The 69,060-nt window shown below is 61.5% G+C and overlaps 2 protein-coding genes and 1 long non-coding RNA gene across 15 annotated transcripts in view; all 3 read right to left on the minus strand.

Moving 5' to 3' along the window:
- Positions 1-467: 467 nt before the first annotated feature.
- On the minus strand, positions 468-10,761 carry LOC117804100. 3 transcript variants are annotated; one of them, XR_004628277.1, is made up of 4 exons: positions 7,207-10,761; positions 2,825-2,897; positions 1,952-2,115; positions 468-1,475 (listed from the first exon to the last, which is right to left on the minus strand). It is a non-coding gene; the product is annotated as an uncharacterized LOC117804100 (long non-coding RNA). The 3 variants fall into 3 exon arrangements; XR_004628276.1 differs by lacking the exon at positions 7,207-10,761 and adding an exon at positions 3,031-3,301; XR_004628275.1 differs by lacking the exon at positions 7,207-10,761 and having other exon boundaries at positions 2,825-3,301.
- Positions 10,762-10,798: 37 nt separating this feature from the next.
- LOC117804099 lies at positions 10,799-36,438 on the minus strand. Its single transcript, XM_034669621.1, has 2 exons — positions 36,154-36,438; positions 10,799-18,606 (listed from the first exon to the last, which is right to left on the minus strand). Exon 2 carries the CDS (start codon positions 12,606-12,608, stop codon positions 11,685-11,687), a length of 924 nt encoding a protein of 307 aa, XP_034525512.1. The 5' UTR covers positions 12,609-18,606; positions 36,154-36,438; the 3' UTR covers positions 10,799-11,684.
- Positions 36,439-52,486: 16,048 nt separating this feature from the next.
- Positions 52,487-69,060, minus strand: part of PDGFA (platelet derived growth factor subunit A) — a 20,905-nt gene continuing 4,331 nt past the window's right edge. For 6 of the 11 annotated variants that reach the window (XM_034669624.1, XM_034669623.1, XM_034669622.1 and 3 more), the window contains 4 exons: positions 65,577-65,681; positions 63,373-63,560; positions 56,431-56,557; positions 52,487-53,253 (listed from right to left, as the gene is read on the minus strand). In XM_034669624.1, coding sequence (XP_034525515.1) covers positions 53,060-53,253; positions 56,431-56,557; positions 63,373-63,560; positions 65,577-65,681 — 614 coding nt within the window. In that variant the 3' untranslated portion in view covers positions 52,487-53,059. The other 5 variants (XM_034669625.1, XM_034669628.1, XM_034669629.1 and 2 more) reach the window with 5 other exon arrangements.

The raw sequence follows: 69,060 nt of genomic DNA on the forward strand, positions 1-69,060 counted from the left end.
CAGCCTGACTGGGCGTTGGCCCCAGGCTCAGCTCCCGTGTCCCCATTAGAGACCGACTCTGCTGCCCACAGGAGTCACCCAGGCCCCCTGCCCATCACAGAACGTCTTCCCCGATGCCCCAGGCAGACCCGTGCAGGTCGGCAGGTCAGGGGAGAAGCCTTGGCTTGTAGCGTTGGCCAACCTCCGTGATGTGAATACTCCCCACGTGGCCGGTTTCGTGCTACCGGTGACGTCCCCAAGGGCCGAATCGGGAAGGAGTGCCACCTCCCCCTGCCGGTGTGCTAGCCAGAAGTACCTCCAGCAGACGTGGGGTTCGGAGCCACAGCCCAAGACCCAACCCAGACTTACACCTATCTTGTCAAATAAGGTTTTACTGGAACACAGCCATGCTGTTCACTGACATATAAAAATCACTAATTAATGCTGTAAATAAATGTCGTAAAATAATGAAGAAGTGATGTGTTTTAAGTATTTATTATCTCTTTTAAAAACAACTCGGTGGGGTAACAATTATACAATAAACCACACATATTGGAAGTATAAAGTCGGGACGTGCCCTGCGTTGTGTGAATACAGTATTTGTACACATACACGTCTGCGAAGCCGTCCGCACGATAAAACATGGAGTATCTCCATCAGGCTGCACTTCTGGGGTCGATACCAGCAGCCTCATGTCCTTCGAAACCTGACTTCCCTCAGTCCAGAAACTTACTCTGAGTTTGTCCGTCACGCCGCTGAGTACAAGCCAAGAAACGGACGCATGAGGACACTGTCTATACCCACCCCTGACAGGTACTCAGGTATTTGGACCGTCACAAATAAGGTGTGAGCGTTCGTGAACAAGTCTGTAGTTGCTGTGTCCACGTTCCTCCTGGGTGAAGAGCGGAGTCACGTGGCAGGTGTAGGGGTAAGTTTTCTAAAAACTGCCAAACCATTTCCCAGCGTGTTTCTCTTAACATTCCCACCAGTACCATATAAGTGCGTCTCCGCGTCTTCGCCAGCGCTCGGTGTGACCCGTCTTAATTTTAGCCCTTCTGTCTCATTATTTCCCAAATGGCCAATGACGTTGAGCATCTTTCCATGTGCTTATTGGCCACCTGTTTATCTTCCCTTATTCTTGGGTTGTTTGCATTTTTATTATCAAGTTTTGAGAAGTTTTATATATTCTGGATACACGTGGTTTGCCAAGATTTTGTTCCGGGCTGTAACTTGCTTCTTGTCCCTACAGCATCGTTTGGAAAACTGAAGGGTTTTACTTTTGATAAAGTCAATTTATCAACTTTCTCTTGTCATGGGTCATGATTTTGGTGTCATACTGAAACGATCTTTGCCCAGCCCAAGGTCGCAGAGCCATCAGCCCCTGTCACCGTCCTACTTGCCATCACCACACAGGACCGAGGACACAGCTGGCGTCTCCCCAGGACCCCACTAATGATGGCGGGGCAGGCGCCCGCCGCTAAGGGAAGGAGGTCGATCTGCGGGAAAGTAGGTGGCAAACAGTGAAGACAGAGCAGCAGCCCTGAGACCTGCTCGCACTCCCTCTTCCCTTCACACGCTTCTAGCGTCCAGCCCGCATGCCCCCACCTCCCCCATGCAGAGGGCCGCACCCTCTGGGGCTGTGCCTGCCCCACTCAGGATGTCTCCCCGTCTGTGCCTGTCCATCTGTGAAGCCAGAGCTCAGAACTCTTCCAGGCTACAGGGCCCCCCTTGCTCAGGGTCTGGGGAGTGCCAGGACCCAAGATGGGGCAAGAACCAGCTGTCTGACAGGAGAAGGGGAAAGGGGTGGGCGACCAGCTGGTGTTTTGAAAGGATGTGTGTCCACAGCTCCCAGGGGAGGGAAGGAGGATGGGGGCAGGCCCACAGCCAAGCCGACCCTCACTCTGGAACCCCTTGGGCTCCGAGCCTCCCTCTCCTGCTCCCCCTGCCACCTCCAGACCACCCTGTTACTCACCCAACAGCTGCAGGACGGGGTGGGGGCTTTCGAGGACCAGCCCCAGGCCTTACCGCTCTTCCCCAGGGAGAACCACAGGATGCCTCGGTCCTCCCCTCTCTGGTCCCCCCAAACAGGTCTTCAGAGAGAGCGGGCAGCAAAGGCCTGCTTTGAATATCAACGTTCTCCAAAGATCAAAAAAGAGAAAAGAAAGAAAGGTATTTTGGAAACATCTGATGTGCCAACTAATTAAGCGTCTGATTATTAACAAGCTCCCTCCCAGAGGAAGGGGAAAAACAGCCAGGTTCTTCAACCGCCCCCGACAAAATCAGACAGAAAGAGCTTCTTACACCAAAAACACAGGCAACAAAAACAAAATAGACAAACGGGACAACATCAAAAATTTAAAATCTGGCAAAGCAAGGGAAACAATCATCGGAGTGAAAAGGTAACACACAGAATGGGAGAAAACACCTGCAAATCATTTCTCTGAGCAGGAGTTCACATCCAGAACACGTGAAGAACCACGGCTCAACAGAAAAAACACCAATAACCCGATTTAAAGCAGCCGAAGGACTTGGAAAGACATCCTCCAAGCCTGTGGAAAGGCGCTCAGCACCGCCGATCGTTCGAGACATGAAAATCAAAACCACGAGGAGGTTGGGATGGCTACGATCGCAAAAATGGAGATAACACGTGTCGGCAGGAACGCGGGGAGCGTGGGAGCCTGCGCACTGTTGGTGGGGGTGCAGTGGGGTGGTCGTGCCGAAAACAGTATGACCTCCCGCAAAAATGAGAAATAGAACCCTCTCTCCTCTGACCCGGTGACCCCACCCGGTGACCCCACGTCTGGGCATGTGAAGGCAGGTGTCAAAGAGGTATTCCCACACTCACATTCAGAGCAGCACAGTACCGGGAGCGGGAAGCAGCCCGCGTGGCCACGACAGCGAGTGGAACAGCAAACGTGCTGTAGAGACACATGGAGCATCGCTCAGCCTGAGAAAGGAAGGAATGACCCCTGCCGCATGGGGACGAGCCCCAGGATGGGCGGCGGAGGGACACCAGCCAGACAGAAGGACACGCACGGGGACCCCACTCACACGAGGTCCCGTAGTCGTCAGACTCACAGACAGAGTAGACGGCGGGGCCGGGGCTGGGGGAGCGGGTGGGGGTCCGTGCGTCAAGGGGACAGGGTCTCCGTGTGGGGGATGGAAGGTTCTAGAGTCCTGTTGCAGTACAATGTGCATATAGATTACTACACACTTAAAAATGATTAAGATGGTACATTCATGACACGTGGGTTTCTTGTTTTTACCACGGTTAAATTTAAAAAAAAAAGAGAGGGGGAGCCTGGGTAGTGCAGTTGTTAAGCGTCTGCCTTCGGCTCAGGGCGTGATCCCGGCGTTCCGGGATCCAGTCCCACATCGGGCTCCTCAGCTGGGAGCCTGCTTCTTCCTCTCCCACTCCCCTATGTTCCCTCTCTCGCTGGCTGTCTCTCGGTCACATAAATAAATAAAATATTTTTAAAAAAATAAAAAATAAAAAAAATTTAAAAAAAGCGAGAGAGAGTTTCTTCTTCCTCATCCTGAAACCCGAATCTCCTGCAATGGGTCCCGGTGGGCACGAGAATGAGGTTACGTGTTCGTGGTCCTCTCAGCCACAGCAGGAGTTTGAGGTCCCTCCCTCATGCCTCATCTTAGTCCTGCTGCACACAGTCTCAGGAAAGCTGGCAGACACACATCCCTTCGTCCATCTGTCCATCCGTCCGTCCACCCCCCCACCACCCAGGCACCCATCCAACAAATACTCACCAAGTGATTGTTCTGTGCCCCATGCTGTTCCAGGGGCAGGGAGTGTAGAGAAGAGGCAGACGAGTCCCTGCGTTATAGGAGCTCCCAGTGGGAGGACGTAGGTGGGGGCAGGAGAGAGACCGAGAAAGGATGGGTAGAGAGATGATGCCAGATAGATGGATAGATAGGCAGATGGTGGACAGACAGATGATAGATAGATGATGATAGATAGATAGATAGATAGATAGATGATAGGTAGATAGATGATAGAGGACAGACTCAGAGAGAGAGAGAGACAGGTGATAGGTAGATAGACAGATGATAGGTAGATAAATAGATGATAGAAAGAAAGATAGATGATGGATAGACAGATGATAGAGAGACGGACAGATGATAGACTGACGGGCAGGATAGACAGACGGACAGGTTGATGTGCTACATGGCACGAACTATAGCAGACAGGCTACTTGGATCCAGGAATGGGTGGTGACTGTTTCTCGAAGTGAAATAAGGCAAGGGGTGAGGTGGTGAGGTGGCCCCCCCAGAGAGGGGGTCCCAGCCTTGCCCAGAAGGAGGGGCCCCAGCGAGGGGCTGAGGGAGAGGCTGCCTGAGGAAGGGGGCAGGGCTGGATCGGAGCAGGCTGGGGGCAGGTGGAGAGGGAGGCAGGGCCAGTCCAGGGCCTGGCGGGCGGAGGGGCCGCGCGCAGGTGAGCGGGGCCCACGGGATGCGCAGGTGGGATGAGGGAGGGGAGCGGCCCCCTTCCCTGGGGCTCCGCACACCTCACCACATGACCACAGGACAGCCGGCCCTGGTCGGCTCCCGGCCCCACAGCAGTCTGTCCACCTGGGCACTGCCCTCACATCGTCGGAGGGCCCCCAGACACTAATATGTTCTCCCGCGCTAATCGAGGCTCAAAGGGGGCCCGGCGCTTGGGGGTGGTCCTGGCCCAGCAGAGGCAGGAGCGCTCACCTGCAGGAGGGGCCCCCGGCCCCCCAGCTAATCCCCCCGCCAGGCTGATCAGGTTTCCCGCAGCTCAGGCCCTGCTTTCCCAAGGCCGAGTGCCCCACCAAGGTGCTTTCAGGACTGTCCTGACAAGCCGAGTGTGAAGGAAGGGAGAAGCGTCCCCAGTGGGTAATTATCCCGGATTAGCACAGCGGGCTCCGCACAAGTGCCCTGACCCTCGCAGCCCACCTCAGCCAGGAGAGGCGGGAAGGGTCCGCCCGGCCCCACCTGCCCCAGGCCCTGTGGCTGACTGGGAGAATGCAGGGTCCTTGGGGCAGCGGGCAGATGTCCCTCCCACCAGCAAGACGCACCAGGCTGAGGGCAGACCAGGAGGGAGCAGAGGGGAGCGGACAGTGGATTGTCCCTTTCTCTTTCTGAGCAGGACTCCATGGTGTGGATGGACCACAGCTGGGTGGCCACTCGCCCACTGGAGCACGGCTGGGGTGCTCCCAGTTTGGGGCTGCCGAGCAGAAAGCTGCCGCGGGAACACGCACATGGGTTTTGTGAATGTGCAGGGGTGAATGTGCTGCAATGGGGCTGCGGAGTCTTAGGGCAGGCCCACTGACCCGGCCAGCACGGGAGATTGCCGGACCTCCAACAAGGCTGCAGCGGCCTCCCAGGGAAAGGACGGGGTGTCTGTCCGCAGACGCTGAATCTCAGAGCATCACAGAGACCCAGCCCCAGAGGCACAAAGGGGCTGCCTGGGAGCTGTGCTTGCTCCGTGGCTGTGGGGAGCAGGTGGGGCCAACCTGCACCAGGGACAGAGACAGGAGCAGTGTGGAGGAAACAGCCCTGAGGGTAGAGTTTGCTCGGGCTCCTGGAAGGGGAAAGTGCGGGCAAGGCCTGGCCCCAGGTCCTTCAGCATAGGAGACCCACTGGGGGCCTGGGGCTCTGTTCTGGGGACTAACAGCAAGCCTGGCCCTGTGCTGGAGCTGCAAACGGCCCGCCAGCCGCCGATGAGGTCAGGAGCGGGGAGCCTCGTGATGGGACCAGCGCCCTTCGAGGAGACCCCAAAGCTTGCCTGCTCTCTGCTCGCGGCCGGCAAGGACACACCAGGGTCCACCGTCCACCGGAAGTGGGGCCTCATGGGACACCGGACCTGCCTGCACCCATGGTCCCCGGCCTCCAGCTTCCAGAACCTGGAGAAAGCCTGCAGACTGTGGTGTCCTGTTACAGCCGCCAGGACTCAGACGGAAACCACCGGAAACCACCGGAGAAGGCTCCTTCCTGTCCTGCCCGCCCCCAACAGCGGGTGCCTCCCCCTCACTCCTGCTCGCTCTCTGGGCAGACAGCTGCTGGGGCTTCGGGGCACCTGAGCGTGTGTTTAGGATAATTGACTGGGTGCCACCCCACCTTTCCTTTGGGCTAAGGGTGTTCAGGGCTATTTTTGCTCTTTTTGTTGACTGTGGGATGGAGCGTTCTCACTGACGGGCTCTGTCCAAATCCCTGTGGTGCCAGGAAGAGCCAAGGGAAATGAGAGGCCACAGAGCCCCCATGGCAGAGCCACCCCAGCCCGGCCGGTCCCCCTAGGAGGGCCCACACACGCCACCCCTGACCTTCTCAGAACCCAGGAGCCATGGAGGCCCAGACTCAGGGGCCAGGCCGGGAGCCCCCCACCGCCTGTGTCAGCCCTGCCTGAGCCCAGGCCAGGGAGAGAGGACGGTGCTGAGGCCTGTCCTGCTGGATGCCGTCTCTCTGCCTGTTGCTGTGCTCCCTCCCCATCTCCCCAGCAGCCTGGACCCCACAGCCAGCAGAGGCTGGGTGTGGGGGCGAGAGAGACACACAAGAGGCTCCTGGCCCCCATGACACCTCTATCACCTGCTTTCCCCGGAACTGCAGGGAGAATGCGGGACAGACAATTCCGGAAGTGAGTGAGGTCTGGCCCTCGGAGAAGCTGGTGCCAAGAAGTGACCGTCAGGGGGAAGGGAGCCAGGTCAGAGCACCAGTCAGGGAAGACAGAGAGCTGGCCGGGGGGCCAGAGGGGCGCCCAGCCCACGGCCACACCGGGGAGACCCCACAGCCAGGCTCCAGGGGCTCTTCCTAGCCCATCCACATCAGGGTACCAAGCCCACCCAGACGCATGGATCTGCAGCCCCCGGGCTTGGGCCCCGTCCTGACCTGGCAGAGGGGGTGGCCCCAGGCCAGGTGCTGCCCTGGTCAGCTGAGGCTGGCCTTGGGGCACTCAGGAGCCTGGGCTGACCGGCCCCACACACTCTTCCTTCTCTTGGGCACATGAGGGTGTCCCGCAAAGGCTCTCTGCTTCCACCAACTGTATACCAGGAGGTGTGCCCTGTGCCTGCGTGTGGGGACGTGAGGGGGGTGAGGCCACGTCTGTCCCTCTGGGTAGGACCACCCCACCCCACGCGCCAGGATCATGAGGGGCTGCTGCCCCCTTCTCCACAGGACTCCGCAAGTCGAGCCCAGAGAGCATCCATGCGGCACAGCTCCCAGGGCACAGGTCCCAGCACGGGGTCAGATGCTCACCTCTCTGGACCTCAGTTTCCCCATCCGTGAGGTGCAGGCCTGAATCATGGCCTCAGCACAGGCTCGAGGAGAAGACAGACGGACAGAAAGCCACCGCGACACTGCGGCCAAGTCCCACGGGCGCTGGCTGCCGTCGCCGTCGGCACGTATCCCGTTGAGTCACGCTCAGTGGCCCACTCCAGTGACTTGGGAAGCCCCCTGCCACCTTCCACGTGGCCGGGTGAGAAACGTTCGTCCTGGCGAGAGAGAAGTTGACCAAATACCTTCCGGGGGAAAGGTGATCCAAAGCCCTTTCAACACTTGGTGACGTGCGGTGCCAGCCAGGACTTCATGCAGTCTGGACTGCACGGGTGCCGGGAAGCTCTGGGTCCAGACGCTGGGGGAGCATGAACGGAAGTTCTAGAGCCTGGAGATCCTGGGTGCCTGCTCTGTGCACGGAGCACTCGCTGGGTGTTGTGCTGCCTGGGAGCAGGGTCCGGCCCCACTTCCCAGATCAGACAACCGAGGCACAGAGAGGTGGCCACTTGCCCTGGACCACACAGCCAGGGCTGCGTCGGGGAAACGGGACCGCCATGCACGGATGGGGACCCCATGCAGGGACTGAAACTATGAGCCCTTGAAGGGGAGGGGAGGGAAGAGCAGGCAAGGGGCTTCGGGGGTCCCAGGAAATCACCAACCAGCTGGTCATCTGTGGATCGGGATCTTATCTGGGGACAGTGTCTTGACAGAGGTCATCCAGGTCTAATGAGGTCACGAGGACCTAATCCAGCATGACTGGTGTCCTTCCAAAAAGGGGAGATTGGGACACGGACATGTACGCAGCGGGGAGGTCACGTCAGGCCCGGAGGGCTGCGGCCACAAGCCGAAGGGGGCACCTCCTCCCCGAGCGTCTCAGCGGGAGAGCGGCCCCGGGACAGCCGGTCCTGACTTCGGCTGCCTGTCGGCGAGCTGCCCCAGGAGACAGGCCAGCTGCCTTGAGGTGCAGGTGCGGGTGGACCCCTGGAGCTCCCGTGGAAGCCGGAGCCGCAGAGGAAGCGCAGGGAGGGCCTCGTCCCCGCAAAGCTGCCCCCGGGGAGGCGAGCCCAGCGCCTGATGCTGGGGACTGACAAACCCTCCGAGAGCCCCGGCCGCCGGGCTCCCCCCCACCCTCTGCACCGCACACCAGCTCCCCATGGGGCCGACTCCATGCCGGGGCCACACGGAGAAGGGGTGCAGTCCCGCTCAGCCAGCTCGACACCCTTGGCCTCTGTTCCTGGCGCGGCGGGGGCTGTGGTGTGCTGGTGTGTGTTTGAACCGGAGAGATGGGCGCCGTGCAGACGTGCCAAATGTCGGGTCGGTCGCTGAGCCCACCAGCCCTCCCAGAGGAGCTCCCGAGCTGGGTGCTGGGGACGCAGAGTGGGCCCAGCGGGGGACCCCAGGCCCGCAGTCCAGGGAGCTGCATGCCTGCCTCTCCAGGAGAGCGCCTTGTCTCCAGGGCTCAGCCTGCTTCCTTCCTCCCAGTTACTTTATTTTAAGCCCAAACATTAGGAACATTTGCAAAGATGTAAAACAATGCTATTCTTCTTACTGTTTTTTTTGAGAATATAGTTATTCTTCTAGAAAATGTTACTAATGTTAACATGTCATGGGTTTAGTGCTGTTCATGAGAATTTCACGGAGTCGGATTTTTATCCCCATCTCAGAGATGAGCAAATAGCGATGCCTCCCCTGCCCTGGTGTGACCTTGGTATGACCCTGCTGTGACCTTGGCTGTCTGTCCCATCTTGATCCTTGACCGCATGCCCAGGTGTCCTCTCTGCCCCTCTTGCTCTTGGCAGGGGAGGTCTTCCTGGCACCTCCCACCCCAGCCCTGCTCGGAGGAGGCCGGGGGGCAGTGTGGCCAAGGTGGCTGGGACGGCAGGAAGTTTTGCTGGAATCCCATCCCAGTTGGCCAGAGGCAACTCCAGTTGGTCCAGGGAACCCTTGGCTCCGTCCGCCTGGAATCCTGCCCCTCTCTGTAGCTCGAGTCCAGGCCTGGAGGGGCAGCCAGCTGCGAGAGGGAGAGCGGTCCGCCAGGCACGTGGCCCGGGAGGGGCCGGGAGCTCCTACAGCAGCAGAGGTTCCGGAAGCTTCAGGCCCAGGGTTTTCCATTCCCCTTCTGCAAGTGCCCCCGGAGAGCCCCTGACATCACCATCCCCTTAGAGCCTAGGGTGTCTGAGCCCCGGGACCAGGGGCACATCCCTGCCCAGGGAGGGTGCACCCTCCAAGGCCGCCCCCAGCTCTTTCCCGTCAGTCATGCGGACCAGCCCCTGGCAGCTTCCATCTGACTGCTCTCTGTCAAAGGCCAGAGGCCAGAGCTGGAGAGACTCCCACCTCCACAAGCCTGTCGACCATCGCCGGGGCCTCCCTCCTCAAGGCCGGGGCGTCCTCCAGGATGAGGCTAGCAATGCCAGTTTGGGTCAGTACCCCAGTGCCTGCGGCCCTGATGCCCCAGGCTGGTCAGCACACACACAGAGACCATCCAGGCCTGTGAGCCATGTGGTGCTCACTGTGGGCGTGCCGTGTCCCGCCGGGGGCTAGCGGTTAGGGACCACTCTCCCAGCAGCTCTCTCTGAGCACGGGCTGGGCCCCACACGTCAAAAACTAGCATTTCCCAGGCTCTCGGCTTCGCAAGGCCGTCCACTATCACTACAGCTTCAAGAGAAGCCCAGAACACAGAGCCTCCAAGAAAGGGCGGGGGCGGAGACGCAGGGTCCGGCTGGGCACATCCCCGGCTCCTCTCCCCCTCAGGGTCCTGACCCAGCCCCCGGGTCTCGTGAACCACAACCTCTCCTCTCCTCCTGCCCCACCCTGCCTTCCCGAGGGCCCTGGTGTCCACCAGCACACCCTTGTCCTTGATCCTTTCCCGGGAACCAGCCTGCGGCTTCTGCGCAAAGCAGTTGACACACGGGGAGGGGAGGGGGAGCCCACAGGAAGAGACACACCTTACCCCCCCGAGAATCCATGAGGCCGGCGGGGCGGCCCTCCATCTGTGTGGGTGTCCACAGCGGTTCTCAGTTCCGCCCTGGGACCCTGCGACCCTTGATGACCTAGTGAGGACCCCCAACAGCTTCCGAGGGGAAGGCTGTGCTCCGTCAGGCTCCACGGCAGAAGTGAAACCCCCGTGACACGTGAGTGGGAAGGGCCACGTGCGAGTCTCTGCGAGGTCTGGCCGCCCTGCTGTGGCTCGGCACGTGATCCCGGGAGAGCCCTGCACCCGCAACAGGCCACCATCATGGTCGCCTTACCTCCCAGACGCCCACAACAACCTCAGAGAACCTCCAGGGGTCCCTGGCCCATGCTTTGAGAACCGCATCCTCTTCTCCTGCCTCATGGCCGCGCCACCCAGTCGCCTCGGCTCTGCCTCCCTGACAGCTGGCCTCGACCTCTCCCTGCAGCTTCATGTTTCACCATCGTTCCCCACACATTCCTTCCATATTTTCTTCTCCAAGCTCCTAAAGGAGAGAGTCCATTTGGCCTGGCTCTTTCTTTTTGAGCCGGGAGCGCCCACTCCCAGCCCCGTGCCCACCATGTGGGGTCATACGGCAGAGAGAACCCCACCCACCCNCCCGCTTCTCCTCGGGGAAAGGAGGGCACTCCTCTGGTCCCTAGCCGAGGCCTGACAGGCGATGCCCACAGGACCCGGGGCCACCTCTCCCCCGAGACCTGCCCCTTCTTTGAGGGCATCTGCGCCCCGCGAGGAAAGGGCAGGCACTGGGAGCCCACGGAGGAGGCAGGGCCAGGAGACGCCCTCCACCAGCCAGGACAGGGCCGCAGAAAGGCTGGAGAAGTTGAGCCGCGTGCCACCAGGACGCCTGAGCTGCCCGGGCAGGAGCCCTCAAGGGAACGGCCCAGGCCCAGCCCCGGACTCCAGGCTGTCACCTCTCTGAGCCTCCACGTGCCCTCGGCCTGCCTGTCCTGCAGACTCTCTGGCCGTGACGGACGCACTCTGTGTCTGCGCTGCCCAAGACCGGGCCGCTAGCCACACTGGGGATGGAGTGTTTAATGTCACTTGACTTCAATTAACGGAGGCTTGAAGGGCTCCTGGTGGCTCGCAGCACCCCCCTGGAAAAGCTGGTCCTCATGGTCATGCAGTGAGATGCGGGCACAGTGCCAGGCCCTGAGGGGCTGCTGGTGGCCACAAGTCCTGTTCCCGTGTCACCTGCCCTGTCACACGGCAGCCCGGGCTTTGGTCCAGGGGGTCTGACGGAGAGCCGCAGGGCCAGGAGGGCTCAGGATGCCGGCCCGCTAACCCTGGGGGCCGGGGCGGGGAGCTCTCTCTTCTCTGCCCCCCTCCCCGGCCTGGTTGCCGGGCACATGGCTCCTGGAGCCCCAAACATGCCCCCTGCAGAGAAGCGGTGTCCCTGACATCTGGAGAGGGAACCTCCATGGGGAAACCGAGGCTCTGCGCATCCACAACCATAGAGGTGTGTGGGGGTGGAGGAAGGACCAACTTCCAATTATTCCAGAATAAAACTGCCAACTGCCAACAAGTCTGATGTAAACTCCTTCCCAGCCAAGCCCCACGGGCTCCTGGAAATCCACCCCGCCTGTCTTACCTCCGCGGATGGGGCCCCGGCGGTCCTCCACGCGGTCCTGGGAGAACAGCCCTGGACGCCGTGCCCAGGGTGAGCGGCTCGACCTGCCAAGGCCCTGCAGGGCCCAGCCTCAGCAGCCCCAGGCCCCCGCCTCCCTCCGCACAGCCTTGGGGCTCCGAGTTCCAGGAGGAGAGACCCAGGAGCACCGGGCAGGAGCGGTGGGGGGCAGACGTCCCGTCCAAGCCCCAGGGCCAGGCACGTGGGCCAGAGGCACGGAGGCCCTGGTGGCCTCTCCACCCTTCCCGGTGGGCTCTGGGCTGGAGCCAGGAGGAGGCGGAGGAGGGGTGAGGGCAGGCGGGTCATCATGAGAGCACACTTTTCTAGAACGCAGTTTTGCTGCAAGCACTCAACACCCGGGCGAGCAGAACCCATCCACTCGCGTCTGGAGACCACACACGGAAGGCTACTACTGCCGCTGTCTCGGGGTGGGTAACTGGCTGGGGGGGGTGCAAGTTCGGGGCCGCACAGGCCCTGGGGGAGCCTCACAAAGGCCGTGACATCCCAAGGGCACACAGGAGGGCCCACCTGGAGCTCTGCATGACAGACAGAACCCACCCAGAAGGATGGGGAAACTGAGGCCCAGCTGAGCAGTGCATCTGGGGCCATGAGCAAGCTGGGCTCCTCTGGGCTGGGACCAGCCCTTTTCCTCCTCCTCCAGTGCCCATGACTCAGTGTCCCCGGCACAGCCCCTCCCTGGGGAAGGTGGCTCCCTGCTTTCTTCCCGGCCCTGGCTTGGTCCAAAGCCCCTTTCACCACGCGCCCAGCCCTCGGCCAACAAGGACTCATTCAGCCGTGGGGAGGGCAGGGCCGGGGGAGCTGAGCAGAACATTTTTTAAATGTGTAAGTCATGCTTCCCTCAAAGGGCAAGAAGAGGCCATTCCCAGGAAAGGAAACCGGGCCCACTGACACCCGGTAAGACACGGCCCACCTCGCTCACAACGAAGGGTGCTCAAATCAACACTCACCAGACGGCAGAGCACGGAGACCTCCCTGACGCCCAGCGCCCTCCGTGCCCGCTTGGAGGGATGCGGTGCTCCCCTCAGGGGGGCCGTGCCGAAGCTCCAAGCTCCATGAATGTCAGTGCCCGTTTCCTTCTGACTCCGGGAGCCCAGGAGCCAGCAGAGGGGACCCCCCACCCCCACACACAGTCTGGGATCCATCTGTGTAGGCTCCGAGGGGGCCACGGGGCAGCAGGCCATCCTCCCAGAGGGACAGGGTCCTGGCCTGGGACTGACATGGGAACCGGGGAGAGGCCGCAGCGATGCCCAGGGTCAGGTGAGAGGAGGATGGGAGCTGTCCTTCCTCGACACCCGAGAGAGATCCCGCACCCCTCCACCCCTCCCCAAGGAACATCTGTCCTCAGAGAGCACATCACAGGGAACCCACCACCCTCTGGGAGCCACAGGGGGACCAGGGCAAGTGTCTCCCGGACAACAACAGGGCATGCTGGGTGGGATGGGGCTGCGGGGGTGCGAAGGGGCAACTTCTATTCCAACTGGGCGTCTTTGACCCCAGAACAGGCCCAGGTGTCCCTGGGACCAGAAGGCCTGTGGCTCTCGGGCTAGCCTGGGGCTACAGAGCTCCCCCCCCTCTTGCTCAGGTAAGAGGAAAGTGGGGGTTACCCCTGTAGCCACCTGGACAGTCAGAAGGGAAGGTGCTACGGTGCCAGGACCCCCAGGCTCCAGCAGGCACCCTGGAGGCCACCCTGAGGGGACGGGCCAGGGGAGGCCACGTCCAGCCTAGAGTGCCCCCCGTGTCTGGACATGACCTCCGGCACTGGTGCAAGGAGAAGACACACTGTAGAGGGCAGTGACCTGCCTTGCAAATGGCTGTTGCTACAAAACAGGGTGAGTGACCGCAGAGCAGAGGCCCCTCGAAGATACCGCAGAGCCCTTGGCGAGTAGCAGGCCCTTCAGCAGACAGCCCTCAGTCAGCGGGGCCCAGGGATCAGAACCTGCTGGGCTGGGTTTACAGGGTCACGAGCCCCAGACTCCCTGCACCCCCATGAGGGTCACGGACATTGCTCAGACACTTCCCACAAGCCAGGGCCACTTACTGGCTGGCAGCGTGGATGCCAGGCTAGGGCGCTAACCCTCAGCCAGCCGCATGTGCAATGGTGCTGGGCGGGTGCGGGCCGTTGGCCCACACCGTTATGCATTTTTCATGCACAGCAAACGGTTCCTCAAGTGTTCGCCTTCCGATATGGGGCAGTCCTGACACAGCAGCCACGGGGCCTTTGAAGTATTTCAACCCAGTATTAATAAATCATAGGGCACAGACTGTGAGGAGACCGTTAACTGTTGGAAGGCCGGCTCGAGACCGGGTTCTGCAGAAATGAGAGGGGAAGGACCGGCCAGGAGACAAAGGACCCGGCTTCTGTCCTCAGGCACAAGGGGGCCCTGGTCTGCTCCCTCGTGCCCGTGCTGGGTGGCCTCAGCCAGGTTGCCTGCCTTCTCTGAGTCACAGGGAGGCTCCCATCAGTCTCGGGGGCAAATCCAAACTCATGAAGCCCTGTGCGGTCTGGGCCTGCTGGCTGCTCAGGCCCAACCCCCACAGCACCCCGGCCTCGGCCGGGACCCCACGCGGATTCCCAGACCCACCTCTGCTGGACCGGGCATGATCTCCACTGGAACCCCTTTCACTGGTCTGCACCCCGCTTGCAGAGCCCGGAGCAAGACTGCAGATGGGGCCGGTGTGCTCCATGTCTGGACGTGGAGAGTTGCATGTCAAGCTGAGAAACTGTTCAATCAATATAATCAATAAAATTGGTTCTGTCCCCCGCCCCAGTGACCCTCCATAGTGACCTGAACAGCAGACTCAGTTCAGAAGTCTCAGCCCCTTGGGGCCCTGACGCAGTGTGACCCAGCTCCCTCCCCTGTCACAAGTGCACTCCTGGGCACACAGGAGCCCGGGTGAGGTCCCAGGCTGGGGCGCCCCCCACCCCGTGGGCCGGGAGCTGAAGGGCCCAAAATCGTGTGAGCTGGCCATAGGCACAGTCACTACTAAACACGACATTACATGAACTGACAAATAGACATGTCACGTTCAAATCAAAAGTAACGAATACCCCAAACCCATCGTTTTCCAGTTATTTCTCTAGGCCAAGCCACCCTTGGTGCTGGAGGCCACCGACAAGCCTCACGCCTGTAGGGTGGGTTCGACGCGACGCCCCTGCCCATCCACTCCCCGTGCCGGGTGCAGGGACCTCACACAGGCATCTTGAAGTCAGCCCCGTGGGAGGGAGTATTTACCCCACAGAAACTGGCAGACTCTCTATCAGGGTTTTTTCCCCAAAGAGCCAGGAGTCAGTTACCAGCACCCATGGAACCATCCGGGCCCCAGGCACTGTCTGCAGACAGACAGCATCAGGCCACACCCGTTTGGAGGCTGCCTTTCCAAACAACAGAGATGCTCTTCATCAAAGGTAAACTGAGGCAGGCCAAAACGAAGTGGTCAGGCAGGATTCCGGGCTCAGGCGCAGAGCAAGGAGACCGCCGGATCGCTCATGTGCTGGTTTGAGGGCAGGACCCTGCAGCCCCAGCGTCGGAGCCTCTAGTCTGCTGTCCTGGCCAAGGGACTCCCTGTCTGCTCTTCAGGCTGAAGACATGGGGAGACCAGCCCCGGGGGTCACTCAGTCAGGAGGATGAAAGCACTCAGAGCGCTGGGCTTTCTGAAAGGTCCAATCCAGGAGAGGCCCCAGTCGTCCTCGAACGGTCCCGCTGCCTCCAGGCTCCCCGACCTCTGGCCCTGGGTCCACTCACCTCCAGCAGGAAGACCATGGTCAGCAAACACCACGTAGGTCAGCAAACAAGACAGAGGTGGGCCTGGCCGGCACCAGGGGGTGGAGGGGCCACGCAGCCACAGACACCTTCCTCCACCTTGAACGGGTCGGCGTTCTGCCCAGATGCCAGCCCTGCATGGCCGGGGGCATGGGGGCTGCCAACAAAGGGACCAACAGGCGGGGCAGCCTTGGCCCCCTCCCCACGGCTTCCAGACACAGTCTCTGGCCCGCATTGCAGTTCTGAGTGGCCTCCAAGGGTGGCCGGCGCCCGCGCCCTTAGACTGGCAGCCTCGCAGGTCCCATGGTCCTAGAAAGAAAGGCTGGGGCGGAGGACAGGGCAGAGCTGTGGAAGTGAAAGGACACAGGCCGCAGAGGACGGCAGACGGGCATGCAGTGGAGCCAGCAGCTGGGCGGCTGGAGACGGGGACTCAGGACACAGGGACCTGGGGGCTGGGGACAGTGGTCCGTGGGCTTGAGGGCCGGGGGCCAAGGGCCGAGGCCAGGCCGACCGGAGGTCTGGTGGACATGGAGCTGAGACTGAGGGTGGGCAGTCCTGTGGGCCGTGAGCGGGCCACGGGGGCACCACAGGGCCGCGTGGCCAGGAAGCTCGGGGCTGGGGGCTGCAAGGTCTGGAGAGCCGCAGCCCGAGGGACTGGGGGGCAGTGGGGCCCGGGGCCAGGGCAGCCACCCCCAGGCTGTGTGTGCAGGGTGGCTCAGCCCCAGAATGGAAGAGGCCACCGGCCTAGGCCCTCAGGGCACTGAAAAGCCACAAACAGCTAATAAGGACCTGAGGTTTCTGGCTGTGCAATCTTGGGCAAGTTGCTGCACCCCTCTGAGCCTGCTTGGTTCAATAACGCCTACTCAGAGCGCTGCTGAGGGAAAGCGTGCAACCTGTACGCACAGGCCTGGCCTCACCGGGTCCCCTTCAGGAGAGCAAGGACTTGCAGCCTCTAATCTCTAACTGACTCCGTGAAACCCACTGCGGAAGATCTCACAGGGCACCCCAGACCACTGGGCCCCGGCCCTGCCCCCACACCGCTGTTTCACACCCAGCCTGGCGGTGAGGGTGAGGGAGGAAGGGAAGGGAAGGCCAGGCGTCCTCGAACACTGCAGGGGACACAGGATGTGGGCCCTGTCTGGGTCCAGCTTGCTGGGAGGAACCTGGCACTCTGGTCTCAGTGAACCACGAGGCTCTCCTTCCTCCCCCGGGTCCCCCATCCTGGCCCATAAATCATTCACCCACACAGCAGGTGCACCAACCCCCACCCAGGGCAGCCACAGGCCGGCAGGCTTGTGTTTGGAGGTGGCAGGTTTGGTGCCTTCTGGGTGGGTCTCGGGCATCCTGGGTGGGGTGCAAGGAGCCAAGGGGGGCTGGCCCTTCTGCAAGCCAGGGTGTCCAGGCCACGCCACCCCAAGCCTTAGACTCTTGGGGATTATGGGAACATTGGCATCCCATTTCCCAGCTGGGCCAACTGAGGCTCGGAGAAACTCGCTGGAGCCCAGCTGGGGACACCTGGAGCTCACAGTGGGCCCGCCCCAAATGCACCTTCTCCACCAGCTGGCCTGGCCTGGCCTGGCCTGCGGGCCTCCCTGGGGATTTGTGGCCCCTGGAGGGCCTGGGACGGAGGAGGTGCAGCCCAAGCCTGGCTGGAGGAACCGCGTGCGGGAACTCGGCCCTCACCACGGCCTGAGGCACTGGGGCCCCTTTTCTGAGAGTCCAGTCCCACTGGACCTGGAACTCTGACGTCCTGCCCAGTCTCAGGTTGTTGGGCCACATAGTTTCCAGATGACAGCTGCTGCCTGCACAGGCCAGCACAGGTCGGACAGAACAGCCAGGCTTTGCACGGGGCTAGGGGAGGCCCCCGGATGCCCCGGGACTGCCCAGGCCCGCCCTCTCCTCCCGGCCCAGGTGAAAGGGACAGACAGTGTCTGAGACAAAACACACTCATGCCACAAACCTTCGCAGAGCGTATGGGCCAGGCCGGGTCTGCAGTGTGGGGGAGAGACAGGCAGACAGGCGGACAGACAGACGGAGGACTGACCAGACCCGGATGCAAGGCCCGCACTGCCCGGCTCCATCTGTGAGACAGGGCCACGTAAGGCTCGTTGCCAGTGCCTTCACGATGCCCAGGGCCCGCCCCAGGCTTGCCGCTGGGGACCCCCCTCTCCCCAGGCCCCCGTGGAAGCCCTCCAGTCTGCTAGAGAGGGAGGGACGGGGTGCTGCCCCAGAGGCCACCCCTCCAGACACCATTCCTCAGAAGCTCCACTTCCCAATCTCTGCTCCTCCCTTGTTTTTCCATTTAAATTGATTTCCAAATCTCTACCTGCAAACACGTGCTCCCTCTCTCTCATTAGGTGAATGAGGGGCCAGTTTCCTGAGTGGTGGTCAGCGTGGAGGTGAAGGGGCCAGGCTCTGGGGCCTGGGCCACTGGCCAGAGGTGTGACCCCAGCAAGCTGCAGTCCTGGAAGAACGGTAGCACCCACCTCTTGGGAGGATAAGGATTAAATTCAACAAGTCTTGTAAAAGGCCTCACAGGGGCCTGACGACGTAAAGGTCGCGGTCGCTGTATCTTGTGAAGATGTCCACCGTCCGACCCCACACCCGCTGCCTGGGCCCTCCAGCGCTGGTTGGAAGCACCCCGGCCAGAGGGCGAGCAGTGTTCGGTGCCAACAAGAAATCGGACGCTGCCTGCTGTGCCAGGATCGAGAAGCTATGCGGTGGCGGGGGCTGCTTCTCTGGGCTTGGCCGTGGACCCCGCAGAGACCGGCTCCCACCTTCCGGAAGAAAGCCTGGAGCAGGGATGTGCTGAAGGGGGAGAGTATCACCCACCAAGGAAGGAAAAACAAGCTGCAGACAGAAATCCCGCAGCGCGGGAGCCAGGCCGGGAGGCTCACAAAGGCTCCGGGCCTGATGGATCGATTTCAGGCTCCGCTCCTGGTCTCCGCTGACATATTTATGTAACCTGCAGGTTTCTATTCACATAGTAATTTTCGCCTCCCTCCCTGTCAAACAGAAGACAAGTTTTCATCTTAAAGCCGTAGCAGGAGAGGTCGTCTAAATGAACGTAATTTCACAAAGGGGGCTTGACTGACAGGTGAGGACAATAAAAGTCGGGATAATGTCCGGGCTATCAAAGCAGACCCAGGCGGGCCGGCGAGAACGGGCATGTCCCCAAGAAAGGCCCCGCGCACTCCTCACTTATCTGTCTCTCAGGGTCCAAAAGCACGAACCAACAGGCACATTGCTCATGGGCCCAGGGCGTTTCTCTGTAAACACTCTAAATCCCAACCCAAGTGTGATTACAGTTCGGCTGAGATGGAACACGGGAGGAAGGGACTGCATTACTCAGCAGGTATGAACCCCCTTCCTCCCTGAGCATCGCGTCCCCTCGTGTCACTCCTGCCCTCTCCCCTGGGGTCCTGACAAACCCCCTCACTCACACCCTGTAATTCCTAAACGAGGCGCCCCTCCTTGGTGGCGGTGTGCGTCAGCAGAAAGCACGCTGTCTGTCGGGGGTCGGCAGCCCCGTGGCTCAGTCCCTGCACTGCCCTCAGCCGGAGCCAAGCTCCCCTGACGCTCTGCTTCCTCGCCCTTGACAGGAGGGACTGAACCTACCTGCGGGGTCCCGTGGGAGTCCAGTGAGAGGGCTCTGTGGCGCGTGCACGAAGTCGCAACCGTGAGCAAGCGTCTGGCACAGACACCGCACTGTGAGGAACAGCATGCCAGGCACCCCGCTGCTCAGAGGCGGCCCCTCGCTGCCCCCCCCACACACGGGGGCCCTGCTCCTCTGAGTGCATTCCTGAGGCTGGGGTCTCAAGGGGAAATCTGGACGGGGTGGCTCGCTGGGTGGCCCAGCTGTAAATCTCGAAGGATGACGAGGCTCAGTTTCCCTCCTACAAGACTGACTGAGTTACCTCCCAAAGCCGTGGGAGGCTAATGACTCAGTGTTTGTAAAACGCTCCGCATCAGATGAAAGGGGCTGCAGGAGGGGGCCTTACCGTGGGGACGCATGCGCACGCGGCCCTGCTCCCTGCGCCCCACACGCAGATCTCAGCACCGGGCCCAGAACTGCGGCCAGAGGACACCGGGCGGTGGGGCCCTCACGGTGGGGCTGCAGGTCCTGCCCCAAGTGTGGCCAGGAGGGCCCTGCACACAGCTGTGCGGTGACCACTGCCCCTGCGGCCGGCCGCTTGGTGGTAGGGAAACAGCAGGAGGTGGGGCCCCACCGCCCATGGCCTCCCTGTGTTGGGCGACATAACCCACCTCGGTCACAAACCACAGTGGGGGTGGGCATGCTCTCTGCACAGATCCCGGGTGAGGATGCCCTCTGCTCCAGAAGCATGCCTGAGAGCAGATAAGGGAAGCACCCCACGGCAGGGCCACTGCCTCCACGTCCCACACGTGCCCTGTGGACACGGCAGGAGGAGAAGCCTAGGGAGCCCCGCAAGCGTCCCCGAGGGTGTCGAGGAGCAGACCCCCTGCCCTGTGGCCGGCCGCCCCAGGCCTGCACCCCAGCTCCGCTCTGCAGGCCGTCTCCCCTCCTGGGCAGGAACTCCCTGGAGGAGATGGGGGCAAGGGTCGGAGCCGGGCACGGCGCCCGAGACCTGGTGCTGAGAAGGTGAAATGCCGTTGTGCCCGCTTTGGAGGGACCACAGTCTGGATTATGGGGCCAAAGTACAGGATGGAAATTAAGTTTCACCAGTTCTTTTCAGGCCTCCTAACACAGACAAGAGTGCTTTAGAATGACACGTGCGGCTCCCCTTCGTTACTGTGGGACGCCCCAGCCTTGACAAACAGTCCTGTGCCGGTAAAGGACTTGGCCTGCCCCCTGGGTTCTGGAGGTAATGAATGTACGAATGAGTCCCCCTGGGGAGAACCGACTTCAGAGAGCAGGTGACCCATGGGGCAGGGGTAAAGATAGCCCCCTCCTTATTTGGGATGGTCACATTTAAGCCGCAGCAGACAGGGCTCCAAAGCTGCCCGTTTCCTGGAGAGCCGTGTCCACCCCAGGCTGCAGACAGGGAAGCGCTGGGCCTCCGCACCCTCCAGCAGACCCTGTCTTCCAGCAGGACCCCCAGCGAGGTCAGAGGCATGGGGTCCCTTGTGGAAATGCCACGGGAATTGCAGATTCTGCAGAGAACCCCCCTGCCCGGCTGCTGCCCAGAGCTCCCTCCTCCGGCCCCGGAACCCTGTCCCACATTTTGTGCGGTCTGAGGGACACCGGCTCCCCACCCCCTGGCAGTAACCTGGAGCCCCGGGCCCATCCATCACTGTCAGGCTCTGCGGCCCGCCTGGCTGCAGCCCCTTCCGCCACACACAGGAGCAAAGAGAGGGGGTCGCCCGGGGCCAGCGCTGGCAAGGGTGCCGCGGTCTGACCCAGGGTGCCTTGCCAAACGCACACTGGCCTGCTCTGGCGGGAAGCCCGGGTTCCTCAGGGTCACACAGCCAGACCGGGCTGAGAGCAGGGCTGCTCTCTCTGTGCGGCCGAGCTGGACGGAAGCCCTGACGTGAGGGGCGTGGGGAGTCAGGCCCTCCTCTGGGCTTCGTGACAGTCTCCAGCTGGCAGCCCACCTCCTGAGCACCCACTAAGGACCAGAATTGCTCAGGGATCACAGGGCAGGCCCTGCTTCCAGCCTGCGGCAGTCCCTCTGTGAGCCGCACCTCCAGGCTGGCCCCAGGGATGCAGGAGGCTCCGCCCCAGGCAGTTCTGGCGGGAGACGAGCAGTCCCTCTGCCCAGCACACACCTGGCCACGTCCACAGAGGGCCCCCAGGATGAGGGAGGGGTCCCCGTCCTGGGAGGGTGGGGGCATTCCACACCCCAGCGTGTGCCCAAGGGCCGAGCTCTGGCCCAAGAGCCCAGGCAGCGGTATCCCCACCAGCCCCACAGGGACAGCATTGTCCTTGAGCTCGCTGGGCCCACAGGGTCAGAGACAGCCGTCCCCCTTCCTGCATCCCGGGTACCCTCAGAGCCATTTGCAGGAGAGAAGTTCAGGAGAACCCATGAGTGACGCACATAAACTCAGACCCCAAAGACCTAGGCCTCCGAGGACCCGACGGGTCTGAGCAGACTCTTCCCTCCGTAGAGGGAGAAACCGAGGCCCAAAGAGAGCTGGGCCCCAGGCATGCCCCCGCTTCCTGACCCTCTCCAGAAGCTGCAGGTGTGAGCACTTGTCATGCTCCCCGTGCCCGGATTCCATGTCCCTAAATGCAGAGGAGAGAGGCCCGTGTCACCCAAGCACAGGAGAGCGTGCCGAGGCCCCCAGCTGGGCTGGCTGGGGTAGCTCCGAGTCTCACCGGCATCTTTGGGGCAACCCCACCCCCTGAGGGACAGCAGTTACATGAGGACGACCTTTACTTGGGGGCCCCAGTGTGTCCCCTGCAAGGCCCAGGAGTGGAGAGGAGCCCTGGGTGTCTAGGACCCAAGCTGCTCCTCCCCTGCTCTGTGTCCCGAGACTGAAGCACTGTCCTCACCAAGACCAACGCTCCCAGCCTGCGCTCGGCCCCAGGGGAGCAGCCGGCGAGGGTTGGGGGGAGAAGCCTCGGAGATGATTCAGTGCAATGTTCCCTCTTAGGGTGGGAAACTGAGGCCCAGAAAGTGACAGGGACTTGCCAGGGGCTCAGGAGGGCCTGGGACGTCTGGCCCAGGACTCCTGCCACCTCCTGCGCCTTCCCCTGATCCCCGGCAGGACAGGGAGACAGGGCCATGTCCCATTTATTTTCTCACAATGCTGGAGGCTGGATGCTGTGGGGCCGGTTTCTGGGGAGATCCCTGTCTGCCTTGCAGGGCCTTCTCACGGCTGCGTGCACCCACACGGTGGGCGGTTCTGTGTGTCTCCTCCTTCTGACGGGACCACCAGTCCTATCAGATGGGGGCCCCCACCATGGCCTCGTTTAACCCCCAAGACCCGGGTGGGAGAGCAGGAGCCGAGGCTCGGCCTGTCCCCAGGAGCCACCCGTCCACGTCTCATGGATGGTTCACAGACGCGCAGACACCCAGGAACTGGAGTGCTGCCTGCACACCCGTAACCGAGATGGGCGGCAGACAAGGAGCCCGGCGTGTGCGCACGGCCGCGGAGGAGGGCACGGGGAGGAGGAGGTCTCAGCGCCGTGCGTGTGCCCAGCCCCCGATGCTCACGCCCCAGAACGACCCCCAGTGAGGCCTCGGCGCCCGGTGTCCAAGTGGACACCGAGGCACAGAAAGACCACAGTTTGCCCAAGGCACTGCCCCCCTCCAGGAGGCGGTCTGGTATGCACCAGGGCTTTCTGACCCCAGCTCCAGTTTCCACCCAGCTCCCCCTGCCCCCCCGCCGGGGAGCGGCCAGCCACAAGGGGAGGCATGAGCTCCCAGGCCAGGAGGTCACGCTATGATGGCTCCCTGCCATCTCCAGCCAGCTCCCAACTGAAATCAGACTTGGGGAGACTCTCGGGTGTCCTGGCTGGGCCCTCGACCACCAGCAGCCCGGAGGGGCAGGGGCTCCTTGAGAAACACGCACTGCGTTCGGACCCACAGCTGCACTACTCCCCGCACCCCAGCTTACGTTCCTTTCTGCAAGATGGGTCCCCCTCTCCACCCTTCCATCCTGAGTGTGCGGCACCCAGCAGGAGCTCAGGGAATGCAGCCCCGGCCCGATGCCCGCCAGACGCTCGTGGGGCCCTCCATCAGTTCTGTGGAACAATGTCTGGGGCTCAGCACCCCTGGGACCCAAGCCCCCAGGACCCCAAGCTGAGGCATGTGGGTGCAGAGGCCGCTACTCCCTTGTGCCCGGAAAGAGTGAGCACAAGACCAGGAGGAAGGAACCAGACATGCACGGTCCGTCTAGCTCCACACTCCCTGGGGACTAACCCTGCACACACATTCTCCACATCGCAGAGGGGAGCCCCGGCACTTCTGCCGTCTATCCACCCCCATGCTTTAAAGCACGGCAGTGTTAGCTTTACGAGGACAGGGCTGTCTTCCCACTCACAGTCTCCAAGAGACGCACCTGCCCCTTTCCTCACCCAGCTGTCCCGTCGAGAAGCCGCACCTGCCAGAGACCTGTGACTATATGGACAGACAGTGCTGCTTGTCATGAAAGAGAGAGAGAGGAAACCCCACAGGCCTGTACTGTCAGCCCAGGAACAAGGTCCAGGCTGGAACAAGAGCCCAAGGTCAGCTCAAGCTTCCCATGGAGGCCAGGTGCAGAACTCCCTGTGCCCCCAGCCCTGCAGTCATAGGTCCAAGGCTAGCACCAGGCAGCCCTTTCCCACATCGTGACCAAGGAGGGCCTCCCCTGGGCTCCATAGCCTCAGCCCCATCTCTGGAGTGCGGAGCCGGTGTGCACAGCCACGGGGCAGAGCCACGGCGCACAGCCACGGGGCAGAGCTACGGGGCAGAGCCATGGGGCAGAGCACAGAACAAAGCCACGGCGCACAGCCATGGTGCAGAGCCACGGCACACAGCCACAGGGTAGCCAGCATGAGCCACAAATGTAGTGTTGTGTGTTTAGTCTCCCTGCCAACTTCTGAGAAACATGCCCAAGCATTAAGAAGATGCTAAGAACTACCCAAGTTCCTTCTTTTTTTTCAAAATGTGGTCTGCTGGCTTCCACCTCGAGCAGCCTTTTCTGAACTACAGGGTGTATTCCCCAGTAAGCTCAGGCTGTGTGTCTTGGCCCCTGGAAATGGGACGTAGCCCAGCACCTCTTCCTGAGTCCCCCCCCCACCCCCTGGCCTCCAAGAGGTGCAGAGCCTGGCTAGGGTTCCCAGGGTCCTGCCGCCCTTCCACTGTGCACAGACCCTGGGAGCAGGGAAACAAGGCCCACGTGCTTCCCGGGGCAGTGGCCACTTGTCCAAGGCTAGCAGAGGAGGGGGAAACGGCCTCCCCTCTCCAGCTGGAGTGGTGTTCCGAGAGCGAGGATGCTGGAACCGCAGCGGTGCAGGGATGTGTACCTACTGTGTGCTACAGAAAGACAGGACCCTGTCGGGAGAGGGAGCAAGGCATTGGTGCGCTGGCACCCACGTCACCTGGGGGGTCCTAACAAATGCCCCTCCATGTCCATCTGCACACAGGTGAGCTTTCAAGTTCACAAATGGGTCCCTTTCTACTCAGAGTAGGACCCACACGCCCGACCCCAGTCCTCAGCCCAGCCGACATCCTGGAAGCCACTGACTGGCCCTCCCCTGCTCCCTACTCTGCCGTGACCCTGTTTGGGCCCCGGTGCTCCTCACCCCCCAGGTCTCAGCTCGGATGCCCCCAGGGAGGCCCTTGATGCCCCTTTGTAGTATGCCCAGCTGTCACGCCCCGGCCCCCGAGCCCGTTCATCTTCCCAACACGCCCAGCCTGGTCACTGCTGCAGCCCGGCAGCCGAAAGACGACCCAGGAGTGCGTGGGAGCAGATCCCNCCAGATGCCTTCACAGTACAGCTGGGTAAACTGAGGCCCGGCACAGAGCAGCGTCTTTCCCAAAGTCACAAGTCCCAGGCCTGTCTCAGTCAAGCCCCCTCCCTCCCTTCCCCCAACCTCTGTGTCTCTGTCTCCATCTCTCTGGCCCCCTCCCCCTCTCCCCTCACCCCTCACCCCTGTCTTGGGAAGAAAGCTAGCAGACACTCAGTGCCCTCTCTGTCCCCCCACCCCTGGGCCCTGGCTGCCCCCACAGGAGCTGAATGAGAGCCCAGCCTGGCCCCCAGAGCTGGCGCTTTGCTCTGCCCCTGGGGGAGGGTGCGGGGGTCAGGGGTAGCATCCCTGGCAGGACAGGGCTTCTCTGTGCCTCCCTCTCTGGGCCCAGTTAGGAGCGTGGGCTATGCAGGCTCTGGATGGGATGGAACTCCTCCACTGCAGGGCCCCGCTCCAGCCCTCCCTTCTGGGCTCGGCTGGGCTGCCCTGGAAATGACAAAGGCCAGTTAGTCACTTCCCTGGAATTGTCACGTCCAGCTGCCCCGTCCTAAATAAACAAACCAGCGCTGAGCCCAGCATTTCCAGTGTTCCCAGACGCACACCGTACCCCACACGGCCACAGGGTCCCTCTGGGGGACTCCGGGCCTGCCCCCAGGGGGAGGCAGTGGAGTGGGCCCCCCAGCAGGTGCCCAGGGGTTACACCCTTTGCCCTCACCCAGCCCCACCAGCCAATCCTCCGTAATTTGGGGTGACATCACCCCATTCTTGGCCGTGTTTGATGAAAATTCCCCATTGGCGGGAGGAGGGTGACATTTGTGGCAGTCCCAAAATAGCCCCCAAAGCTGCCCGCCACCCCAGGGATGCCCGGAAACCACGCCCAGCTAAGGACAGAGGTCACCCAGCTCCCAGGCCTTTGATGTTCAAGGGGCTTTGAAGAAACTTCCACAAGAGGATCGGGGGCCACAGTTCCACCAGGGCCTGGTCCACGGGAGCCACGTTGATTTCTCCACTGAGGGAATGAATGAATGATTCACGAATGAACAAACAAATCTGAAAGGATGGAACGTGGAAGGAGGGAACGAGTCTCCCTGGGGCCTCTGGAGGGCACCCTGCAAATGCCGATGTCAGGACCATTCTCAGCTGGGATCTGGTTCTCGGCTGGGGCAGTCACAATGGTGGGTCGCCCACCACCCAGCCCCCTGCACCCTGGCAAGGGAAGGGCTGCCATCGCCCCATTTGAGAGATGGGAGCCAGCTACAGACTAGGAGGACAGGCCCAAGGTCACCCAAGGTCACAGGCCGCCATCTCTGCAGTGGTCACGTGGCCCCGGACGTTATGCTTCAGGGGCCACATCTGCCAGTGCGACCGTCCGGGACTCTGCCCTCACGGTGGTGCGAGGGTTCCGAGAATGAGCTGTGGACGACGACACCTGCCGTGCACACACGCGGACACAGTGAGCTCACGGTGGACCATTGGCGGAGGTCACCGGTGGAGTAGTGGGAGGGCCTCGAGCCTGCAGGCCTCTGCCTGGCCCCTGCCTGGAAGGAGCCCATGTTAGGTCCCTGAATGTTGTGTGTTCTGTCCGCAGATACACCTGCTTACTGAGCGTGGCCTGTGAGCCCCCGTTTCCCGGATGAAGAAACCGAGTGCAGAGGTGGGAGCCATGCCCCGAGGTCACACCTTGGTAAGGACAGAACCTGGCCCTTACCCCCATGTCTGCCCCCAAGGTTTACATGACACGCTGCTGTTGCAGTCAGCACTGTTCTCACTGTTGGTCATGGGAGGCGAGGTCCACGTGGGGTCACATCGGCCCACGGCGGGCACGTCTGGACCGACCGCTGTTGCTGTTTCCCAGACCGCACAGATGCCCAACGCTTGTCCTGCACCTCTGGCCCCGGACACCCTTGCAGGAAGGAAGATGGGGTACCATCTCCTGGGACCAGCGAACCCCACCCCCCCAAGCCCCGTGGTGGAGCTCAATCTCCAGGGGCCCTTGCACACGTTGGGGCTGTGGATGTGAACCTCAGGGAGGGGAACGGGCGGAGGAGGCTGGCACTGGCTCTCCCGCAGACCCGGGTCCGAATCCCTAACCACTGAGCCACACTCAGACTGTGTTGGGGTCTGGGCAGTGGCGAACAGATATGGCGTGGGTCCCCTCTCTGAGCCTCAGTTTCCCCACCCATCAGTTGGGTTCCCGCTAGAGAATGCCAAGACTCATGGCATTCCTGGCCCTAGGCTCCCACCCCAGCCAGCACGGTGGACGGAGAGACTCACGACAGGGCCGGATTCCCAGTGCAGGGGCTGGGCTGGGTCTAAGGGGCCTGTTCTGTGGGCTCCCCGCCCCTATACCCACAGGGCGGCTGGCGGGACACTTCCTGGCCGCCTGCCAGCTCCCCGGCATGCCTGCGGGTGACTTCTGGAGCCCGGCCAGATGCCGTCACACGTCCCAGGGGCCCCCTGGCATTCTCGGCTTTTGTTTCCAATGACGCGGGGTCTGCCGGAAGAGGGGAGTCATGGCGGGAAGGGGCCTCAGTGTGATTCAGGATCCTCAGCAAGACATCAGCTCCCTCCCCAGCAGCAGGGAAAGGGGCTGATAGCGAGGAAGGGGCCACGCAGCCCCACGTGGGGAGCAGAGGCTGGGGGCCAAGGCCTGCGTGCAAGGAGAGCAGGACAGCTCAGGCCTCGGGGCCCTTGGGGGCCAGGGCATCGGGCTGGGCCGGTGGGACCCCCGCCATGGGCCTCTCCTGGCCATGGCCACCAGCAGGGCCCCTCTGGGTTAAGGGCAGCAACAACTGTGGCCTATTTATATCCTCGCGTCACTGTCCACGGGCTGTGGCCGGCAGAGCCCATCCACGAATTCCACTGTGATCGGTTTACATTTAAAATAAACGTTTCCTTAACTCATGTCTGATCTCCGGCAGTAAATTTCGGGAAGCGGTGAGTCCAGGTCCAGACTCCAAGAGAGGCCTTGCTGCTGGACGCTCAGGGACAGCCGTGACGTGGCCAGCGAGAGTCGTCCCCAGCCCTGCTGGGACCCTGCAGCCTCACTGGCCCGGTGACCCTGAGGCGGTCCTGCCCCGGCGCAGCCCCACACGGGCCTCCCTTCTCCCCACAGGGGCCCCGGCTCCCACAGACTTCACAGGGGGCTCATCCTCCAGCTCTGCCCACCTTGCACAGTCTCCGGAGCCGTCCGCGGCAGGTGACGGGAGGGGCGAGCACGGGGCACCCGAGAGATGCCCGTGGGGTTAAATTTAACTTCATGGCTCTTCCCAAAGACGCCCCTGACCTCCTCGCTCTGAACGCAAAGGGACGCTCAGAGTTCACCTGGAGAACACAAAATGCAGGCCCCCAGCCTGTGACGGCCGCAGTCAGCGCTTGGCTGTCCCTCAGGACTCAGTCCTGTCTGTCCCAGGCCCGGCAGGTCCCCTGGAAGGCGGATGAGAGAGGAGGGATGGGGAAGATGCCAGGGGCACCTGACCTCCGCTTGCAGCCACCTGCCCCTTTGAGCGAAGACCAGGAGGGGACCTCAAGGACAGCCCTGGCCGGGCTCCCGGTGAGGCCGCTGAAGCCCCCAGACCCTCTCAGCAAAGCCTTACTGCCTCCCTCCATCCACCCACATTCTCCTGCAAAGTCTTTTAAGCGGGTTGAAGCCCCCGGCCCGTGCTCAGATGAGGGTCACCCACCCTGCCTCGAGGCCAGCACATAGCCCCACACCTGGCTCAGACAAGGGCACTAGTCCAGACAGTGAGGCGCGTTCGAGCCCACGCCCCCCGAGGGGCCGCTCCCGGTCCAGCCCCGGAGCCAAGGCCTGACACAGACGTCAGGGATGCCAGGTGGCTGGGCGCAGGTGAGGATGATGGGGACTCCCCTGCATCCCACCCGGCCTCTGGCACCCCTGCCCTGGAGACCCGGGCCTCGCTGTTATGAGGATACAGCAAACTCCCCGGCCTCCTGAGGGTAGCCCCCACCCCCCCCCGCAGGGGAGAGGGTGAGGCAATGCCATGGTGGGGCTGGCAGGGGGGGCGGAGGGAGGCCTTGGTGCGCCGAAGAAGGTGCCGGGCTGGGCACCCTTGGTTTACGGGGTGACTCAAAGGAGCAGTCATGACCTCCCCGCTGGGGCAAGGGACTCCGGCCTCGAAACCCACAACCCCTGCGCCCTGCTCAGGGCCCCCTCTTCTCTGCAGCCAAGAGTGGCTCGGGGGTGGGTCACCGAGCGCCTCCTGGGCGCCAGGCCCTGTGCCCAGAGCTCTTTACCACCCTCCGGGCAGGCGGGCGTGCCGTGAGCCCCAGCTGATGGAGGAAACTGAGGTCGGGGGGCTGAAGCAGAGCCGGGGGGCCGGGGGGCCGGGGGCTGGACGCAGGCTCGCCGACTTCCGAGGCTGAGTGTTGGGTCACATGGCCATAAAGGAGCCTGACGTCGGAGCGGAACAATGTTGGGTGATGCAAAAACGTGCTCTGATCCCGAGGCCGCCTCTTGGGCGGCTGGAAGCACAAGCCCAGCAAACATGGGGGGCCGGCTGTCCCCCCAGGCCTGCCGGGGGACAGGGGAGGGTGCGGCATCTGTAGAGGGAGCTGCTTCAGGGACAGCCTCTCAGGGGCTGCTGCCAACGCTGGGTTTTGATGCTGAATAGGAGTTTTCTTGTGGGGAGAAGCAGTGCGAGCAGGGAGGACAGGGTGTGCAGAAGCCTGCCGTCTGTGCGCGCGCGCCGAATGCCAAACGCGTCAAAGGCCCTGGGCACCAGCAGGAAGCCGAGGGGAGCCCCCCGCGTGTGGCAGCAGAGACAGAGCCCGCTGCCCTGGCGGCAGCTCCCAGCTCCTCCACCACCCCGGGGCCCCTCCTAGTTCCAAACACCCCCTGGAAGCCTCTGGCTGGGAACCGGACGTGGTGCAGGGCAGGCACCCACTCCGCGGGAGCCAGAGCTCCTGCAGCCAAGACAGCAGGCACTTCCTGACTCTGGGCTCCAATCCCAAGGGGCGGCTGGGAGGGGCCCCGAGGGGTGGCATTCCAGCTGGCATTCTAACTCCTACGGCAGGCACAATTTGTCCGTTTCCTGCCCTGGCTGCAAATTTCAACCATTTCCCTCACGGGCCACCTCCGGCCTCTGCCCGCTGCCTGGCCCTGCACTGACCCTGGCAGGGGACAGGATGGTCCTTGTCCTGCCAGCTCAAAGTTTGGAACCGGCCATGCCTTCAACCAGCATCCTGTTGAGAGGCCCCTGGCTGCGAGGAGGGGTGCCAGGCCAGAGTGTCGGGGAGACCAGGGTCTAACTCCCACTGTGCATCCCCTGGCCACGGCACCTGCTGTGGGGCCGTGTGGGACCGGTGCTGGAGTCCCTCCAAGGCTGGAGACACCAGCCAGAGAGGGGACACACCGAGGGTGGGCTTGTTAACCTTGAAAGCGTGGTTCCTCCAGTCGGGGAGGGTGGGCTCCCGGTGGGGCCCGAGGACCGACCCGACCTGAAGCATGTGCCGTTCCAGGTCCAACACTCAGACACCCAGCTCCCCCCGCTCCCCGGCAGGCTGACCTGAGCAGATCCCAGCACACCTGGTAGGGGTGCGTCCAGAAACTTGGCAGAGCAGTCAATTGTTTCTCCGCAGGTACCCTCCCTAAGCTCAGAGAACGTCCCACCCATGAGACCAGTATCCCCAAGACGAGGCGAGGGCGTCTGGCCTCCCTTGCAGCTAGAACGCAGTCCTGGGACCTGGCCCCTGCCCACTGGGACCCAAGCGGGGCTCCCGGGGAAGCTGGTGCGGGAAGGCTGGTTCTGATGGCGGCGGTGGTCCCGACGCCCCCTCCTGAGGGCCGGTGGCCTGCAGCACCCCAACATCATCTAGGGTTTGTTCGAGTCCTATGCACAGAGTCCGGGGCTACCCTTAGCAAGTGTCCTTGGCCATGAACTAGTTGGAGTGGGGCCTGCGGCCTGTAGCTAAGACTTTAACCCGGGCTGACACTGCCAGGGAGCTAGGCCCCCGGGAAAGAGGTCCCACAGTGCTGCGGTCCACAGGCACTCAGTGGGTGGCGGCAGCTGCCTGTGGTGCCGAGCCAGCCTGGAGACCCCCCTGCTCAGCTCCTAGTTCCCAGCCTCAGCCTGGGCCTGCCAGGAGGGAGCTTTGTCTGATGCCCAAATGGGGTCGATCTCTGTCCTGGGAAGCAGGCACCCAGCTGAGCCCCTGGGGTGGTGATGTAAGACCCCTGCCTTCCAAGCCCTGTGGGAGCAAAGCAGCTCTGCACCTCCCTGGAGGGCTGAGGAAGACGGCACCTTGAGAAACACTGCCCGGGCTCCCATCTCCTGTTCCGGCCCTGGCCCTGGGCCGGACCCCCACCTCTCTGTTACGGTCCCAGACCATGCTCCCCCAGGGCTTGAGGAAAGGCTGTCAGCAGACACCTCCCATCTGTGCACATCCCCGGTCTGGGCCAGCATGGCAGGGTCCCCGGCATGCCCTGGGGTCAGCCTCAAGCTGGAGTTTGCCCAGCGAGCCCAGAAGAGCCGGCCATGTCTCTAAATCAGGGATACCGACTGTCCATGCGTCAGAGTGACCCGAACCCACCGACCGCCAACCACAACCTGGGCCTGTGGTTTGACTTTGCCCAGTCAGCCCCGTCCCGACCACGTGAAGAAGCAGCCCCGAGAGGGAGGGGAGGGCAGAAGGTAGCCCAGCGTGCTGCCCCCCTGCCCCCCTCCCCTGCACCAGTGACCAGTGATCTCTGTGGTGAGGGGGTTTCAGGAAGGGCAGAGAGTGCCCTGCGGACGCAGCCCTGGCGGCGGCCCCCCCGAGGGGCGGCCGGGAGCACACAGGGTGCAGCGGGGGGCCAAGCGCACATAAAGGGTGTGTTCATTCAAGCCGCATGGGGCTGGGTGCCCTCCAGCACAAGCTGTGAACCCAGACAGATTTTCCATGCTGGGGCCCAGGGTCCCCGCCAGCCTGTTCTTAATAGTCACAAGGCTCCGCCAGAGCAGCTCGCGGGGACAGGACGGCCCTCCAGCACATTCCCGCTCCCTGATTAAACCGCGCACGCGTGCACGATTGATGGAATAAATCCATCCATTTGGGGGTTTTAATATGTCACAGGAGGCTCCTCCCCAGCCCCACCCACCCCACCCCCAAACACAGAATCCTGAGAAAATCTCATTTCGCAGGTTCCCAGAAAGCCAGGTGCAAAGCAGCCGTGGCGTGCGTGGGGCCCGGCCCCTGAGGAACATCGCTGCCAGCAGCCGGAGGGGGCGCGTGGAAGGAGGATTTGTAGGTGTGGCCGCCCCGCGGCGGGCAGGTGGCTCTCTGGGAAAACCGCAGGGCGGGCTCCCCGGCCTCCCTACGGCCAGGCCCCGCTCCGGGGGAAGGGCAGAGGCCGCATCCCAACCAGAGAAGGTTCTAATCCAACTTGCTGACCGGTGACCACACGAGCAGAGACTCAGGCACTGCGGCAGACGTCTTGGGGCCAGGCTCGAAATCCCCCACTGGGCTAAATACTCAAGTAAGGTTCGTGCACTAGGTTTCAACCCCGACTTTAGAGCAAAGCCCAGTAGAGTGAAGCACCCACCCAACCTGAACGGTCTTCACCCCAATCCTCCCCGGGAAGTGAACCGGAGGCCTCCTAGCACGTGGTTTGGGGTCACCAGCGAGCGGCGGGCAAGGGGACCCAAGGAATCATCCTCTTCCAAAACAGCTCCCGCCTCCGAGCCGAGCCCTGGGGGGTGGGGGGGGCCCCCAGCCTCTTCTGGGGCCTGGGGCCTGCGGAAGGGGGTCTGTCCCGAGTGACGGCCCAGGCCCCAGCTGGTGGGGGTCACCCCACTGAGTCCACCGTGCGCCTCCTCTCCACTGCGGATTCTGCGACGTGCGGCTCCTTTGCTTTCGGGCAGGAAAGTGGAAGCGTGCGGGGTGGCGGGCTGGTCACGCACAGGCCCCCTGACCCCCGGCTTCACGCCCATCCCCAGAGCGGCACTTACCGTTCCCCGTGACAGATAAAGGCACGGAAGCCTGGGGGTGCTGAGGGGCTTGTCAAGGCCCCCCAACCAGAGACGGAGAGACGGTGCTCAGAACCGAGCCCCCCAGACCCCACCACCCACCCAGGGAGCCGACCGGGCCTTGCCGGCTCAGAGCAGAGCCATGGGCCGGGGCAGGGGGCGTGGAGTTCAGCAGAGCCATCCCGTGGCCCAGCGGTGCAGAAGTGACAGGCAGACGTGGTCCCTGCCCGCATGTGTGCCCCAGGAGGCCAGGCCAGGCAGGCCAGCCCTTCCTAGAACCCTGAGCCTGCCGACCAGACACCCCAGACCGAGGCCAGGGACGCCAACATCAAGACACAGCAGGGCAAGCAGGCCCAAGCCTCTGACAGCTTTCGGGCATCTGCCTCCCCAGGCAGCCGGGGCTGTCAGTCGGTAGCAAACACGACTCGCCTCTAATAAAACAAATCATCTGAGGCTGGGGAAGCCACAAGAGGAAACAGCTGTGTGCTCTTGGCTGCGAACACGTGTTTCTACGCCCATCTCCCCACTCCCCGTGCCGCTCCTGCAGAGTTCCGGATGCTCGGCCCGTCTGACAGCCCAGCACTCTGTGCCATCGAGAGCAGACACAGAGGCCGCGCGCATCACCTAGCCATGGCGCGCGCAGAGCCCAGACCCGCGGGCCACCCTGAGTGGCCGCTGCATGCCAAGGACTGTGCACTGCGGATCCTGACACGATCGTACCCCCACAAAGGCCGGAGCTGACGTGTCTGCAAAGACTAATGCCGGGCTGTTCTCGTGGGTTCTAGTCCTAAGTGTCCCCAACATGGGACACATGCAAACATCCACCGGGAGGTGAAAGGGCAGACAATGTGGGGTGCACAGTGGAACCCTCATGAGAAGGGACGGACAGACCTGCCGATAAATTCAGCAACACGGGTAACTCTCAAGCATCACGCTGCACGAAGGCCGCAAGCCGGTGTCCATCGCTGCGAACACTGGAGTAGGGGCACCGGTCTGTGCTCAGAGCCCTAACAGCAGCTCCCTGTACGGGGGTACTGGTTACAGGGCCGCAAGGAAGCCACTCCGATCCAGGTGTGCACATGGGTCAGAAGTCACGGAGTGAGGCACACAGATTTACACATTCGACAGAGCCCCGCAGAAAGACAGGTAAACGTTAGAGTGTCCCATCCTCCCACAGCCTGGCCCTCCTGCTGCTGGGCCTTACGCCCTAAAGGCAGGAGGCGGGGCCTGCAGAGAAGAAGTGCCCCCCCCCCACCTACGGCAGCAGAGAGGTTGCTAGACGGCTGTCTCTTCAGCCCAGGTGCACACGGGTGCCGACTTTGACGCCAGGACTAGGGTGTTGTGGTGGGCGTTACAAATGGAGACACACTGAGATCTGAGCCCCATTGTTCCAGCCTTGTGATGTCCCAGGAAAAGGGTATCAGGTCCACTGAGCCGGCGGGTTCCCTCAGGGACTCACACTGGGGCAAATGGAAAAGTCCGGAGCATCACCAAAGACCTTATCTCATCACCACGCACTTCCACATACCAGCACCACGGCTGCCCACATCATCTCTGTCACCACCTCCACCATCACCTCCATCACCTCCACCATCCCCATCATCTCTCATTTCTCTAACTGTCCTACCACTACAGCCATACCTTCCCCACCATAATCACCCCTCTCTGAGCCTATTACCTGCATTACTAAGATCTGGGGGAGGCCCCAGGCAAGTGGCAAACCCTAAAGTCCAACATGGGTCTTCAGACTCCAACTACAGGTCCCTTGACTCTCTGCTCTTGGTCCCATGGCCCCACCAGGTCCCCCCAAGGCCCCGTTCCCAGACGCTGAGATGTGTCCACTGGAAGCCCAGCTAAAAATCATTCTGAGATCCTGTTTGCAAAGCTCTATGTAATCCACACGTATCTGGACACCTTTCACTTTTCCTAATGAGCCCAAAGTGTTCACTTTACGGAAATTACGTGACTTGTGCAAAGCGCCTGGGCTCTCCTCGGAGCCAGCATGGCGGCACCCTGCCCCCGCCCCCCGTCTCAGAAATCTCAGAAGTTGGAAGTCTGACGTGAGGAACTGCTCCACCAAAGACTGCCACGAACAAAGCAGCTGTGCCCTCCACCACCAGGCTGTGTGGCCTCCTCCCCGCGTGGGTGTCCACGCTCCCCTCTCCTGTGAGGACGCCATCCTGCTCCAGCATGACCTCCACCATCACAGCTGCAGAGTCCCTGCTTCCAAGTAAGGCCACCTGCACGGGTTCTGGGGGGATGTGAATTCTGGGGGACGCTAACTGACCCAGCACGTCCTCACCCCACCACCCCGCAGCTCCCTTGCGCCCCCAGCACCATCTGGGCTGCATGGCGGAGTAGTCATTTGCCGGCCGTCTATCTCCACCCCCAGGGCATGAGCTCCTGCGTCAGGCTCCTGGTCTCCTCGCCACGGCTCCCCCAGAGCCTGGCCCCTAGCGTGCGCTCAACAAACACCCGGTGAATGAATGAGCAACAGTGGGTCTGACTGCAGATCTCCAGAAGGCCTAGGTCATACTGTGCACCCTGAAGCAGAACATTCCGGGTCTGGGGAGATGATAGGGGGAAGGTCGGCCTGGCCCCAAAGCCGGGATCTGCTGCGTGAGCGCGTCACCCACTGAGCCCTCATTCCCTCCTCGGTATCGTGAGCCGGGGGCGCCTGGCCTCTTCAGGCTGACCCAGGGCTGATGCGTGGATGGCCAGGGTCTGATGGGGAATCACCCCCGTCTCCAAGATGGCCTTGGACCAGGGTGCGTCTCGAAGAAGGGGCTGTCTTCACCCAAAAGCCTGTGTGTCGCACCAAGCCTGTGGGGCCGCCATGCCGGACGGTCCTGGGGAATCCGCTCGACGGAGCCATGTGGCCAGCATGGTGGCTGGCAAGAGCAGCACCTCACCACTCCCGCCTGCCCCCCAGAGTCCCTGGGGACTGGGGCGGGAGGGAGGCAGGGGAGGAGGAAACTTCTGGAAAGCAGCCACGCTGGAGTGGTGCTGGGCCTCCTCACACGGCCTGCCCAGGCCGGGCGTGTGCTCCTGCCTCCGAGAGGAGGAAGGCCAGAGGGCTGGTGGCAAACTCCATCCTGGCAGCTCCCCAGGGAGTCCTGGGCAGGCTCGAGTTTCTAAGCAGCGTGAACTACGTCTTACAAATTAAGATAGCAGCTCGGAGGACTGAGGACATTAAAAATAGCTCAACTTACTCAGCCTCTCCTCGGAGTTCTGTGGGAAAGAGTCCGTCAGCTAGGCAGCTGACCCCACGGGCCTCCCGCGAACTCGGAGCTAGCCCAGCTCATGCAGAAAGTATGGGAGGAAGTCTGGCGGTGGGTGTCCTGCAGCGGATGGAAGGCCATGCGGCCCCCCCAGCACTGGCCCCTGGTGACAAGGAGGGGACGCCACTTAGGAGCACGCTGCTGTGGCTTCTGCCCCACAGGACTGGCTCAGTACTGGTCATAGCTCCTCCCACCCCTCTCTCTGTCACTTCCTCTCCTAAAACTGCCTTTTCCCAGCCTGCTCTGCATGAGAAGCAAGCCTTCGGCCCCTTGTTCACGTTAAGAAGGGACGTGTTAACATACAAGTCCTTGCATGTGTGCATATGCGAGGACATAACTTAGGAGGCCTCTGGCTTGGGTATGGAAAAGCCAACCTGAGGTGGCCTTCAAGGGTACCATGCTATGTGACAGGAAGTTCAGGTTGGGGCACTCAGTGATTATGTGACCTCACAGGATGTGGGATGCCTTCTCTTCTCTGTCTTGCCATCCTCACATGGCCTCAGGCCTCAGAATTGGTCCTCATGATTGCAAGATGACTGCCATAGCTCCAGGCGTCACATCCTTATGGACTAAACTCTAAAGGCACCCCTGCCGTGTGTGTCTTTTTAAAAGCCAGGAGGTTGGGGTGCCTGGGTGGCTCAGTTGTTAAGTGTCTGCCTTCGGCTCAGGGCGTGATCCCTGCGGGATTGAGCCCCACATCGGGCTCCATGCTCTGCTGGGAGCCTGCTTCTTCCTCTCCTACTCCCCCTGCTTGTGTTCCCTCTCCTGCTGGCTGTCTCTCTCTCTGTCAAATAAATAAGTAAAATCTTTAAAAAAAGAAAAAAGCCAGGAGGTTATTCTCAGAAACCCCCAGCTGAAGTCCCATTGCCAAAATGACTGCAGGAAGCTTGTCTCTTCATCTTTATGCGAAAGGGAACATGGATTCCTTTTGTAATATGAAGAAAAAAAGTTTAATATATTTTTCTAAAGAAAGCTTCTTGTCAGTGGCGTGCAGGACGTGGACTCCGGAACTGTGGGCTCCCGGGTCTGCTGGGAAGGTCCAGGGTACGGTGGGTCCTGGGAAGCCAGGGCCGCGTACGAGACCCCAGCAAACCCCCGGACCCCAAATACAGGACTAGTTCCATCTCCTCGGTGGCCCCCGCCTGCTGGCACTCCGGCTTGGGGCTCGAGGTGCGTGAGGCCCTTTCCACCAACTAGCTGTGCAACCCGTCTAAGACACGAGAACGGTCATCGTGCCCGACGCTTCCTTGGACCCTCCCGTGTCCTCAAGCAGTTTGCACGACTGCACCGCCTGAAACACCGTTGTTCTTGTCACACGAAAACAGAAATTCACTCAGCCACTTCTGATCTCGAAACATCTGAGGAGCAGAGCTCGTTCAGAGATGAATTATTCATATTTTTGGAACCCATTCTCCAAACACGTGGGAAAACACATTGGGCTTTCCCCCTAAAATGGGGCTGTTTCAGCTGAGGGGCTTCCCCCGGCAGACCCCCCCCCCCCGACGGTCCCCACTGCGGGTCACGACACCCCACGCAGGCCGGAACCAGCAGACGGTTGTTGGGTCTGGACGCGAAGCAGGTCGCGGATGGAAGCCCTCAGGCAACTGTCACTGGTGTTGCATCCCGGCCAGAGGCGGGCGGGCCCTGGGGCCCCGGGGACGTGGTCTGGGAGGGCGGGCTCGGGGCCAGCACCCCCAGCTGTCAGCCTGCTCTGTGGCCTCCTCACCCCCCACCCGCCCTGGACCCCCACTTTCCTCATCCGCTAAGTAAGCGTGCTGAACCAGACAATGGCCAACGGGCTCCCGAGGGCTCGGCACCGACATTCTGTGACTCTGAACCAGAACGTTCTGGAGATCTTCCGGAAACATACCGGCTACGGGGGCCTAGGGAGGGACCAGGTCCTCCCAGAGATTTGTAAGGGAGGGAGGGCAGGGCGTGGTCCCGACCTCGGGCCTGTTTTCATCTCTGGGTGTCGCCGGCCTCTCCATAATAGTTTCTGGTGTTGGACATCTTTCTCCTGTTCGCCTGTTGCCAGCCGTGTATCTCGTTCAGGGGCATTAAATATTTGCACAGCTCCTGTGTGTCCATCCCTGGCTCTGGGAACGACGAAGGTCCGAGACACATCCTTTCCTGAAGGTCACTGTCCAGCGGGTGAGGCCTAGGTGTGACCCTGTTTGGAAAGTGAGCACAGGACTTCGGCCAAGCCCAGGCTGGGGGATTTCCCCCTTACCCCCCGGAGCAGTCCTATGGTGGGCTTCCACCCTTCTGGGTCCTGAGACCTGGAGAGATCCCCGAGGTCCCTGTCTGTTAACCAAGGACGGTAAGGGCCCTGCCCCGTGCCCACCGCTCAGCTCAAGGCCCCAGGGACATGACCGGAGCTTAACACACAGCCGCTAACCCTTGCTAGCGGGGTGAGGAGTCAGGGACGGCTCCCTGGAAGTGGAGCCAGAGCCAAGCCTCAAGAATGAGTGGACAGGTGCCGGTCCCAGAGGGGGGCTCGAGAGGACGCCCTACACAAGCAGCCCCACCAGAGCATCGGCACCAGGCAGTGTGTTCAAAGACTTCTGGATGCTTCATTCTCCAGGAAGCCAGCACTGGCACCCCTCAGCTCCAGGGCAGAGGGCGGGTGGCTCAGGGCCACGACAAGCGCAGAGGAGCATTGGCTGGCTGACCCCTCACCGCCCCCCCCCGCCCCCCGGCCACCTGACCTTCCCTCCTAGAAATCCATGGCCCCGCCTCAGCGTGGCCTTGAAGGGGTAGGTCAGGAACCGAGTCTGGGGCTCGACCCGGGATGCCACAGGGAGGGGTCTCCCTAGAAGACTCTGCCCCATGGCTCTCCTGGGGCCTTTAATCGCCACTGCGAGCAGCCCTTCAGATTCACAGACGGAAGGGCTGCCGAGGGCTGGGGGCCGGTGGGAGGCCTGCTTGTAGCTCCCAGTCAGGTAAACGTGGGGCTGGGGTCCGAGGCCCAGAGGGGCAAGTGGGGAAGCCGGTGGGACGTGGGTCTCTCTGCGCTTCCAACACACCCCAGCCCTGGACATGGGTGGGCACCAGGAGTAGATAGTCCAGCTTAGGTGCCAAAGGGGGAAGCAAGCAATCCCCTCCCTCTAGCCTGGGAAGGGGCATCGGAGGTGCTGTGAAGCAATCAGAAAGAAGAGCGGGGGTGGGGGGGGCGCCTGGGTGGCACAGTCGTTAAGCGTCTGCCTTCGGCTCAGGGCGTGATCCCGGCGTTCCGGGATCGAGTCCCACATCAGGCTCCTCCGCTGGGAGCCTGCTTCTTCCTCTCCCACTCCCCCTGCTTGTGTTCCCTCTCCCGCTGGCTGTCTCTCTCTGTCACATAAATAAATAAAATCTTTAAAAAAAAAAAAAAAAAGAAGAGCCAGGGGGAGACACCAGACTGCGTGAAGGGCTGCCCGGGGTGGGGGGGACTAGGTGGGCCTGGACCCCTGGGAGCACAGGCCCCAGAAGTGGGGTGGGTGGCAGCTCCTGACCTCTGGGGGGTCCCTTCCTCCCACATCTGCCCAGGGTAACGAGGCACAAAGCCTCCCGGAGAAACCCCAGACTTAGTGGCCTGGCTGCGTGGCCTCTCCTCATACCAAACTGAGCCGCTCTCCACTTGGACCCTGGGCCAAGCGCCAGACACTGCTGAGCAAGGCCAGGAGGGAAGCCGAGGCACCAGGGGCCCGGCCCCACCCAAGGTCCCTGTTTCAGCAGCAAGGAGGCCCAGAGAGCCAGCTGGAGGGCGGGAAGCACTGAGCCCAGCATGGGACCCCAGGACGGGAGGCAGCCGTGGCTTCTTGCAGAAGCCAGCTCAGGCCTCAGTTTCCCATGAACCCCAGTGGAACGGGCAGGGCCAGAAAGCATGCTGGGGCAGGTCCTACCAGCTGCAGGAACTGGGCCAAGCCACTCACACCCTGGACCAGGAGGAGCGCCCCTGACAGAGGCTGGCCTCCAGTGCAAGCAGGAAGGGCGAGGGGAGGCTGGGTGGCGGCAGGAAGCCAGCACCTGATCCCGCTAATTAATGGCTTCGAACTGCCCCGAGGAGCAGCCCAAGCCCAGGAGCGTCTGGCCTCCAGACAGTGGCGTCTCCTCTGAAGAACGGCTTTGTCTAACTTTTTTTTAATGTTTGGAAACCGAAGGCTAACCTCGCCTAATCTCTCCATCTTGTCCTCACGGGCAGCCCCTCAGCAGAGCTCAGTAACAGGTGGTCTGGGGCAGGGGGCAGAGGCGGGTAGAGGGAGGACGGGCAGCCCCCTCCTCCCCACGGCCCCACCTCCCCCTCCCCCTCGCCCCCACCCGCCCAGACTCTGTTAGAGGCAGAGGCTTCCCAGAGCTGCCAGAGGGCTGCTCTCAGCTGGTCTTGTGCGGGATACTCTTCCCCCCCACTGCTTCACCCAGGGCCCCTGCTAGTCCTGGGGTCTCCACTCATTCTGGGAGTCTTCCCTGATTCCACCAGACCAGGGTGGGGGCCCTCAGCAGGCGCCCCCAAGCCCCAGAGAGGCTGAAGACCCCAGGGAGTTGAAACCCAGAGTGCCTCCAGTTCACATTTTGACTCCACTTATGAGATTTGGGGCAAGTGCCTTTTTGAACCTGCAGCTCACCTTCTCCTCCTATAAAACTGAGGTTGCTCACGGCTCCTGTGCCCTGGAGTGGTTGTGAGGATCCAACACCCAACCCAGCATCAGGATCCAAGCTGCTCTAGCCACTGCTGCCATTGTCCTTCAAGCCCTTACTTCCCTCTGCAATCTTTGTTCATTGTGTGATTAATGCCCGACTTTCCTCCTTAAGGGTTAGCTCCACGAGACAGAACAGTGGTGCCAAGCACAGTGACAGGTCCCTGGTAGCCGCTCAAGAAGTGTTTGTTGGGTACGTGAGTGATGGATGCATGGCTGGATGGACGGATGGATGGATGGACGGATGGATGGACGGATGGGAGGATGGATGGATGGAAGGATGGGAGGATGCGGATGGATGGATGGGAGGATGGATGGATGGATGGATGGGAGGATGGATGGATGGATGGATGGGAGGATGGATGGATGGATGGATGGACAGATGGATGGACGGATGGATGGAGGGTGGATGGATGGAGGGATGGAGGGATGGATGGATGGAGGATGGATGGATGGATGGATGGAGATGGATGGATGGAGGGATGGAGGGATGGATGGATGGACGGATGGATGGACGGGAGGATGGATGGGAGGATGGATGGATGGACGGATGGATGGATGGGAGGATGGATGGATGGATGGATGGGGATGGATGGATGGGAGGATGGATGGATGGACGGATGGATGGATGGATGGGAGGATGGATGGATGGATGGACGGACAGATGGATGGGAGGATGGATGGATGGATGGACGGACAGATGGATGGATGGACAGACGGATGGATGGAGGGTGGATGGATGGATGGATGGATGATGGATGGATGGATGATGGATGGATGGATGGATGGAGGGTGGATGGATGGATGGATGGATGGAGGGATGGATGGATGGGAGGATGGATGGAGGGATGGATGGATGGATGGATGGGAGGATGGATGGAGGGATGGATGGGAGGATGGATGGAGGGATGGATGGATAGGAGGATGGATGGAGGGATGGATGGGAGGATGGATGGGTGGACGGATGGATGGATGGATGGAGAGTGGTTGGGGATGGGGGGATGGATGGATGGATGGATGGAGGGTGGATGGATGGATGGATGGAGGGTGGGTGGATGGATGGATGGATGGATGGATGGTGGATGGATGCGTGAATGGCTGGGAGGATGGATGGATGGATGGATGGGAGGATGGATGGATGGAGGGTGGTTGGGGATGGAGGGATGGATGGATGGATGGATGAATTGAGAGTGGACAGGGATGGATGGATGGGTGGATGGGGATGGATGGATGGATGGGGATGGATGGATGGATTGGGGGTGGATAGGGAGGGATGGATGGATGGGTGGGTGGATGGCTGGGAGGATGGATGGATGGATGGGGATGGATGGATGGATGGATGGATGGATGGATAAGAGGGGAGGTGGATGGATGAGTCAATGCAAGAGACACACATGAGGCAAGACACTGTGATGTGCAGTGCGGTGCCCACAAGAGGCACCCAGCCGGTTCCTGACAGGAGACTCTCTCCACCAGAACCGACCGATGCTTGCGTCCCACCGTGGAATGGGGGCTGCCCTGCGGCACAGCACAGAGAAGGGTTTTCAGCCTTGGATCCCCAAGGGCCGGGAGGATGGGAGCTCCGGCATGGCCCCGTGCCCGTCTCGCAGGCGAGGGAGAGGAGTTACAGGTGTGACTGGGCAGGTGCTGGGAGAGTCAGGGCCCATGTGGGGAGAGGCCTGCAGCGCCCGCGGAGGGGACGCAGGAGGAGCGCCGGCTGCTCTTTAAAAGCCAGAACAGAGATCCCTGCAGGATGTCCTCCCTCAACCCACAACCTGGCGGCTTTGCGCCTCCCCAGGATGCCCTTCACGCTGGAGTCACCCGCGCCGTTTTTTGTGAAAAATCCATTTATTGTCTTCATTGCTCAGAGAGCTATCATCTCTGGCTGCGGCTTCCGAAGGCGTTGCCATGGAGACGAATTTTCTGTCATAAATAAAAGTATTCTGGGGTCAGGAGATCTCAAGCAAGCATAACTAGGACAGATTTTGAGGGGGAAAATGCCAGAATTTTTTAAGCACACGCGATGATGATTCGGGCTGCTTTTTTCCGGAGGGTGTTTTTCGGGCTGTTATGGATTTGGCACGGGAGCCCAGCCCGCCTCCAAAAGTGGGGTCTGTCCCTCCGCTGTCCCCAGTCAAGGACTGGAACCCGCAGGACCCGGCGGGAAGTCCGCTGCGTGTGCTCAGGGTGTGGTCTGCAGGGCCCCGAGATCGGAGGGCTCCCGGGGTCCCCCCGGCCCCAGGAGGAGCTATGGTGCCTGCCGCTGTGCGTCCTCACACACACTCCCTCTCTGCCCCTGGAGCTAGGCTGGCTCACCCTGAGATTCCTGCCACATTCCTCGGCCTCCCCGGGGGCGGCCCAGAGTCAGCTCAGGTGTTTTCCTGGGAGCTTGGGGCCAGAGAAGGTGTGAGAGGGTGTGCCTTCCAAGGGCACCCCCACACACGCACACAAGCTCACTTCCCACCGGCCTGTGGAAGTTAGCTTTAGGGATTTCCTGTGCTCAGGGTCACTGAAGGTCGGTGTTTAAGGAGGTGGGGGAGGCAGGAGCAGAGCCGGGGAGGAAGGTATGCAGGGCTGAAGGGCCTCTAGCCGCCACCCAGGCAGACAGACAGTGCAGGCCCGCAGCCAAGGGCTGTTTGCCAACCCCCCCCACGCCCGGCATTAGGTAAACAGAGTCCTCTGCCCACGGCCCCAGCACCATGCCTTGTGCAGAGCCCCCCCCACCTCCGCCAGAATCCTGGAGCTGGGGCTACTGCCTGAGACTCTGTCTGGGAGGGGGCAGCTCCAGTCCCCAGGGTCTTCCCAAGGTAGCTCTAATCCCAAGGAAGGTGGCTTCCAAACAAATGGAGGAGGAGGAAGGGAAAGGGGAGGGTCTGAGAAGGGGTGAGGGAGGAGGGAGGAGGTGGATGGAAAGGGGAGGAGGGGGAAGAGGAGGAGGAGGGAGGGACAGGGAAGAGATAGGAGGGGGAGGGAGGAGAAAAAAAAAAAAAGGGGGGGAGGAGGGAGGGAAAGGAGGGGGAGGGAGGAAGAAGGCCTGTTCTGGTGGGTGATGCCAGTGACTATGGTCCCTGTCCCCACTGCCCCACCTGAGGGGGTCTGCATCACAGGGAGATGCCTGGCTAAGGGTGTCAGATGTGAAGTCCTGAAAAAAACTCTCCTTAACCTACAAATATTCTGCACAACCCAGGCCCTGACAATCACCAGGACAATCCTCTCTGGACCCAGGGGCTGAGGCCCATGGACAGGAAGCCTTTCCCAGGGTCACAGCCAGGCCCGTGCTCTGCACCTGTCCGGCTTCCCCCGTGTGCTTTTGGCCTGGGGCTCTGGCACTTCATTTCTTCAAACACAGAAGGCTCTTGAGGCTGTGTGCCATCAGGGACAGCGGAGGTCGGTCGGGACTACTCCCTGACTCTCAAGGCCGAGCGGAGGGCCGCCCTACCAGCGAGGCCCCCTCGGTGCCACACTCACTTGGCACTCACCAGTGCTGGCCACTGGCCCTGGCACTTGCTTTCTGTGCAGGCAGGCTCTGTCCCCACCTGCTTGTATGGGCCACACTGCTGCCCCAAGAAGGGCACTGGAGCACTGTACGCGGCCAGGCCAGGGCACGGATGCCCACGCCTGGGGTGGGGGGCAGGATGTGACAGCCAGATCCCCCAGGGAAGAGGAGACAGGGGGGCACCTCCGTGACCCCAGAGGGACATCATCAGGTGGTGGCTGGAGCCAGGTGCGCTCCTAGGGAGCCAGAAGAAATCATGGGTTTGAAGACTATTTAATAACTGGGAAGGTACCCTTCACGAGCGGAAAAAAACATGGAAGGACAGGGAGTACTCGATGGAAACTAGGAAAGACTTTTGAGGTGAATGAAAATGAGAACACACACGGACACTCGTGGTGTGCAGCTAAAGCCGTGCTTGGAGGGAAATCCGTACTGCATACTCCTGGTTTGTGAAAAAAGAAAGATCTCAGATCAGTAACTTACTCCTCTATCTTAAGAAACTGGCACAGGAAGGGCAAACCCAACCCAAAGCAAACAGCGGGGTGAAATAACAAAGATCAGAGGGAAACAAACAACACAGAGATGAGAAGCCCAACGTGGAATCTCTGAAAAGAGCAACAAAACTGTCGAATCCCTAGCTTTACTCACACAGAGAGAGCCCAAATTACTAAAATCAGGAATGAAAAGAGGGAGCATTACTACTGAACTTACAGAAATAGAAAGAATTATAAGGGAATACTCTCAACGATTGTACGCCAAGAAATTAGATCACCTGGGTGAAATGGACGGATTCCCAGAAACCTACAAACTATGGAAACTGACTCAGAAAGAAATGACTCCAAGAAAAATGAAGATCCACAATGAGCAGAGAGAATGAATTCGCTTAAAAAAAAGAAAAGAAAAACCTTCTACAGAGACAAGGCCAGGCTTCTTGGGTGAATTCTACCAAATGTTTAAAAAAAGAATTGACACCAAGGCTTCACAAACTCTTCCAAAAAAACAGAAGAAGAAAGAATTCATTCTCATAGAATCATTATTTTTATGTGTTGACGCCAAAACCACGTCATCACAAGAAAAGAAGACCACGGACCACTATCCTTCACATACAGACATAAAAGTCTTCAAGGAAATATTAGCAGACCATATCCAGCAACACATAAAAAAAGTGATTATGCTCCATGACCAGCTGGGGTTCATCCAAGAAATGCAAGGTCGGTTTAACATACAAGAACCATATAATAGATACATCACATTGAAGGAATAAGGGGAAAAAACATGATCACCTCAGTTGCAGGAAAAAGCATTTAATCACAACCCAGCACCATTTTGTGATTTTAAAAAAACAAAAACAAAAAAACACTCAGCAAAATAGAAACGGAAGGGAACTCGCTCACCGGATAAAGGGCGTTGACACAGCAAGCCGCATATTTCATAGTGAAAAACTTAAAACTTACTCCTCAAGACCAGGAGGAAGACAACACTGTGTGCTCTCCCCACCTCTACTCAATGCTGTATTGGCCGTTCCAGCCAGGGCACTTACACACACACACACACACACACACACACACACACACACACAGCAGAACTGACAAATGAGTCAAGAAGGTTGCAGAACACAAGATCAATACATAAAACCACTTGTATATTGATCAATATGCCCTAGAAATAAACGATCTGAAAATTAAATTAAGAAAACAATTCCATTTACAATAGCATTGAAAAGAATAAAATACTTGGAAATAAATTTAACCAAAGAACTGTGAGAGTTGCATGTAAAAATTACAAACATATCACTGAAAGAAATGGAAGATGCAATATTACCGTGGCAAACTCCCCACCCTGACCCACAGATTCAAGCCCCATCCAACTGCCCACTGCCTCTTCTGCAGAAATTGACAAGCTGATCCTGAAATTCAAACGCAAAGACATTGGACCCAAAATAGCCAAAGCCGTGTTGACTGAGAACCGGGCCGGAGGACTCAATTTCCCGACGTCAGGCTCACTACAGCCTACAGCAATGACGGCGGTGCTGTGACAAGGAAGGAAGAATCTGCGGCCGCACTGAGAGCCCAGAAATAAACCCTTACATTCACGGGCAACTGATTTTCAACAAGGCTGTCAAGTCAATTCAGTGGGAGGAAACTCGTCTTTCAACAAGTGGACAACTGGACATCCACGTGCAAGAAAATAAAGTAGACCCTTACCTCACGCCATATACAAAAGTTAACTTGGAATGGGTCAAAGACCTAAAGGTAAGAGCTAAAACTATAAACTCTTGGGAGAAACCATGGCTATAAATCTTCACCACTGCATCCCCTAAAATCATCCTGTGCACACAAATGTTGGGCAACTCTGCTGTACTATGGTCTCAGGTCACAGGTGAGGCGACGGAGGCCCTGTGTGCAGCCCCTGACCGCCTCTCAGATCCACCTTGGTGTGCGCTCTCTCTGGGACAAGGACGAATGAATGAGTGAATGAGTGAACGAGTGAACGAGTGAATGAATGAATGAAGAGCTTTGGGAAACCTGGCGACACAGCCACAGCCTCCAGCTGTCTAGAGTTTGGGGCTTGCCGGCCCGGAGGACATCTGGGCAGATGCTGTTCTGGGGGTTGGTGCGGCCAGGCTGTGCTGGAGGACAGGGTGGAGGGCCCTGGACTAGCACAGTGTAGGAAAGTGGCCCCGGGGTCGGGCAGAGTTCACAGCGGGCCCCCGGTGCTGGGCCAGGAGACCGGGGTCTTGGCACCACGCAAGAAAGAGCCTCCCACCCCAGGTGGCAGCCGCCTCTCTGGGGGTGCAGGTCCCAGCAAGTCTGTAGGAGCCTCTTTCTCGCCAAATGCAGCTGTAGGGAAAGGCTCACAGCCTCTCTCTGGGGACCCAAGGAGACCTGGGGCCCCTGAGGGCGGGTGCCGGGGGATGGGGTGGGGACAGCTGCCTGCTCTCCCTGAGGCCAGTGGGGCAGAACAGGGACCAGAAAGGGCCTTGGGAGCAGCTGGGCAGAAAGGCCAGGGTCCCAGCACCTGTCCCCAGTCAGCCCCGAAGAAGGACCCCCACAAGGCACCTAGACAAGGTGCCGTTGCCCCCCCCCGGGGCATGCCCACCCCCGCACCAAGCTGCCCAAGGACGATGCCCCGCCAGGCCCGTGCACAGCCCGAGACTCCAGCAGGCATCTCAGGAGCGGCAGGAAAAGCCAGAACGGGGCGTCCCATCCGGGCCCTCCAATAGGCACCCTCTGCAAGGGGCACAGGCAGCCCAGAGCCCGGAGTGTGACAAGCACAGGGCTGAGCCTCGCGCGGAGGTTTGGGGAACCTGTCCACGGCTGGCCGCACTCACTCGTGTGCTCTGTGTTCCTGGTCCTGGGCAGTCAGGGTGACGTGTAGTCTGGGAGGTACTCCTATGGGCCTAGAGTCCCCCAGATAAGGTGATGGGGACTCACGGCCCGTGTTCTGGGGCCAAGCCCCCGGGGGAGGGATGTAGCCCCCAGAGGAGTTGTCTGCTGGCAGCTTCCCCCCCCCCCCCGCCCAAGCCTGAGCCTGCAGTGGGACCCCACCTAGGGACAGTCTAGGAGCAGCTCAGAAGGGAAAGGAGTATTTCCGTCCGTCTGTCTGTCTGCCCTGCACATCAGAACCACAGAGGGCCTTCTGGGCAGTCTAGCACCTGGTGGAGCCCCCATGGGGCCTGGCCACGCAGAGCCAGGTGCCAGCAAGGGCTGCAGGGGTGCCAGGACACAGGCCCAGCAGGGACGGGTGTCCAGTGCACAGCGGGGCAGCCCTCCCAGGAACGCTGCCCACTGACCGGCAGGCTGGGGGCCAGAGAGCGAATACTCCACATTTTTTGGCGGCTCAAGGGCCTGGTTGGAAACAGTCACTGTTTTATTCTGCAGAAACCACACGCTTTGCGTCCCAGTGCCCTGCAGGGAGTGGGGGTGGAGTCCAGCTGCCGGCGCCCCGGGGCTGGGCACCACGTGGTGACAGGCCAGCTCCTGTAGGCTGCTGCTGTCACCTCCGAGGCCAGGCTGGGGGCGGGCCCGGCCCTGGGGCTGAATTCAGGGCCTCTTCCATTGGCGCAGCCAGGACAGTGGGAGACAGAGGACCCCAGGGGCCCCCAGGCCTCCCTTCACGGGCCACTGAGGAGCCCAGAAAAGACCCAGACCCCCAGCCCTGCCTCTGAGAGTCCCCCGCTGGTGGGGAGACAGGCCGGGACCCACAAAGTCACGTCAGCTGAAGGTGTGAATAGGGCGAGGTGGTCCGGACTGGGAGGGGTGGGCAGAGAAGCTTCCGGGCCCTCACACCTGGAGGCCGCCTGGCCCAGCCTGCCCCTCCTCTGTACGCTCTGCGCTCGCCGCTGGACGAGGAAGACGGACGGGTGCGTGAGTTCGTACACTCGGCCGTCCCTGCTTGAGAAGTCGCTTGGGTGGGCGGACGGTGGGTTTGATAGACAGTGTTGGGGTATGGGCAGCCTCCCACTCCGGGTCCCCTGGCCTGGAGGGCAGCTCCTGCCTAACTCCTCCCTCGTGTGGCAAGGACCGGGGACTCCATCCCGAGGGCCTGCTCGGGACCAAGCCCTTTGCAAACACTGGCAAAGCTGTCCGGCAATGGTTGCCGAGGGCGGGAACTACCAAGGTCACATGGTGAGGACACCCAGAGTCACATGGCACAGTCGTCCAAGGTCGTATGAGATAGCCAAGGTCACACTGCTGGGTGGTCCAAGGCACAGAGGAGCCCAACAGAGCCACAGTCTCACACCCCACCCTCGGCCGCCCCCAACAAGTGGACGCAAAGGGTCCAAGAAGGACTTCTTCATAAAGAGCCCTCCTTGGCCAGGATCAGGGCACCTGCCTGGCTTTTGTTCATGGGCCCAGGGCATGCCTGCCCATGGAGCCCCAGCCCCAGAAACACGGGCTCCTCCCGGCCCACCCACTTAGGCCCATGCAGGCATCCCCCCAGCAGAGGCGGCCTGACAGCACCCTCGGGCTCCCTGCCTGCCCCTCCTGGTGCCAGGAGAGACCCTGGCGAACTGAGTACTCACACGTGCACAATGGTGAACCATGGTGGATAAGTGCATCCACTTTCACCTGGGTAATGGCTCCGAGACGCATTTTGCAAGGCCCCTCGGGGTCTCACGGGACGGAGCCCAGAGGCAGGAGTGGCTGGTGCCCAGGGCTCCCTGCTCCTTGTCTCATTCCTGGATCCCTGGATCCCTGATCTCCTGTCCAGGGAAGTATCTGCCCAGCAGCCCTTCTCAGGCTCTGCTCTGGGGAACCCGGGCTAAAGGCATGACCCAGGACATGACTACGTAGCCCCAGAGCTCTGAGGCCACACAGCTGGCCATCTACCATTGCCTGGCAGTGCGAACGTCCCCGAAGCCTGGCAAGGCCCAGGGGTCCCCTCAAGGCTACTAGCCACCTAGCCACCAGGCTCTGCCTGACCCTGTTCCACCTGAATTGTTAACTGAAGTAAAAAAATTACTTTATATCACTGCCAAAAATGACCCATCACAGGGACGCCTGGGTGGCACAGCGGTTAAGCGTCTGCCTTCGGCTCAGGGCGTGATCCCGGTGTTATGGGATCGAGCCCCCACATCAGGCTCCTCTGCTGTGAGCCTGCTTCTTCCTCTCCCACTCCCCCTGCTTGTGTTCCCTCTCTCGCTGGCTGTCTCTCTCTGTCAAATAAATAAAATCTTTAAAAAAAAAAAATTGACCTATCACAGCATCGAGGCTAACTGAATTTCTACTGCAACGCTCACTTGGCGCAGACCCACCCCGGCCACGCAGGGCAACGCCGCGTCTCAGTCCGCACCTCGGTCAAGTGGGCCACACGGCAGGCAGGAGGGACCGACTCACACGCATCACCTCACTGCCTCCCTCCCCAGGGGCTTTGCACACAGGGCCTGGGGCACTCACCACAGCCTTGCCAGGCCCTGGCACCCGGAGCCCCAGGACGGGGGCCATCTGGGAGCCCCCCAGGATGCAGCTGGTGGGGGCTGGGCAGGGACAACAGCAGGCTTCCCAGGGGAGCCGCGGCCAGGAGCCCAAGTGGACATGAGCAGGGAGGGGGCCAGACTCAAATCCCACCTCCAGCTGCTGCTTTGTGGACGTCTGAGCAATGGTGCCTCTGTCTCCTTCTGATGAGGAGGTCCCAGGCCCCGGCAGACAGCACCGTTACTGTTGTCCCCACAACCCTGACACCCACCAGGGGCCTGGCCCCGGGACCAGGGGTCTGGGCTCCACTCCAGGTGGAGCAAGGCAGCTGGAGGAGAGCCCTCCACCGTGGGGATTCGGCTCGGCCAGGGGCACCTGGGATGAGAGGTGGGCCGGCCTGTGCTTGGTGTGACACGGTGTCGGCAGCAACAACAGGGAGGAGAGGAGATACAGCCCGGTGCTGGAGGAACGGGGCGAGCAGTCGGTCCCATCCGTGTGCTGTGTGCCTGGAACCCACAGGACACTGTATCAGCCCCGCTTCCATACCAGCACCCAGTTCAGCTCTGCAGACAGCTATGCACGCACGACGTGCCCGGGGAGCGTCTGCTCGCCCTGAGCTCCGGGTCCCCCACCAAGGGAAGGGGGGGGCCTCTTCCTCCTCTGGCCTGGAGCTTGTGGCTCTCCCTGGGTCCCAGGTGGGCCATTCCTGACCCTGTTCCACGGTGGCGGCTCCGTGTGCTGACACATGGCATGGTAAGACCGCCATCGTGGCCCAGCCACCCGACACTCGCAGGGCCAGGCAAGGCCCCAGCACTGCGGAGCGACTCGCCTGGCCTACATGTCCTGGTGAGACTGAGGCCAGGGAGGCAGGGAGGCCCGCCGGCCCCTGGCAGAACACTTCCTACTGCCCACCCCCCCGGGGAAATCAGTGTACCCCCCTCCTCTGCTTCTCTGCTCAGGGGCCCCCGGGATGGCCAATGGCATGCCAAGGGCACAGTGCCCTGTCCTTCCTTCCCACCCCCCAGAATGTGGGAGGTGCCCACGAGAGGCCTCTCTCCAGAGGTGGCTGAGCCTGGCCCAGGCTGGACAGCAGCACGTGGAACCCTGCCGGACACACCAGGGACAGCCACTCCGCCGCCTGGGACACCAAGTCTGCTCCGAGCGAAGTGGGGGGGGCACCTTGTGGGGACCCCCTGACACAGGGCAAGGACAGGTGCAACCATGACTGTGGGTCTCCAGGCAGGTGCTCCCGTGAAGAGCCACCACCCCGGGGCTTTGTTCCTCCAGAACACTGGGCCCAGACACAAAAAGGAGGGTGTGCCGAGGGCGGGTGTGACATGCTTCTGCACAGGGAGGCCGGAGACCCCGAGGTCCGTGCTGGGCTCCCTATGTGCCGAGCCACCGTCCCCACCGTGCACACGCACGCACGGCGGCGAGGCAGAGGCCCGTGGCTCAAGGGCACAGGGCTCGCAGGAGTGCAAGGGACCAGACCCAAGCAGACGCTGACTTGGGCACACCCAGGTGTAGCCCAGGGTGACAGGCCGGGAGGGGCCCAGGCAGGAGCAGAAATGCCAGGAATGCAGGGCAAAGCCGCAACAAAGCCTGTGGGCCGCGTAGGCCTGCAATCCAGAAACAATCCAGCCACAGACCACAGTCTCCGCCGGGCGGCAGCCCCTTCCTGGCCAGGCGTGGGGGCCACCCTGCCCGCCCCGCTCCGCCCAGCAGCACAGGCCCTGGCCGCGGGCGCACGCGAGTTCCCGCCACCCCACCAGCCCCAGCCCCGGGGCTCAGGGCCCTCTTCCGGCACCGACCCCTCCCCAGAAGGCCTTTCTGCTCCAGCGCTCGGGCGGACAGGCAGGTCCTTCGTCAGCCGGCTTTGGGCAAAGAACAGTCAAACTGGGCGGCACTCTCTGGGCAAAGAACAGTCAAACTGGGCGGCACTCTCGGCGTCTCCGGGAACCATACGTCGTCCACCAGACACGTCTCCATGGCCCAGGGTCGTGAGCAGCGCGGCCACGAGGCGCCCTGCACGGGGACTGGGACGGAGCCGCCACGGGCACCGCCCATGGCCGAGCGCGCCCAGGGGACACAGCCACCCACGCCCACCCCCTCGAGCCCCTGCCCCCCACCTCCGTTCGTGCGAACTGCGGACCAAAAACCACACTGTGGAGATGTGCTGCTGAAGGATTCTTTATAAAAACTCTCCCACGAACACGCAAACAGCACGACACTTGCTCTCGCGCCAGAGACCCCACAGGCAACAAAGGGATCCTGACAGTCCCACGGCCTCTCCGTTCCATCAGGGAGAGCAGGCCACGGCGACACAGGGCGGCCTGCCTTCACCGGCTCGGCCCGCGGACAGCGAAGTCAACTCACTTCCCGATGAAGCCCATCGTCTCTGCTTGGCTGCTCGCGTGGGCGCCTGGCCTCTGTCTCCAAGAGGCCATGCACCCCGGGCAGGATGGCGCTGTCGGCCCAGTCCCATCGGGCTCCGGAATCCCAAGGGCAGGCCTCGCCGCGCAGGCTCTCGTGGTGGGGCGGCCCGGGGCGCCTCCGGGTGACGGGCCCCGTGACGGGACACAGGGTCTAGACTCAGTTACGCAACTAGAGAAATGTGACCACAAAGCACTTTTCACGTGTATGGGTTTTGTTGGTGGGTTTCTCTTTTTCCTTTTGGTTCAAAGAAAAAACATAGCAGGCTCTCAGGTATACAAAACTGGTAATATTAGATAAAAATACAAACTTCACCTTTACAAAACAAAAACAAAAACACAACACACACACACATTTCTGTTGAATACACGTAAAGCGTAACATCTTACCAAAAATAAAGAATTTAGATTCTGTCCAAATACTGGCACAGGGCCACCTCGCTGCGGCGAGGACGGGGAGCGGCAGGCCCGGGACGGACTCGATTGGTTCACGCATAGTTCTCTCGAAATGGCTTAAATTAAAAAGCGAGATAAAACGGGGCAGGGGAGAAACACGTAAAGCCAGAAACATTTAGGAAGTGATGCATAGTGGATATACCATGTTTATTTTAATACATCTCATTCGTTCGCATCCTGCGAGGGGAATTACGGTCCCACTGTCCTGACTTAACAGCAGCCTGGTGTTATCGGTGTAAATGTCATCCAAGAGACAATTAAAAAAAAAAAAAAGCTAGCCAAAGAGTAAAAAGGAAAGCTTAATAATCACTTTATGGTGTAAAAAAAAAAAAATCCGCTTAAGGCTCTCGGGAAGGTTTCCGTATAGACTTAAACACTACGGCAAGGAGATGTGTTTCTAAGTCCCGTGGCGGTTCTGAGACACCCCTGGCTCCCGCGTGCCCCGCAGGGCCCTCGGCCCCCGCCCGGAGTCCTCCGGAAAGCCAGCTCTACGCCCCTGGCAGAAGCACCTGTGACCCTGGACAGAAATCCGGTCCGCCGAGGTACGTGGCTTCATCCCACGCGGGGGTCCCTCCACTCCGACAACTGTGTAGATATTTTTGTGAGTCCGTTTTGTTTGTCATGTTTTGTGGTTCTGTTTGCTCTTTCTCTCTCTCTCTCTCTCTCTCTCGCCCTCTTTTTTTTTTGACAAGGAAGCTTCTTATTGTCTCACCGAGTGCTACAATACTCGCTTTGATGTCACATTAAACAAATGCATACTGTCTCTTTGTTCTCCAGAGTGCGCATGGAGACAGTTTTCACGGAGGAGAACAAAGACCGCACGCCGGCAATGAGCACCGAACATAGTAGGTTCAGGAATGTAACACGCCATGTACATCCGTGTCCCGGAACAGGCTGCTGGCTTATCCTCACCTCACATCTGCAGGGAGAGGGGAGAGAGACGCACACTGACGCAGGACCGAGCATGCGCCCCGCCGCGTGGACGGTGACCGCAGGGAAGCACGTTGGCCGGTCAGGGTGCACACTCACACCCACCGGGTCCGGTCTCAGGACTGGAGGGCTTTGTGGCATTTTTCCAATCAAATATGCCTCAGTACCCTTTCTGTAACCTCCTGACCAGAACTGGGACTAGGCTCTTGGGATCTCACAGAGAATTCCTTAGAGCAAGCCCCATTCTCCGATTGTACAGATGAGGGAAACTGAGGCCCAGAACAGTTCTTCTTTTTTTGCGTTTTTCCTCATGTTCCTTTTTTCTTCCTCCCAGCAGAGGGCTTGATGTGATTTTTGGAGCTCTGGCAGCCATCCTGGGCCATGAGACCACCCTGAGGATGGACACCGCCACGCAGACAGGCAGAGTCTCGGTAACCAGGCAGTCCTACACTGAGCTCTGAGCCAAGAGCAGCTCTTCCCCGTCCACATTACCTGTTCCCTGCCTGTCCCCAACACCTGTACCACCCACAAACTAGCAGGGACGCTACTTGCCTCTCACTTGGCCTCTCTGTCATCGGCTGGCCCATGGAGGCCAGAGCTCAACCAATGATGTGCAGACTGGACGCACAAGCCCCCCCCCCGCCAGAGCCACACCCTTGGGGAAAGCAAAAATCACAGGCAAGAAATTGTTTTGAGGCTGCTTCAGGAACCCACCCTAGTGGATCCTTTCCTCCCCAGAGGATTCTTACAAATGGACCAGACCCACTGGCCTCAACGCTGCTGACCCGGCAGCTTTCTGCAGTCACTCAACTGGCACCTGGGCTCTGAGACACCACCTCTAAGAACTTCTCCCAAACCATCTGTTCGGGATGCCATGGACGCCCACATGGCCAGAGACAGGGACCAGGCTCTCCAGAGCAGACAGGTCGACAAGGAGCAGGAAGGCTGGAAACTGCGTCCGTGATGACTGTGGCTGCCCAAATCCCGTTTTCTGTTTTCCTCCGGGAAGCAGTATGTCTCTCTACGAGACTACGCTGCCCAGGTCCTCATGCAGCGGAAGGATGCCCAGGGTATCAGAGCAGAAGTCACTGGGTGGGACTTCTCTAACAGGGTTCTTTTGCCCCCCTCCCAACCTTACTCTTCCAGCCTGGAGTGTAGGTGTGACTTCTGGAGCTTCAGCAGCCATACTGAGCCGTGAAGCCACCCTAGGATAGACAGCGCAGTCCCGCATGGGAGAGGGGCCCTCAGGATACCTGGACGGTGCTACACCTGTTTCTGGACGTCTACCTCATCTCAGCCCTTGTCGATTTTCGTGTGTTACCAGCAGCCAGTTTCCAACACAGTAGCTAACAGCCCTACACATTTATAAAACATTTTCAGGCAGGACCCACACGGTCTTCAGTTCCCTCACCTATCGTCCCTGCAAGCCTCAGTCTTTCATCTGTCAATGGAACGGGTAACCTGCCCAAGGTGATCCCAGCCAACAAACATCAGAGCTACCCCACTGCTGTTCAGGAACCCAGATCACTGCAGAATCGTGACGCCAGGGCCTCCCCCATCAACGCAAGAGACCCAAGCCAGAGCGGGCACTCCGGGGCAGCAGGGAGCTGCCCATCAGGCTGTGTGTGCGGCAGGAGCGGAAGCCGGGACGCGAGCGAGCAGACCCACAGCCCAGCAGACACCGGAAGCTTGCAGGCCGATCAGGGCCGATCAATCAGAGCCGCCAGCTGGCCGCCGCCGGAGGGATTCGCCGTGTGATCAGCGGGGGCGCCTCCCACCCGCAGGACCGCGGCACGTCCGCGGACAGCTCCTACCTGGTCCGCTGCGTTAGGTGGGCTTTAACCTTTTTCTTTTCCGTTTTTTACCTGACTCCCTACGCCTTCCTGTCAACAGAAGGGCAGGGAGGGTGAGCGGGCCTAAGGCTTAGGGCTGTGGACCTGGGGCAGTAAATAGCTGAGCTGTTTGTCTTCTGGAAGAAACCTCGATGAGCTCTGGCACAGAGACACTTCCTGGTGCCCTTGCGCCAGCCCAACACGGCGGGTCACAGTCCCACGCCGCCTCGGGGCGAAGTCTGCTCAGCCGGCGGGGGCAGGGAGGGGAGGCTGAGAGGCCCGGGGCACCCGCCTACTCGGGGTCAGGCCTTCCCCGGCCTCGCAGCTCCCGGGCACCGACGCCCCGACCAGGGCGGGCGCGTGAAGCGCCCCCCCAGCAGGCCGCCACGGCGTGGAAGCTGGGCCTCGAGGGTGTCCGTGCAGGGAGGTGAGGGGAGGGTGAGCAGCAGCACGGGCCGAGGCGCGGCTTACCCGTCTCCTCCTCCCGGTGGTCCGGGTTCAGCCCGCTGGCCGTGCACGTGCATTCCAGATGCTCCTCCAGGCGCACCTGCACTTCTTTCAACTTTGGCTTCTTCCTGACGTACTCCACCTTGGCCACCTGCCGAGACAGCAGCCCCGCCCTGAACGCCCGCCACGCCTCGCACGGTCACCCCCGAGGCTGCGTGCTCGGCCCCACCCAGGCCGGGAGGGCGCCGTGAGCAGGCCGACCTCCGACCTCACACCTCCGACCTCCGCCCCGCCAAAACGCAGGAGTGCCGGGTGGGAAAGTGACCTTCGGCATCTGTGGTCTGGTCCGCGTCTGGGCCACACGCGAGCGGGGAGGAGGGCTGCATGAGGCGCCGGAGGTAAGGGCTCTGAGCAGGGCAGGGTCAGGTCTCAGGGGCTTCTGCCCAAACGCACGCTGGATCAGTAAAGGGACAAAACCCCGCGCATGCGGAAAGGGGCTGCGGCATGTGGTCTGTGGGTGGTGGCCCCGCGAGGAAGGAGTGCAGCCCCCAGGGCCCATAAGAAGGCTGTCGGGTGGACGTGGACTTGGTCTGTGATGGACCGCAGATGAGGACCCCACCGGCGCCAGGCCACTCCACAGCCACCTCATGGCCTCGGTCCCAGGCTGGAGGCCTTCCCGGGCCCCCCAGCTGTAGCTGACCTTGGCCTGGGAAAACCAGCCTGGTCAGAAACAGGGGCAGGGACCCACCCCACGCCGTTGTCCCAGGAGGCTGGGGCTGGGGAGGGTCTAGAACAGAGCCAGTGACTCCCAGCTGGGCCTCCTCTGTCTGCCCAAAGTATCTGGCTCACAACCACGGCGCAGCGGACCTGCCCCTACACCTCTCCTGGGGAGCTGCCGGGAGGACACGGCCGGGCCCAGCCCACAGGCCACAGGCCCAGGCAGCCTAGAAATCGAGTCCCCACGGACCCCAGCTCAGGCCTGGAGAAACCGGCTCATTCTGTCGTGGGAACACCACTCCATACGTACACACATGCGCACACACACACCTGGCCTGCAAACTACACACACACACACACACACACACACAGTGCACGCACACGCCCTGGCTTGCAAACTACACACACACACACAGTGCACGCACACGCCCTGGCCTGCAAACTACACACACACACACACACACACACACACAGTGCACGCACACGCCCTGGCCTGCAAACTACACACACACACGCAGTGCATGCACACGCCCTGGCCTGCAAACTACACACACACACACACAGTGCACGCACACGCCCTGGCCTGCAAACTACACATACACACACACATGCAGTGCACGCACACGCCCTGTCGTGGGAAAACACCACCACCCTCCACACATAAACACACGTGACACGCCTGTCCTGTCTCAAGAACACAGCTCCACCCACACACACACATGCACACACCGGGCGACCCAGGACACTCCGTACACGCAGTGAGCATGGTCAAGGTGGCCTCCCTTCATCCCAGCTCAAGAAGGAAGCAGCAGTAGCCTCTCTGCAGCCTCAGTGGGCCTCCCCTCAAGTGCCCAGGCCTGAGCTCAGTCCCCAAGGCAGGCGGGACCACCATCTCCCCACTCGCCCTGGGCCCCAAAGACCTGGAAACATCGCAGATGCTCCCATCTGTGCCAACACTGGGGTGCGGTCCTGGAAACAGCCCCAGGGATATCCATTCCACCCCATCTGCCTGGGGAGACTGAGGCAGAAAGGCAGCAGGGTCCACCCAGGTTACACCCCAAGCATGTGGAGGCATCAGGGAGCTGGCAGGAGTGAGGAGATCCCTGGTGGAGAGCAGAAGCCCCAGCCTGGGCACAGTGGGGAGGGGAGGTGGTGGGAGGAGGAGCTCCTTTGCAGGGGCCTGGTGTCCAGAAGCCGGAGGACCCCAGGCAAGTGGGACGGCCCACCCCACAGGTGAGCTGGCCCCAAGGCTTGTCCAGACCCGTCCATAGCCGCTGGGCTGCATTAATGGTTAACCCGCAGTGCAAAGGGTGCTGGGTGCCTGGCGGCTGCGGGAAATAATACGCAGCCTCAGGTGTGAATGCGAATGGCCAGGTGTGAGCTCAGAGGTGGGGTGGGAGCCAGGCCAGCTTTGGGGCCAGGCCTGGGAGCTTTCCCTTGGAGAGGAGAGGTAGAGGAAAGGACCTCGGGCATGAGCAGCCCCAGCTACGGGGCAGGGTCTGCTCCACAAGGCACCCACCGCTCCAGGAGGCTGGGACCACACAGAGATAAGTAAGAGATCCTCGGGACATGGGGCAGAGAGCCACCACTTTCCCGTCTATAAAACAGGAACAAGGATTGTGGCCCCCAGGGCTTCACACGTATGGAAGCACTTGGAATTTGCTACCAGGCCACCTTCCGGAACGAGCAAACCCCAGTATTAGCACGCTGAGCTTACGAAAACCAGCCCCCAGACCAGAGTGACCCTCCCCTCCAGGGCACTGGGTGGGATGCACCTCAGCGGGCCTCCCACGAGGGCAGAGGACCCCAGCCTGAGCTTAGGCATCGGGAACTCGGGGCGGCCTCAGCCTCCTGTCCCCACCCTAGCCCAGGACCTAAGCAGCTGGGTCGGAGGCCGCGGCCCCCAACTCTGAGCACTCGTGCGCCCCCACGCACAGCTTCTCTCCGCCGTGGACTCTGCTGGGGGGCGCGGAGGCTGGGGGCAGGCAGGGGCCTGGCCCTCCGCACAGCCCGGCCTCTGCTTGGCCAGTACCTCCCCTGCGTCCTCCAGGGAGCACCCCTGCTCTGGGTGCCGGGGGGCGGGCAGACGTGTTTTCCACCGAAGACAGACCAGCCACGGTGTGTCTCAGAAACCCACCCCCTCGACAGCCCCTTGGCAAAGCACTCCCAGCACCGGCCACTCCAGTCTGGGAACCCACTTTCTCCTCAGACGGGCTGTTTTTATCAAAGGAGAACAAACAACGATTTATGGTCGCACCTGCTTCTGGGTATGTGAGGATTCCAGGCCGTTCCGCCACCTCGGTCTGGCCAGGAAATAGCTGCATTTTTCCCCCAAGAACACACTGTGAATATTAACTTCTCAATGCAGCCTCCACGCCAGCCAAGTCCCCAGAACAAGATGTGCATGTCTATGGGACCCTCCTTCCCATCGCCTCAGCCCCCAGACCCATCCCGGAGCCCAAACAGGGTCCCCACGGCCCTCCCTCCCTTCTCCCTCAGTTTGTGTCCGGGGTATGTGAGCTGCGCCCCGTAAAGAGGACATTCCACTTCCCACTGCGCGTCTGCCTGGCAGGACCCACTCCACCTGCACAGTCCCGGGGCAAAGCCACGCGGGCACACGATCCAGGGATGCCGTTTCCCCTTCCAGACAAGGGACACCGAGCACAGAAGCCCCGAGCTCCTGCTGGGGACCCCCCCGCTCCCCGGTCACAGCCTGACCACTCCAGAGTCAAGGGCAGAGCACCGTCCACGATATACACCAGCATTTACTGAACCCCCTGTGCCGGTCACTGCAACGCTCACAGCGACCCTGTGAGGGCACCATTATGGTCCGTATTACAGATAGAGAAACTGAGGCAGCTACGACGGGAGACCCACCCTGCCGGAGCCACGGATCTTCCCTGAGGTCCCTGGGACCTGGGCACACACACCCAGACCCACCTTCCAGAAGCCTGAGGTCCAGCGACCCAGACACAGCCAGCCACCCACCCTGGACGTGGTCGAGGAGCTGGGTCTCTGCTTCTGGGGGCCTGACCAAGTTAATGGACTTGCTTGTAAACCCAACAGGATGCCCTGAAGAAATGGGAGCCCCCCACTTTCTACGCCAGGCAGCGAGGAGAGAGGTTCGCCCCACAGCCCCATCCAGTGCGACCCTACCAGAGTCACGGGCCCTGCAGTCTACACCACCCCTTCTCCAAGCCCTTGAGCCTTGGGTCTAGGGGACAGGGTCAGAGGCCTGCAGGGTCTGGGGTCAGCGCTCGCTGGGGAGAGGAAAAGCTCATTCGTCCGGGACACTGGTTAGGGAGCCTGCTTGGCCCCCTAAAAGCAGACCCCAAATGCCGAGCACCAACAGCTGATACGGGAACGTGGCCCAGCCCGGACCACATGCCCACCCCTGCAGAGATCTGACAGCAGCTAACCCCTGGCAACCCCGGGGGACCGCCAGCGGCCCGGCCACCCTGAAGGCAGGTCCCAGAAGACAAATGAGGGCCCAGCCCCAGAGAGTGAAGGACCCACACCTGAGACCGTCAGAGAGCTGGGGGGACAAGAAGCCTCAGGCCACCCTCCCTGGCAGTCACGGAGCGGGGCTGGTCATCCACCCCAGCAAGTCCCGACAGTCAGGGCCTGGGGGCCTTCAGCTGAGCATACCGGACAATTCACCATCTGGGCCTCATGGGGTGGCCGCTCCCAGCCTTACCTTCTCCAGTAAGTGACCTTTAACTGTGACCAAAAGGCCATAAACCAGAAAACCAGGCATGTGTCAGCCCAGGGCAAGACCTCCCACCTGCCCAGCCCCAGGGGGCCCCTGCTGGCCCCCAGCACCCCCAGACGCTCGGCCCAGGAATCGCGAGGCCCGTCACCCCGCTCCGCCTCAGCCCCAGTGGAGCGGGGCAGCTTCCTGGGCAGGCGTGGGGGCCAGGCCGGCCTCCACAATGGACCTCCTGTTCCCACTGACCTTTTGTCCCTTCTCGGCCAAAACCCCCAGTGTCTGGGGCCGGATGTTTTCCTGCCAACCCTCTGATGGGTGGGCAGGGAGAAGGAGCTGCCTTCCCTGAGGGAGAAGGAGGAAGGGGTCTGAGAAGAGCAGGGAGCTGGACGTGGAACCGGGCCACTGGGCTCCCGCTGCAGGGCTCAGCCCCTCCGTCCCCTCGGGTGGACCACAACCCTGTCCGAGCAGACGAAGGCCTGTGGGGGAGCCCTGGCCCAGCGCCACCATCTGCTGAGCCCTCTGGGCCTGTGCCCAAGGCAGATATGGGCTCCTCCCAGGAAGGGGCCCTGGACCCCCACCGTCCCAGTCAGGGTGCGCCAGGAGGAGATCACGGCCCATCCCAGGACCAGATGCTCCCCAGGCCCTACCCATGGGAGGCAGCGGCCCACGGAGGGGGGGAGCCCCACTTCATTCCGGCACCGCTGTATCCCGAGAGCCCAACTGGACACCCCAAAGACAGGCCCCTCTGCTCGGTGCCCACGTGAGGGACTGTCTCCCCTAGAGCACCACCACCCCCACACCCAGGAAGAAGAGATCTCAGGTGTCTGGATTCGCGGGACTCACGAGACCCCCCACAACACACCGTGAGTGAGGACACGGAGACCCAAGGGAGGCAGAGCCGGCTGGGGTCCCACAGCAGGCAGCAGGAAGCGGTCTTGGCACACACAGCACGGCCCCATCCCCCTGGGCCTGTTTCCCCGTTTAACAAAAGGTGCAGGACTGGGCTCCGCACCCGGCTGGGGGCCCCAACAGCACGGAGCTGGGAGGCCTGAGTCAGGCCCGAGGGCCTGGCCAAGACAAGAGCCAGCGCCCCGGGCAAGTGCAGCAGGGCGCTGGGAGCCTCGGCTCCAGGGGAGTGTCCCCCGTGGAGAGCACAGGGCAGCAAGCCGTGGAATTTGCTTACTCAATGCCCCGAGTGCTCGAGGACCAAGTCCCCGGAGGTCAGGTGGTGCTCCAGTTATGGGCCTAACAGGCCTTCTCACGTGACGAACAAATGTCCCAGCCATCAACGTGGTCTGTGAGTCAGTCTCCCCTGCACCAACCCCCAGGGACCCCAAACGGGCCGCGGGCGCACAGGATCTGAAAGCACCCCCAGAATCCTCATTCTGGGAAAAATGGACGCACTTGCGGCTGGCGGCCCAGCGGAGTGGAAAGGCCATCTCCGCTCGGTAGGTGTCCCACTGCCCAAATCCATAGTCCAGGGTGACGTGGGGCCACAGCCTGCCCAGAGCCAGCTCCCCGGGAGGGACTGGGAGCACCCAGGACGCTCCAGCCTAGCCACACTTCAGAGAAGCCAAGACACTCCGGAAGCCTCCCCTCCCACCCTGTCCTTTTGGAAGCAGGAAGACGGCACCCAGACAGGCTGAGTGCCCAGAAGCAGAAGGGCTCCCCTCCAAACAGGGGCCTGGCTACCCCGGCGTCCACTTGGGACCTGCACAGCCCTAGACACCAAGTCACCATGTTTCAGGCCCGTTTCACAGATGGGGCAAGTGAACCAGAGGGCAGCAGACCCACGCCCTACGAACCCCCCAGCCACTGGGTCAAAACACCAATGTCTGGCCAAGACCCAGTGTGGCAGCCCGGGGTGAGCTGAAGAAGCAGATTTCCCCAAGGACTAAGGCGGAAAGAACAAGGAGCACCCCCACGTGTAATCTGAATGTGACCTTCCTATGCCCCGGCACTGCCCTGGAAGTCACCAGGGGCAGCGCCCTGCCCCGGAGAGGACTTTGGGGCAACCGCCCAGCCGTGTGCCAGCTCCCAGAGACTGCAGGGTCTCCAAGCAGAGCACAGCTTCCCAGAACGAGGAGAGGGGCTGGCTTTGCAGCCCCGGCCCCCAGGACCGAGGCACCCCCAGGAGGGCCCTCCGGACGAGTCCACGGACACACGCCCCACAGCAGAGCGGGGTGCCCTCCCTGACTTACAGACAAGGGACAGAGGCCCAACGTGGCCGGCCCAGCGCCCACGCCAGCTCCCCCTCCCGTTTCCCTTGTGCTTCTGGGGAGAGGCTCTGAGAGGACCCCCGACCCTGCTGAAGTGTCTGCAAGAACTCTCCAGGGCTTAGAGGAGACAGCGGGCAGCACGCACACAGCCCGTGTCCTGAGGTCCTTCGCGTGGCCGCTTCCTGGGGGAGGCCGCATGCAGGGGCGGGGAAGAGAATCAGACGCCCACGTCCCCGCTCTGCCACCGCCCTGCCTGCACCCCGGGCCTGGTGTGCGTCGGCCGCGGGGCGCCCCTGGGGCGGGGCCGGGGCCAGGGCTCACCTTGACGCTGCGGTGGTGGACGCGGGAAGGCTGACACTTGACGCTGCTGGTGTTACAGCACCCGGCACAGCGCTTCACCTCCACGCACGGGGGCCAGATCAGGAAGTTGGCAGATGTGGGGTCGACCTGGCTCCGAGGTATCTCATAAATGACCGTCCTGGTCTTGCAGACCGCGGGGATGGCTTCCTCTGCAGAGCAAGCGCCACGGTGAGTGCACGGGCCATGCCCCACTTCCCGCCAGCGCCCAGGGCCCCCGGGACCTGAAGCCCTGGGAGGGTTGTGTCCCCACGAGGCTGCTGCTTCCTCCATGGGGCACCTCACAGTGCCCCGGGGCCCAGCAAGGACAGAGGGACACCCAGCCCCGACAGGTGCATTTGGGCTGGCCCGAGGAGGAGCAGCGGGGAAGGCCAGGCGGGGAGGCCCCAAGGGAAGGACGCTGCTGGCAGAGGGGGTCACGTGACAGGGAAGCCAGAGGTGGCCTGTAGGGGGGTAGGGACGGATACGGAGCCGAAAGGTGCTGGGGCGAGGGGAGTCCACCATGGTTAGGGAGCTCCCGGGGCTGGTGGACAACAGGGAGAAACAGGGAAGCCGAGGCTGGGACCCCAAGAGCAAGAGAGCAACAGGCCTCACAGCCAGTGGACAAATCAGGGCCCAGCCCCACCAGCTGCCACCACCCCCAGGCAAGGCCCAAGAAGGGAGGACACCCGAGATGGGCAGGGGACGCAGAAAGTGGCACGCAGGACTCCGCCCCGCCTCCACAGCCCACCAGCTGCAGACCTGCTCACTTACAGTGGCTGCCAGGGCAACACTGCCCGATGAGAAATCTACCTGGGGGACCCCAGCACATGCACCTTTCTCCCCACACGCTGCCTTACGAATCCACACTGGTCTCCAGGCCTGCTGGGCCTTGAGTAACCTGGGGCTGGGAGCCCGGGCAGGCAAGCAAGACCCCAGAGCCCAGAACCGGAGGGAGCCGCTCCTGGCCGCAGAGGGCCTGGCATGACCCCCTGAAATGCGATCGAAGGACAACAGCGGCCTGCCTTTGCCCCAGTGCCAAGGACGGGTGCCAGCCTCTCTCTTGCCCGTCCCCCCACAGGAGCCAGAAGACCTCCCGAGAGCCCAGGAGACTCGGGGTACTTGCATCCTCCCCAGTGGCCTGGGAGCACCTGCAGAGGGGGAGCACTGACCTGCCAACAAGGAAGACTGGGTGCTGGAGGTCTGGCCGCCCCAGTGCAGGAAAGGGCTCTGCTCGCGGCAACCAGCCCAGCACCCAGCGGCTGAGGGGCCTGGGGACCCTGGCCAGGTGGGGCAGAGGGTGAAGCCAGGGAGACGGTCCAGGGCTCCCCGTCTGGAACAGGACAGGCCTGCTGCAGTGCCCTCACCTCTGACACTGGTCTGGAGAACGGGAAACCTACAGTCCTACCAGAAATGTCATCTGGGTGGGCCCACCTGCCTACACGAGGAATCCTCACCCACACACCGCACTGCACACAACAAGCTATTAAATCTATCTTCTGGGAGGATCTAAAGCTCAGAGGGCAGTCGCTGCCCAAGGGCACGCAGCAGGGAACAGCCGTGCAGGGGGCGCACACCCAGGCAGTTGGGAAAGGCAGGAGGAAACCCTGGGGGTGGCACAGGACTGGGGGGGTCACACCACTGAACCCCACTCCCAGGGCAGGAAAGTGCAGGCCCTCTCAGAGCTGAGCCGAACCCCCAGAAGCCCCTGCAGCCTCAAGGGGCCAGACAGACATGGGGATGCTTTGCTAGGGGATGGGACCCGTGCCCACCGGGCAGGGTGGGGGCCATGGGCCGGGGCGTCTGCTGGCGGCCCGTTCGCAGCTGCCAGCCAAGCCACCGCACTGCAGACTGGAAAGGAAACACGACCACGTTTGCAGCAAGCGAGGCCTCCTCCAGAACGGGCCCCGACAAGACCGGGCACTTAAGGAATTTATGATGGCTCTCCTCTCCTGGAAACTCTTGGCCCAGGCCAGGCTGCAGCAAGCAGCAGACGGGCCGGGGCAGGGAGGCGCCCCCGGCAGGGGAGGGAGGCCTCCGGAGACGGCAGGCCGCCAGGCCTGAGGCCGCGGGGGCCCCTGTGCAGGCTGCGCCTTTGTCTCGTGAAGGAGCCGAGGGATGACTCCCCAGAAGGCCCAGTGGGCAAGAGGCCCCAGTGCCCCCTCCCCACCCAGCAGCCCCAGGCTCACCGATGCTTCTTTTCCTCCGGATGGGCATGGGCCTCTTCTCGGGTGCATGCTTGCTGGCATGGCCCCCGTGGGCTCTCAGACTCGCTTCCAAAGCATCCTCGGCCCCTAGAGGCAGAAGGAGGAAACGGTGACCAGCTGGCCTGCATCTGTGTGGCACCCGGGGGACTGTCCAGCAGCGTGTCCTACCTGCCTCCCCCAGACAGACAGGGTCCCCTGCGAGGCCCGCCACTCCCACGTGGGCAGAGGATGAAGGACTCCCGACTGCCAAAAATCTCCCGCCGACCTCGGGGAAGCCTCCATGGGGGTCCCCCCAGCGTGGCACCCCTGCTGTGCTTTGCTAGGCTAGGACCTGTGCGGAGGGGGCAGTGATGTCCCAGGTGAGGGCCGGCCTTCCTTGCCAGTAAGGCCCAGAGCCACCAGGCCCGCTGCTCCCAGCCCAGCCCGCCCAGCTCCCGGACAGGGCCCCTCCCACGGCCCCGAAGGAACAGCACGTGCTACTGCTGTGACCGCCCTGCTGTGTCTGTGTCTCTCGGAGCCTCTTCTCACCAAGCCAACGCTCGACAGAGCGCCCTAACCTTGGAGGCCCGACGGGGCCAGCAGCTGGACTCCACTTGCGCCTCCAGTTAGCCCACTCGGAGGCCACAGGGAATGCAGGTGGGGAAAGCAAAGGGACAGGGACCCTGGTGCCTGGCAGAGGGAAAGCGAGCTGCCCCTCAGATGCAGACCCACGGTCCCAGGGCTAACACCAGAACTGGACCCTAATCCCTCAGGCCTGCAACAGCGCCTGGTACACATACCGGCGCCCTCGCCCCCGCCCCCTCAGTGCCCCTGGGCAGCCTAGGGGAGTCCCGGGTCTCTCAGATCCCTAGAAGGGAAAGGTGGGGTGGGAGGGACACACGGTCCTGCCACCTGCCTCTGGGACGGACCCACCCCAAAGACACCGCCTGCACCTGGATGAACTGGGTCACTCCTGGCCTCCCTGCCTTGGCCCCAGGCCCAGCTGGGGGTCTCTTTCTACTTCCCCCTCCATCCCTGGCTTCCTAGTAGATGAGGAGGGGCACCCAGGGCCTGAGAAGCATGACCCAAACGCCAGGGGCTCCGGCAGCTGAGCGGACCTCCCCTGTGTCCTGCTGTCCCTTCCCCGAGGAGCTCAAGCGGTGTCCTGGCCGGCAGCCCAGACCAGAGGCCCCCTCCTGGGTGCCCGGCCCACCAGGGCCTCAGCCACTGTCCACAAACCAACAAATCCCAAACCTCGGCTCACTTAGAATGAAAACGGAAAACCAGGCAAGAGGGACAAACAGCAAGAGATGCGCCCTTTCAGAAAACAGAGTCTGGGAAGAACCCAACTTCTCACTTAAAATGACTCAATGTTCCACTGCCACTAATTTTTTTGATACCCAAAATAAGACCAGAACACAACTATTCATGCAATAAGAATTTCCCATCAACCAACTGTTACAAGAAGCATTTTTTCACGAAAAAGTGACATTTCTGAGTCACGTCCTGGTGGTAGCCATCTTGCCACCCTCAAACCAAAGAACGGCCGGCCCGCTGTCTGTCTGCAGCGGGAAATGTCCCATCGGCCACCATCTTCCAAGCCTCAGGAAAGCCGGGCGTCACGCTCCAGGGGTGACTCGATCCTGAACTGTCTGCAAGGATGTGACCGCAGGAGGAGCCAGGATTCTGTCCTGGCCTGTCGCCCGGACGGACAGAGAAGACCACAGCCCTGCCAGCCGATGGCCAGAGCCGAAATCTGGACAGGCAGGCGGACTGCTTTCAAGACGAGAGCCCTCCTCTCCCCGATCAAGATGGGTGGTCGCCGTCCACGCGGATGGGGGAGCGGCCTTGGGCTGACACTGCTTGAGAAATGACCCAGCAGTGGCCGAGGAGAGAAGCCCCTGCCTGAACGAGGTCCTAAAGCTGCTCTCGGAACAGTTAATCAGGGGGGTTTCCCTTTTGTCTTGCACACACCAATGTCCAAGTGACAGCTCAGGATGGGGACCAGTCCTCCAGCCTTCAGTCCTGGTGGAGCATTAATGGCCCAAGACGGGGACATTCACATATCCGTTACTCAGTGACCCCACCGCACGGCCACCAGGCCAGCCTGCTCGGAGAACAAAGCCCCCCCCCCCCCCCGCCGGCCACCTCACCACTGAATGGCTGGCTTCTCATCACACTGGACGCGCAAGTCTCAAACTGCAGCCACTGGTCATTCAAAGACCACATGCTGGTCTTTCCATCCAAAAGCCCCACGTGGAAATTCAGCTCCCCACCCCCCCAACTCCATGCACACTCTGGGAGTTCTCAGGCTCAGTGCAGTTCTCACTGCTGCTGATAGGGGAACCCCACTGCCTCCGGGGTTCATCTGTAAAATGGTGACGCAGCTGACCCCTGGGAGGCATCCAAGGTCCACCACAAAGCCCCGCCAGGGAGGACAGGGACTGATCAGCTCTACACCCGAAACACCAACCTGAAGGGGCCAGTTCACCCTCAGAGCTACAAAGTCGGATTTAGGACTACAGAGGGGTTTCTCCACACCCCAGCTCCCTCCTCTGGGATCCCAGACAGGCCTCCAACTGGACCTCACGGGGGCCCGGGGCCAGGACCGTCCTCAGATTATAGGCCCCTCAGCTGTTTACAACCTTCCGCGCGGTGACAAGATCCGTTTCGACTCTTCGACTCTTCTTCGCTTTGGGCGGGAACAGGTGTTGGGCAAAGAGGGCAGCTCCTGGGCTCAGCCAGAGACCGACCGTGCCCTGCCCCGGCCCGCAGCTCCCCTGTCTGTGACAGGGTGCCAGACCAGGATGGAAACCCACGTGGGGATGTGTGTCACAAGGGCCTCCTAGGGGGAAAGCTAGTGAGTAAAGAAGACCCTAGAAACCCCCCTCTGTTCTCACCCCAGTGTCCCCAGGAGTCCTACCCCAGAATCCTAGTCAGACCCCAAACCATGTGACAGAAGGTGGAAGAGGGGGCAGGAGGAGAAGGGGCACCCAGGGCTTTTCATAAGGGGGCAACCGGAGACCAGCCAGGGAACTAGCTGGTGCATCCTGCTTTTTCGGTTTGGACCCTCCCAGAGGCTCTGGGCCCACAAGCCCCCAGGTCAGGAATGCCATCAGCATAACCCACCCGGCTGCAATGCAAAAAGCGTTAATGGGTGGGGGGTGGGTGGGGGCGGGGCTGCAGAGACCAGAATAAGAATGGTCCCAACAGAAAGTGAATGGCCCATTTCCCGGCGGCATCCCAAAGCTGTCCCACAGGGAGGCCCAGCCCTGCACCCGCCTCGCTCCAGCAAGCCAAAGGAAAAAAAAGCCCTGAATCTTCTCAGGGAGGCGGCCTCCCCACTTTTACAGATCCGCCAGGGACGAGCAGAATGTAGGCAAGTGTTTTCCTCAGCTAACCAAAGCCAAATCCTTCTCCCCAGGGTTACACATCAAGGAACCAGACCAAAATCCCCCCTGGCCCAACTCTGATCTCCAAGTGAAAT

The sequence above is a fragment of the Ailuropoda melanoleuca genome, chromosome 10 (assembly GCF_002007445.2).
Source record: "Ailuropoda melanoleuca isolate Jingjing chromosome 10, ASM200744v2, whole genome shotgun sequence".
NCBI classification, from domain to species: Eukaryota; Metazoa; Chordata; class Mammalia; order Carnivora; family Ursidae; genus Ailuropoda; species Ailuropoda melanoleuca.

Bases quoted from the DNA above. Each gene is read 5' to 3' on its own strand.
- LOC117804099 (XM_034669621.1), bottom strand. From the start codon at position 12,608: ATGAGTCCTTGTTGGCCGAGGGCTGGGCGCGTGGTGAAAGGGGCTTTG.